General features: G+C 40.0%; 2 protein-coding genes across 2 annotated transcripts in view; one reads left to right on the forward strand and one right to left on the reverse strand.

The window, feature by feature from the left end:
* The first annotated feature begins 2587 nt into the window (after positions 1-2587).
* On the forward strand, positions 2588-54311 carry mad1l1 (mitotic arrest deficient 1 like 1). Its single transcript, XM_070924114.1, has 19 exons — positions 2588-2644; positions 3238-3408; positions 3500-3640; positions 3843-4022; positions 4148-4272; positions 4382-4463; positions 5112-5242; positions 6250-6364; positions 6471-6532; positions 10143-10229; positions 10956-11100; positions 15727-15867; positions 16268-16324; positions 17592-17683; positions 17910-18000; positions 31057-31288; positions 35853-36046; positions 52834-52848; positions 54162-54311. Exons 2-19 carry the CDS (start codon positions 3265-3267, stop codon positions 54309-54311), a joined length of 2184 nt encoding a protein of 727 aa, XP_070780215.1. The 5' UTR covers positions 2588-2644; positions 3238-3264.
* Positions 54312-71807: 17496 nt separating this feature from the next.
* elfn1b (extracellular leucine-rich repeat and fibronectin type III domain containing 1b) overlaps positions 71808-72089 on the reverse strand; it is a 6230-nt gene continuing 5948 nt past the window's right edge. The window contains exon 6 of the mRNA XM_070912963.1: positions 71808-72089. This exon is cut by the window's right edge and continues 1813 nt beyond it. Within this exon, the coding sequence (XP_070769064.1) occupies positions 71808-72089 (282 nt within the window).

Genomic DNA, 72089 nt, shown 5'->3' on the forward strand with positions numbered 1-72089 from the left:
AGTTCCCATGAGGGGTATTTTCTGCATCACGAAGACGTCTCGACTCAAAAATCAAGAGTCATTTTAATAAACGCGAAGCCGCACAATTTACAACTACGAGACATGAATGTGAGTGAAGTATGGAAATAAAAAGTCTATTCAAATGCACTGAAGCAATGAAAAAAAGTTTAATAGTCTGTAGTAATTATGTGTTACATGAGTTTAATGACTTTACTACAGCGCCTCAGATGACTGGTGATGCTAAAAGCCTTTTTATGGCTATTTGAATCAAGCACATGATTATTAGTTCTCGCCATTCTGCAGTAAACTGATAAGATGATGAAGACTGATAAGTCATTGCTACCAACAAGGCAATGTTACAAAATATAATGTAGACTAGATGTCAGCTGTCTAACCCTTTACAATTGACATAAAACTGGAGTATTTATGTTGATGTTTACATGCTGTGGGAGGAAAAGCCACTGAATGTAAGATGGCTTTTTGTGAGCTGCTTTCACATTTTTCACAACAGATGGCAATGAAGGGCACATCTGCAGGCACTTCTGCTGATTTACTTCTTATGGTGTGTGTGTGAGTGTGTGTGTGTACACATGTGTATGCGCATCTGAATGTGTGTGTTTTTTTTGTGCATTTACGTCATCTTACAGAGATTGCTGCATTCACACTGACCTAAGGAGGGCAAGGGCAGGTGGAGACGGTAAGGGGGGGGGGACTGAGTCAGACTGTGACAGATAAAGAAAGACAGTGAGGAAAAAAGTGTTATTAGCCAGTAAGCGAGGGAGATAGGGGGTCCAAGAAAAGGAGACAAGAGAGGCAGGAGGGGCGAGGGGAGTGAGGACAGCGGACCGAAACGGGCAGAATACTCTTGGGGGTGAAAGGATGAGAAAGAAAGAGACAGTGACAGAGAGAACTGGACCTCTTGTGTCACTCTGAGGAGGACATGTCTTCTGTCTGACCTTTTCAGACAAATTCACACCCCTCCACCCTTTCCCTCTTGGATCTCACCCAACCTTTTAAAAAAACTGCCCTCTGTGGCTCCCCCTAGCTTTTATTTTATGCTCTCCAGCTCTTTTTGTGCATAAATATTGGTGAGCGAGGGCAATGGCTCTAACCTCTTCGGCTGCTGCTTTCCACTGGGACCTTGGTGTGGTAATTTAGTAATTAAAGGTTATTCTACTGTTGCTGCAAACCGCTCTGAATTAGACCCTCAGCTAATGGCTAAGATGTGAAAGTGTTGCTCCCTCCCTGCGTCTAACCTTCTCTCAGCTCTTCATAAAATCTGAGCTTGAAGCTGATGAGGTGACCACTTCCTGTTAATAGCAAGACAAATAAATACTGTAAAAACAAAATCCCTGGGTGTCTTGTCTACTACATTTTGATGACTTCTATTGACGATGAACATGATGAACATGATCTGATGTTTTCTCTGTTTATTTGGGTGGTACAGTAGCTCAGTGTTTAGTACTCTCATCTTAAAGGTGAGGCATTGGTCCTTTCCCTTCCTATGTTTCCATAAATCCAGTTTCTTCCCACGTCAAAAGACAGGAATGTATGCTAGGTATAAGGAATACTCTGGCCATTGCCTCAGACCACAGCACTTGCCACAGAATTAGAGTTGGTCCTTGGGCGCTATAATACTGTGGCTGTCAAATGCAGAGGACAAATTTCCTCGTGGGAATCAATTAAGTATTTATGTAGAAGCAAGTGGGATGCAGAAGAATGAGAGTCTTTGTTGGTTACAAAGTTGTAGCTAAATTAAGTTCAGATCAGGAGCATCATTAGTGGTAGTTTGTTGTGATTCAATTAAATATGGATTTTAATGCTTCTGGCCATAACATTATGTCACCCATGGAAATACTGCCATCAACAATCAGCCCATACCTTGTTTGTCATCTTTAAAACATTTCCATCAGTGCCAGATCAGTCCGCTGTGTGGGGACAATATCCATATCCATTTGTGCACACTAAAGAACAGCATGTGTATTTTAATAATGAAGAGCCAGTCACAGCTTTCTGTTAAGGAGTTCCCTCATCATGCTGCATAAAATGCAGACTGATGAATGTAGGAGTGCTGCTCTCTGCAGGACAAACTATGCAACGACACTTTTTATGTCACATTCAAATACACACTACAACACCCCAATAAAATGTTTTCAATATTATTAGACCTACCTGAACAGCTTACAGTTGTGGTGATGATGTTGTTGTTGGTGATGTCCATTGCATCAGTGAACTGTTTGTCTTTCTAATTGTTCTTTCTGACTCCATCCGCCTAAAGGTGGATTTATAGAGGAATAATGTCTCGCCTGCTCATGAAACGGCATCAAAACTGCCATAAGAGTTGCTCATCTAAGGTTTGCTGAACTAAAAAAGCTTACAGACTTTTACTTGAATAAAATGTACCCATCCAATAACGGAGACACACATGTTTAGTTGTACAAAACAACTATACAGTTCTGTGAAGTAGAATTTCTCTCCATACCTATCCGGCTGCAAGTCTCGCGATACTACACGCATCTCATTCAAGCTAAACTGGAGGGATTTCTGGATGCAGTGTGTGTGCAGCTAGCATAACAAGCTAGCAGAGTAAAGATAACTTATCTACAACTAACCTGCTCCTCTTCGCGAACAAGTCAGCTCTGAGGTGAGGACATATATGCTTCTAAGCGAGACTATAATAACATAAATGCTAGCTGGTTCTTTTAAAAGTGTTAGCTTGCCAGCATCTTCTGAATAGCTGTAACGTTAACCGTTTGAATCCAGCACTCACACTTTAAATTGAATTTAACATAATGCAAACGTTAGTCAGTAGTGACCCAGGAGAACAACAGTTTAAAACAGCTAAACACAGACTAACTCTTTGTAATGTAGCGACAAAATAGTAGCTTTTGTTTGGAGCTGCTATGTTAGCTTCGATAACTTTTGCTGTTTGTGTTAGTGAGCAAGGAAGCTAATATCAGTTACGGTTACATATCTATGTTTTATTCAACGTAAGCGTTAACTAGCGAGCGTTTTATAACGTTAGCTGGTGAATGACCTGGGACAAGTTATTATATGAGTTATAGAGCCTTAACATAATGTAGTAACTTGTGCAATATGGAATCTATCTATCTATCTATTTTAACCTCATGTTTCTACCTTTCTGACTAAATATTAGCCACTGAAATTCCTAGTATTACCTATAATGCTACAGTATAACTTTACTGACTCTTGCTCTTACTCTGACCCTTCCATTAGTGCACTGCAACACCAGTGACTCTCAAAATGGATTTAGAAGATGACACCACTGTGTTAACAACCTTGAAGTCCTTCAATTCCTTCATTAGCCGCTCTGAACCTCCACAGCGGCTGTCAGAGCACTCAGCGGGGAGTGGAAACCTGCAGAGTCAGTACAAACGCAGCATGGAGGTATACAGAAGCCGACAGCATCAACAGTAAGCTGTGTGAATGCGGTATTAACATGCAACCTCTGAACTGACTGACTTTTCTTTCCTTTTAGTTGTTGGAAGCAGCAGACAGGGTTCACTCTAAGAATCGCTACCTTCAGTTGGACCAGGAGAAGAAGCAGATGGAGCTGAGTCACAAACGAGCTCGATTTGAACTCGAGAAGGCTGCTTCTGACAGCGCACGAGACTTGGAGGTTTTGGTCACACATCTTTACACATTCATATATTACAAATTAGTATATGGCGGTGATTGATTCTAATATTACGTTACTGCACAGAATTCATGTACAGGAGTTTTTTTCCTCACCACTTTCTTACCCAGAGAATCTCACATGAACTAATAAGCGTCAGAGAAGACATTGGGTAAAACCTGTTTTTCAACCTTTTATGTTATAGCATGTGGTTGACCGGAACCAGGACCTCTTGGGCCGAATAAAAAAGTTGGAGGAGAGAGAGACTGAGGCAGCTAAGAACCTATTGGAGCAGGTGGACGCGAATCGCTCTTTCCGTAAGAACCTGGAGGGCGTGAACAAGAAACTGGAGGAGCGAGATACTGGACTGAACACTGCTAATGAGGTACACACACACACACACACACACACACACACACACACACACACACTTACTTCATTTGTACTCTGGTCATGTATTGTACTCTGGTCATGTATCTTATCTGATTCACTTCTGTAATCGGTTCCCAGACCATCAGTACTTTGAAGGATGAGATCAGAGAACTGAAGCAGAAGATTCAAAACCAAGACTCAACAATTTCTACTCAATCCCTGGAAAACCAGGAACTGCAGGAACAGTTGGATTTACAACGCAGGTACAGACACATACAGAGACTAGCTTTGTTTCATGCTGATGGATTGTGAGCTGTACTGCACAAGATAAATGCTGACCACCCACTTCTATCTGATTGGTATTGTAATCAGGAAGTATCAGGAAGTCTCTCAGCTTTGCCAAAGTCTCCAAGCAGCCCAGTCGTCCTGCTCAGAGCACATCATCAAGATTAAGGTATGTTACACACCGTTGACATAACTTTTGGCCACTCAGTTTGTGATCACAGAGTTTGTGCATGGTGGACCAACTTGTCACAACCTGTCCACAATCCAGAGATTGCACTAGTTGAAAAAGTCAGTGAAATGATGATAAACACTGCATTTATGATCTGCATGCTGAAATTAAAGTAAGAACTGACACTGGTAATGTGTAAAATAAGCTTTATTGCGTATTGCTCTCATCCACCATTACTGAGGATAAGTTGGGGAAGCAAAGCCAGCAGAGTGGTAAATGCAGCAGTGTTCGGGCACTTAACTACTAACTCTGTACAAAAAATGAGTGAGTGGCTGGATGAGGAGAAGTCAAAGACTTCCTGCACTGATGCAGACAATCAGAAACGTGGATAATGTGACGATATTGTATACAGCGACATGCAGCTCATGCTGTCATGTTTGTTTCACATGAGTATATGTCATTTTTACAAGATATATATTCATGCTCATAAACTATAATAATATTTATATTATGATTTCCTAATTTTATTCTTAAAAGATGTCTGTATGTGCAACAAAGGCAAGAGCACTGAGTGCTGTTGCAGTGCACTGAATACACACATACTGTTCGTATTTCTTTTGGCTGATTTCTCTTTTCACGCTTTGGCAGGAGCTGGAGAGGCGTCTTGCCCTCCAGGAGCAAGACATCGCCATTGTGAAGACTGTTAAGTCTGAGGTGGCCAGGGTTCCAGACCTGGAAAAGGAGTTGAAGCGCCTCAGACATGATAATGCCTTTCTCAGGTCAAATACATTTTTAAGATTTAATGCCTTCCAAAAGGTTTCACCTTTCAGTAGAATAGACAGGCTTTCATTTCAAGACTACAGCCTAGTGCGACCCCACACAGTTTATTCAGTGTGACTTTGGGTATTCATACCACACTAGATGACAGGTGTCTTTGCTCATATTGTTTTTGGATCTTTCAAACCAGACACAATGTGTTTGTGCTGTGTATTCTACATAGTCTGGATACTATCAAGCCAAATTGTGCATACAATCACAGTGAAAAGATGAGGAGAAAGTAGTGCCACATGACCTACATTAACCTACAAGTCATGAGAGACCAAGTGCAGAAAAACAGCATTCAGTGTGTACACACGATTTCATGCACACGATTATTCCCCACTGTTGCAGTATTCTGATTTCAGATACATCATTTTAAAGCACAAATCTCAATTTCCATTCTCAAGTTACAAAAAAGAAACATTGAAAATAATGTTCAAAGATACTGTAACTGACTGCTTGGTCATGTCAACCCATTGACAGTTTTTGTAATTAGGCACATGTGCATTTAAAAGAAGCAGAGTGGGAAAAGTAATATTATGTTGGAAAGTAAAGTCTCTGATAATATCTATCATCAGTGATAACATCTGTTGGCTGTCCTCTGCAAAGTTTGTAATTTGCAGCTGAAATAGTGGTGTGAAAAAGCTCAACACTCATTTCTTCTGTGCTCATGTTTGTTACTATAGCCCATTTGTAGAGAGAAACTACATGTAAACTGTGGTTGTGGATTAATCAAGATTAATGCAGTTTCCTGGGTTAACCTATTCATTCACAATAATCTTTTTTTGTGTATAGTTACTGTGATCTCAGTACATCTGAAATCAGATTTTAAAATCATGTCAGGGTGTGAATGTAGCCAGGGATCAAATGAGCATGTCTTTTGTATATCAGACACTAAGTCCCAGGCTTTGAAGTTTATTTTGTGTTTGTTTTTTGTTTTTTTGTCTGTTTACTCCACACTGTCCAGGGAGAGCAGAGAGAATTGTAGCCTGTTGAAAGAGGAGGTTGAGGGGCTGAGGAGGAAGCTGGAGAGGATGGAGAAAATGAAAGAAGAGCTGCTCAATATGGAACTGGAGAAGGAGGTGAACTTATCATCTTTTCTTTGCGCTTGACTGCTGTCATAATAACAATGTCATGTACTTCCTATACATGGACAAACATGTGATCTATTGTTTCTTGAATCCCTAGAGGTTTGCAGAGAAGCTCCAGGCCTGGGAAAACCTGGGGCAGTCTACTGGACTCAACATAAGGTCAGACACTGTGTCAAAGTGGGATTATGAGACAAGTGTTTTTTTAGTTTTATCATTTTATTTTGTATGAAATATAACTGAGTGCCACTAGGTGGTGCTGCGGTCACTCCAAATAAATGTGCCTCATCACTGTGGATTGATTCAAACAGCGTGGATTGATTCAAACAGCGTCTATCGTTGTGTGTGTGTTTGTTTTATACCTGCTTGTGTGTGCACTGAGTGTGTCTCAATGCATCCAGTCAAAACTGGTAATGAGAGAATGATTGCATGTTTCCTTGTGAGCAGTGGAGCAGATCTGACAGATTATAAACACTGCAGCCTTGTCTATCGCATGCATGCATGCACGCACACACACATGCATGCACACACCATTTTCCCTATGATTAACTTTGGCTGTGATGTAAACAGAATGTTAAATGGAACACATCCACTCGGTGTATTTGGTTTGTCTTATACGTGTGTGTGTGTTTGTGTAAAACGTGTGCTACACTTTCCAACAGGGCAAGCAGAAAAAGGTAGACATACTGTAGAAATAATGAAATGAAATCTTTCCTCATGTAAGGTTTAATTTCAGTCTCATGTAATGTGTTACGGACTTGATAAATTTACCTGGGAGGATCACAGGAATGTAATACCAACCAGTTTAATATACACAATAATTTGGTTGGGCTGTCCATCATTTTTCTGAAAATTTAAGTCAGACTAGGCTGTCATCCTGGGTAAATTGAGTTGAAAATTTGAAACCCTCCTCAAAATTCAGGTGTTCAGACTGCCATGTCATTGGCTGCCTGAGTACTGTTGCTGAAACCCCCACTCCAAAAAAACTGCGTTGCACATACGGCTTCTAAAGGGCAGCCATATGTGTGAGGCTCATACTGATCAAAAGTAAAGGTTAATGCAGCTTGCAAATCAACATTTGAAACTCCTTCAAGCTGTTTTACTGTTTACTAAATGGCCTGCTTAATTGTCAGGATGTTGTTTTCCCGACGCAGTCCTGTGATGTAGAGGCAAATGGAAAGCAAGACCGTTTCATTCAGCAATCTGTTCACCTTTATTTCACTCAGTACAACAATGCCACATGAAAATTAGTATTGACTCGGAGTTGTGTATTAGTAGCATACTGTGATTGCCTTATAGCCTGTTAAGTAGTCATTATTTCATAATTTATATTGTGCTGGATCTTCTCAGGAATGTGATTTTTGATGAAATAAGTGAAACTGAATCTGGATTTATGTCATTATATTGTTTTTGTAGTTTAAAATGATCAGCAAGTTTCAATAGAAAAGAAAATTGATGGCACTGCAGTGACAGAATGATAATATCACAGTGCCATCAGTAATGTAGTAATGCAGTGTAGTCTGCTTCTTGTTCGGTCATTAAATATGAAATGTCTCATAAGGGCTGTAGTGTTTTGGCACACTAGTGTGTATTTGTTTTATTGATTTGTTAATTTTGCTGGCCTGTCAGTCATTTCTCGTAACTGCAAGCTACTGATACTTTATACATTGTTTTGCTTTAGTTTACATATTGAAAATCTTTCTGTCACTCGACATTTCGGGGTGGTCATTAGTGGTGTGAAAAGCAGTTGTTAATGAGGAGTAAACACATTGGCTGTAGTTGAGGAGTCTGTCTCTTGCATCCCAGGATTTGGTTTCTTACCAGCCATTTGTGTTATTTTGCTAGACAAAAATAACTTTTGGACAGAAGTTAACCCTTCCCAACAACAATCAATGTGGCAGCCTGGTGGAGTAGACAAGCCTCACAGCCGCAGCTTGAATTTGCCAGCAGTTGGCTTGTTGGCTGGTTGCTGGCGTTTATTTCCTTTCCTTCTGTTACACAGTCTGATAACATTGTGCTTGCCTATGTGTGTACCCATGTGGTTGACAATTGAACATAAAATTGACAGAAACGGAATGAAAATATTTTCTTAAAATTAGGCTGTTGAAGGGACAAATGTAGGGGGAGGTTTTCTGGAAATGGGTTTCCCTTTTAAGTCACGTTTTTACCAGCTAAAGAGAAAATAGAGACAGTTTGGTGCATGTGTGTCTCAAGCTGAAAAAAAGTTAGAAATATAGTTTGAGATGGTCATGTGTGTGTTTGTATGTGCTGTATATGTGTGCCCAAAGTAATGGATTCTGTCTTTTTGTATCTTCCAAGTTCTCCAAGTTAAAAAGTTTTGTCTTACATGTAGTAAAAAAATATCGTATTTCAGTCTGAGATTATGATTATCATGAGAATGATTGGTTCACGTGGGCTCCCTATCACAAATGTTTTCTAAAACTGAACCCACAACACTTTCACAAGGCTCTGGATTAAACTCTGGTGTGGTAAATAACTTCCCTCTACTCACTTAAGTGTGTGCTCAAAACTAGACTCACAGTATACTTGCTCTACCCTGGCAGTGTATTTACTCGTAGTTACCTCATAGTAGTTCGCGACATCTCACCCAATAATATGCAACCAAGTCGTTATTTGTAACATAAACAGAGATGGCTGGCTGCGTGACCTGCAAAAAAACCCTAAAATACAGCAGAACACAGAAAAAGAGCCTCTCATATAAGCTCTGGAGAAGGCTAATCCCTCTGTGCTCAGGGCAATATGGAATTACCTACTTTGGGGACCATAGTTATTCCATCAAATGATTCATGAACTCATATTTAGTCATGAGATTATTTCCACACCTAAGGCTCCATCTAGCGGAAGTGGAAGTGGTGATAAATCTGTGCCACCCAACTTTCACACGGCTGGTTTTCCAGCCTTGATGTTCACCTTGATCGCTCTGCCTTTTCCTTCCATGTGTCTAATTTGTCATATGACTCAGTGGATTACCTGATGCTGAACCACAATACCAGATCTCAGGCTACCACTGTCTCTGTCTCTAGTGAAACCTTAAGTTGGATGACATTCTTGATTTTTGTCGTGGAAGAAAAGCAATGTTACGCTGACCTCCAATGGGTTAAAAGTTTCAAGTCTTTAGCCCTTATGACCACCCCTGACCTCCCAATGTTAAGTTGCTCTATAGGGCAGGGCAAGCTGCATCACTTTTCAGGTGTGTAATTTGAACTGCTAGGTGGCAGCAAAAGTAAGATTTTGAGCCCCCCCTAATGTATGCCCATTTCACAAGAGCTAAAGAGATAATGGCATTCATTTTTTGGACAGATCCATAGTCACACACAGGATTTGAAGTTTGGAGGTCATATGGTGCATCTCTGTCGAGTATGTGACCTTCTGCATTGTTGTTTTGTGTGTGTGTTTTGCAATCTGTCAATCTCTCCCACGGAGTGAGTTTGTTTTGTAGAACTGTGACCAGTATTTAGCCCACTATCCTCCTCTCATCTCTCTCTCTGCTGCTCATGTCATTTTATTTCCCAGCTCCCCACTGGCCGACTAACAAAAGAATATGGAAACGCCGTCGTTTTCATCTATTCTCTGTCCTTTCTGCTCTCTCAGTCATATTGATTTTTCATTGTGTGTGTCTGTGAGTGTGTCTGTGAGTGTGTCTGTGAGTGTGTCTGTGAGTGTGTCTGTGAGTGTGTCTGTGAGTGTGTCTGTGAGTGTGTGTGTGTCTACACATGTGCATGCTAACTGTTCTGTGTGTGTCTGTCTGTAGGAAACCAGAGGATCTGTCCAGGGAGGTGATTCAAATCCAGCAGAGAGAAATTGCTCTGAAAGAGCAGAACTACACACTCAACAGCCGGTAACACACACTTCTTCACACACATATACAAAATCCCTCTCTCTACCTTCAGACCTTTTTCTCTCATTCTGTCTGCCTGCATGCTGCTCTCCCCCCGTGTATCTATTAGAGCGTATCTCTGAGAAGTCCTTAATTGTCACAAAGTTAATTAAACTGGTCCTGATTCTGATAGCACTCCTGACAGTAACCACTGGTGTGTGTGTGTGTGTGTGTGTGTGTGTGTGGGGGAGTGAGAGAGATTGTGATTGAGAGAGAGGGAATTCACTAATTAAACTTGTCCTGTTTAGGCAGAGGTGATGTCTGTAGGGAGGGCTGAGCGCATGCTCTGGTATATTCATGCTGCAGCTCAGTCCAGTTAAGAAAGCTTTCATTAGCTAACAAGCGTCTCTTCTACTGAGCGTGTTGGGCTCATTATGAAATATTAGAAACAGCAGAATGGGAGAGTGGTGGGTGTGGGAGGGGATGGTGAAGGGAGCGTGTGGTGTAATTATTGTCCTCTGGTATAATTATTGTCCTATTGATCAGACCTGGCACAAATCGCTGCTGCAAATAATTTCTGGACAGTTAGTATTATTCTAAATTGACTATGAATTGCTTTTCTCAGATTCTCTGAACTTTCAGCTATAATCAGCCTGTTTCCCTCTTTCCCTGCCCACTCCTCTCCCCTGTTATTAACCTTCACACATACTTCTGCTTTTCACCTATTCATTTATCCTGGTCCGTCAGCGTGAGGAGTGTGGAGCGTTCACAGTCTGAGCTCCGTGCAGAGCTGTCCCAGCAGCGCAGCAAGACTCTGGAGGAGCAGAAGAAGAGGGAGACACAGGACGCTCTTGTTCGTCGGCTACAGAAGAGAGTCCTGTTATTAACCAAGGTGCCTGACAATCAACGACACACAAAAACAAACCCATAAATACAGACACATTAGCAAGTATTCAAACCCTCACGAGACGACCTTACCCATCACCCAATGCCAGAATTTTATATTTAACAGCAAAATAGGCACTTGACTCTCAAGGCCAGCACAGAATTCCTAATCTCCCCTTCTACCCCTCTGTGCCTCTGAATGGCCGGCGAATGTCATGTGACTCGTCAATCTGTCTATCTTGCTTCCCCCTGCTCTGCAGTTCCTGACTAGACCTCCCTGTGATATTGATTTCTCAGTGTGTGTAATTCCCTAGGTCAACATGCTCAGTCTCTTAGTACACAAATCACACACACACTCCCCCTCACCCACCACCATAACTAAGCAGGGTTACAGGCGTGCTGAAGATATGGCTTGGCCCAAGAGTGTTTTGGCAGAGACCGCATTCAACCATTTGCACTTTACCAAGCATTTAGAGGGTGTGAATAATTATTGTTAATCATCTAGTCACAATATGTTAAAAACAATCCATTACAGTTGTTGTTGTTGTTGAATATTGGCTCTTAAAAACTCAGACCCTTTTATTTATTCAGGGATGGTTTGCTGAACATTTTGGCTCTAATCAGCCAAATATTCATAAAGTTGTATTAAGCTTAATGACTCTAGTTGATTATATTAATGCCTCTCACCCAACCGTATCTACAACTGCCCAAGTGTATTTAGTCTTTAATCCACAATTTTTCCTTTCATTCATTTTGCATATATCCAGAAAACCACCACACACTCATGTAATAGATATGGTAGGGCTGCAAACGATCTGTGTTTTTATTATTTATTATCATAATATGAGACACCTATTATAGCCAGCTGTCATTATCGTTACTTACTGACTAAAAGTAACCTTTTTGTGCATGTTGTAATAACCTGATTTTGATTCTCAATAACAAAAACATTTATTCATTTGATAAATTGCCCAGCCCTACCAAAAAATAAAACATAGGAAAGCAGCAATTCCTCACATTTAAGAAGCTGTGACATTTTTTGTTTGAGAAATAATTCATTTTGGGTTGATCAACTCTTCGATTAATCAACTCATCGTTGAGCTCTAAGATGTACAGATCTCCAGTCCTCCCTACCACCTGTGGGAGTGACTGTAGCCGCATACTGGCTCACAACTCAATGATGATTAAGGGCCTTGCATAGCTGCACCTTGACAGCAGTTGTTAAGGAAGTGGAGAGGAGAACAAATTATTTCATCCTTCCCTTTCTGCCCACAACGCTACGCCTCCTTTATGCTGCTGCTGCCTTGCTCAGATGTTTTGTTTCTCATATGCTTTTGTGGGACAGCCTTGCTGACCCATTAGAGGCACAGTCACATCTTCACGCACTAGATAAAACGGTTGACATAAAAGCAATTTTTAAAAAAAATAGATGATGAGAACAGTAATGATAGTTTTATCACTCTGCCCCCCCCCGCTCCCTGTTTGTTTGTGGGTTTCTAAAAATGAGAGTTTTTATCAGAGAAGAGCCGACAGATTTTTGATTTAGATTGAGTGAATTTCATTGCACGTTAATAGACAGTAAATAGCCAAAGGGCCTGCTGCTTAGGATTGGCAGCAAGCACATACACACTGACCTCTAAATGTGTTTGTACCTTTTTGTATTTACTTCTGTTCTGTCTGTCCTCCTGATGGTCTTCTTCTTCTCTCCTTTCCAAGTTTCTCACAGGATGCATTAGGAAATTGTGTAACGTTGCATGACGAATGACGGCGCATCGGTGCCAAAACAAATAAAGTTGAATTACGGAGGATTTCACATATAGTAAACCAGACGCAGTCATCTTTAAATGGATTATGTTGGTTTTGATCTAGCTAATCAAAGGCTGAATCTGATTAGGGTAATCGAGGTTTGTTTTCAGATACTAGCCTATGAGCTAATCTGACAGGGCAATTGCAGCCTATTATTCATATAATTTTACATGAAGGAATTACAAGGTGATTTTAAGCCATTTTAAAATGACAGCACTACCTAGTAATCAACATATGGTATTTACTGCTGGTATTTATTACCTGACTTCAACCTGCATCGCATACGGCTAAATTAGCCCTGTTAATAATAGACTATTGAGCTTTCAATGACCCTCAAAATTCAAGGAAGCCTGACTGTTTGTGAGATGTTTATTAAAAGCCTGATTGCCACAAAATGCCGCCTGCTTCACTTTATAATGCAGAGTGGACCAGCGCAGTGAAGGGAGGGGAGGAGATGCATCATTTTAACAGTCCTGACTGACAGTGAATTTGCATTAATAAAAGGGCTGTTTGCCAGTTTTTAAACTGATTAGATTGTTCTCACTCATCATGTCGCTTGGCAACCAGTGCAGATTTACTATGTAACACATGAATTAAATGCAGTAATCATTCATTACTGTTGAAAGCTAAAATGTTGTGTCAGGTAACATTTTCAGATGTGTAGTTTTTAAATGAATGTTTATTACTAAATGGTATTTTCTAGTAACAACATGATTGCTGTGTAAGATATTGTACATTTACTAACTGACAGCATTGGTAAACAAACAATAATGTAACTTTTCCGTTCTCTACAAACATCATGAGTCAATTGAACATATATTGAAAAGTAGAGCATAACTTTTATTCTGACATGTAATTATCAGTTTATTTTTTCACGCACGGACAGTAAATGTCTAAATGACTAGTTATTCATAGTTGGGTGGCTGTAATGGACCATTGGTTTAGAAAGTGAAGTTATTTAGAGGCATTTACAAGGCCCATGCTGTTTGTTTGTGTCTGTCAGTCAAAGACCGTTTACTTTCTTCGCCTCATCACCCACACTCATAACACTCCTTTTTTTTGACAGTCTTTAATTTCTAATACATCCTGTAGATAGCTGACTTCTCTTTCTATACATTTTTTTTGTTTCTTGGGATTTCTTGGCCAAGACATGCATGTTTTTGTGTGAGAATGAACATAAGCACTCAAACATGTAGCATACAGACACACACTCACTGAGACGGCGTGTCAGTCTGAGTTTTTTTAATTACTCTTTATTACTTTATTTTTCCGTTACTATTACACTAAACAAAATTGACAACAAAATTACTCTCTTTACAACCTTTGATTTTCTCTTTTTCTCTTGCAGTCCCATTTTTCCCAGCGTTGTTCATGGCTCTCTGCTTTAGTCTTGAGATAATGAGTTAGTTTTTCCATGGAGTATATTTCCTCTACAATGTCCAGCCACTGTCCTGGTCAGGGGGTCACCACCAGCTCCTTGTGATGGCATTTTTACATGCAAGTATCAGGAGATGGATGTCCGTCTTTTGAATTGTTTCACTGGGTATCAAACCCAGGTACACAATCTGGGGGTCCCTGGGAATTTTGTAGCATAAAATCTCCTCAAGTATCTGAATAACCCTGTCCCAGAATGTTTGTATTTTTATACATGACCAGAAAATATGTGAGTGATTGGCATTCATCGGCCCACACTGTCTCCAGCATTGCTGCTGTTTACCCAATTGTTTATTTTTTTTATGTAGGGTCTAACAAAAAAAGCAGATTAAATTCTTCCATCTGAAATCCCTCCATCTTTTAGAGCGAGGGGAAGTTTGTTGCGTTCTCTACATTTAATGCCAATCACTCTTCCACAGTTTAACGTTCAAGTCTAGTTCCCATTTCAATTTTACATATAGTGATTATCTTGCATTTAGTTTTTTACTGTACAGTTTAGAAACAATCTTTGAGTGGGTTTGTTTGTATACACCACACTACAACACTTCACTTCATTACATTCTGCTTTTTAATTTCTGTATCATAGAAAGGCCTTAGCTGTAAATATTTGAACAGGTACCCATCTTCTAAATTAAATTCTTCTTGAATTTTTCCGTTACAGACTTCCTTTTTATCTATCTCTCCATGTCTAAACGTGGAGGTCACCTGAGGAGGCCAAGTGTACTGTCTCCTTCCAATCAGTATTTTAACTTGAGGAGTTTTTAATCCTTTTGTCTCTAAGAGAAGCAACTGCTTGGTGTTTTGATTTACTGGATAGAGTACAGTGTAGAGGACACATCTTTCATTCCAGTATTATAGAGAAGAAAAAATTCATTTGAATTTTTAAATTATTTCATCACATCTCAGATAAGAGAGATGAGGCAGCATAATATTATATGCTTCATCTGCGAAGACATTTCTCTGTCATGACTCTCTGATTTAATTTTTTGATTTGTTCTTTATCCTTTGTCTACAAAGACATTTGTCTTTGATTTGATTATTACATGAGGAGAAATGCCGATGAGCACGACCATAACCCTGAGCTTCTCTTGTCACAGCTTGGATGAGAAAGGCGCAGCTGCCTCATACTTTGTTCCTCATTTACAAAGGCATTTGCCTGTCATATTAACACACCAAGCAGTCATACAAAAGCAACACGAACAAATCAGAAAAAAATCAAAGATCTTTGATATTCTCAGTTTATTCACTCTCATGCCCACAGATGTTACATATCAGATAGCACAAAATTCTGTAAAGTCATGACTTTCTGCCTCCTTGGCTACATGGAAATTTGTTAAGTATACAGTTAATATATGTGTGTGTGTGTGTGTGTGTGTGTATTTGTGTGTTACAGGAGCGTGATGGAATGCGTGCCATACTAGAGTCCTATGACAGTGAGCTGGCACCTACTGAGTATTCACCTCAACTCAGCAAACGGCTCAGAGAGGCAGAGGACGTACTGCTGAAGACACAGAACCACAATGCAGAGATGGAGGTGTGTGTGCGAGCACACACACAAATACAACATCCGCATTTAAAGTATCCTACTTGAGCCTCCATATAGCCGAGTTTATTGAATTCAAAACAAATTTGAATATAAAGTACTTATTTACACTCCTAAGCTGTCTATAGGCAACGTAAATGTCTACATGTTCAATACTTTTGCTTCGTGGCAAAATGACATCTGCACTGAAAACTGATAAAACTGCAGTTGTTGTACACAGGGGCGAGAAACACTGCACACTTTGGATGATATATGGTTGCTTCTGCTTCACACACACATGCTCCGTTTCTGTCAATACTGTATATTAGTAGGATAAGGACACAAAGTCATTTTTCAGTTTTTCTATTTTATATCTGTAACTTTTTTCCTTTTGTTCTGTCCTTCAATTCAGGCCCAGCTGACCAAAGCACAGGAAGAGACGGGGACTCTGAAACTGCAGCTGCAAACAGTAAGTATGCATGTGCCCACACACTCCCACGCATCTTATTAGTAGCGTTTCTTTCTGAGACATACAGTCAAAACACAGTTTTCTTACGTTGTTTTACATATTTTACCCTAATTAACTATTCATACCCCACCAGTACCTGAAACCATAAAAACAAGAAACAAGGTTGCAAAAAGTTTAAAAGGAAAACATTTTATTAAAGCTATAGAAATCTTAATTCGTACTTTGTGATTAGTTGACTGATCATTGACATTTTAACCTCAGCCATTAGCACTTAATCAGTCTCAGGCACCTTCACGGCATTTAACGTGGCAGGTGCACGGTGCTTTTGAGTCAAAGATGCTCTAAAGCCTCTGTGACTAACATCATTTTTTTCCCAATGAAGTTGGTTCTGTAGACATTTGGCAGCTAGATTGGTATTTATGGTGCAAGTACTGTATCTTGTGTTGAGTACTGTCTCCCTCACTGAGGTGACATGAATTGACAGATACTACTAATATAGGAACCTCTTCTGTAAGTTATTACTTGAAGTGAGTTGTTGTCACGTTGCACTGAAAAGATAGTGTGGTTTGTGAATGGTGTTACACAGTATAATCTCTGAATTCGTTAAATGGGCCAGTTTAAGTTTGCTTAATTGAGGGTTGTGGAAATCACATAAAAATGACAAAAAAGCAGACTGCTTTAGAACATAGTATAAAACCGGGATAAAGCAGAGAGTTGGCAGGTGTGACCTAAACTCTCTTACCCACTCTGTGGCTCTTTTTTTGTGTCTTAACTTGTTCTGTGATCTCCCATCTTTTCATGGTTCCGTGTTGCCGAGGAGACATCAACATAGCCATGGCAATGAGTACTGACGCGTGAAATCCACCTGTCTGGTAGAGCAGTAATTACTTATCCGTCTTGGGAAGACTGGGACCGAGCTGAGCTGAGAGACAGACATATGCTGTCAAAAAAGAGGAAAATGGGTGTGCAAATGGAAATGAGGGATAATTGCAGAGAGGAGAGAGAGATCAGAGAGAAACTAACCAAGACACAGACAGACTTAAAACAAGTACTAAGGGAAAAAAGATTGTGAAATGGAAAATGAGTCTGTGGACTAATGGTGTATAAAGGATATATGTTTGTCTGGATGTCTGTTTTGAAAAGATAGCAGCACACTGGAATAGAGTCCTCAGGATTTATCTGCAGCCAAAAGGTTTCTGCCAGGCACGCGGCCAAAGGTGGTCTGATGTTAGTGCGCCAGACCCATTTTCTTCCCTGTCTGTCCCAGGTGGAGCTGGAGCTGGAGTCTCTAAAGAAGCAGCAGGCCTCTACAACTGACAGCAATTCTTTGGTGACCAAAGAAGAGGTCAACATACTCAGGTAGTTAGCACACACACACAACCTGTTGCAAAGACAGATTCAAAACCTGGGACATGAAAGAGTCATGTATATACCAAGGGTGGATTCAGCCAGCTAGACCTCACATGATTTGTCTGTGGGCAGAGCTATACCTCTAACCTATTGAGTCCACAATGTGCACAGTCGTTATTATTCATGGTAGATATTAATACACAAATAAGTGAGTGTGTGTGCGTGCATTTGTCAGACAGAAAATTGAAGATTTAGAGGCCGAGCGGCAGCGTTTGGAGGAGCAGAACAACATTCTGGAGATGAGACTGGAGAGACACAACCTACAGGTAGGCACCAAGACTCCCCTCCAACGGTTTTCTGTGATGGATTTACTCGTCTGGCACAAAGGAACCAATTTAATAACCCCAATGGCAGCAGCCTAGTCCGTATGACATCGCAGATTGATTCACACAAAGGCTTCTCACAACTGACAGTTTTTCAAGTACAATTGGACCCAGGTGTGATTCCTGCACCGTCCGATGGAAAAGTTGTAGAACCTCTGGCTGATTTAAAGTCCTCCTTTATTGGTTGAAGGGATTAGAATGGGGGGGTTATCGTCAAAATAAATGTAGACCTTCCCTAGTGTCAGCTGGGAATGAAACTGGCTGGAATGAAATGAATCCTGGTTGGTACCGACCTTAACATTACTCACACCCTCAAACACACATGCGTGACTGTGTGCATCTAATCCAACTACTTTCATCTTGCAAAGTTACTTAACTAACTCCCTCCGTTATACCTGATCCTTTCTCCTTTTTAAATTGGCTGTGTGTGTGTGTGTGTGCGTGTGTGTGTGTGTGTTTCATTTCAGTCAGGTCCTCTAACTCCCCTGACTCATACTGTGCCAAACTAAGCCTACCAGGGCACTTTAATGAAACGTGTGTGGGCAAGCGTGTTGGTTCCATTTAGCCATGGGGTGAATGAAATCCATGTGTTCTCAAGCATGACCACCACTTTTAAGGCAATTGTCAACCTCTGTGTGTGTGTGTGTGTGTGTGTGTGTGTGTGTGTGTGTGTGTGTGTGTGTGTGTGTGTGTGTGTGTGTGTGTGTGTGTGTGTGTGTGTGTGTGTGTGTGTGTGTGTGCATGTGTGTGTGCGCACGCATAGGTTTCAAGGTTGCGCGGTCAATGGATCAGTTATTATGAGTTAATTCTTATGACTCCTCCATGGTCTAATGCACAGCAAGAGACCTCTACATCAGACCGGGTGAAGAGATGAGTGACTGAATGGAGACGGATTTGAAAGGGAAAATGAATGGCTGAATGAGTAGGCATGAATGACTTACAGAATTGACTGCTTGAATAAACTGACAATGGGAGTTTTCATTATATCAACTCGCACGTCAGACTCTTGTGGTCTAACCCATCATCGTCGCCTTGTCTTTATATTGAGATCATACTGACTAGTGTGACTGTCAACCGCTCAGATTACCAGTGTAATGAGACTGCTTTTCATGGACTCAAGCTCAATCATCCCCACTAGTAATCTGTCAGGAGGCACTCCTGAGAAATTCTTATTTTCATGCAGCTGTATTTTACGTATGTATTTACTATGGACATTAAAGACCAGTGCACCTTTTTTTAATTGTGTAAATACAATAGATGCAACCCACTAGGGAGGTGACGGTAACATTCTCATGCTACGATTATTGTGGCCAAAAATGGTAAATTATATTATTATTATAATATTGCATCAAACTTTCCAGATAAATATTACTACTAGATAAACTTCTATATACTATAATCAGATTACTTTACACTGTGTTTGCCTAACAGACACTGAACAGTGAACCGGTATCTTGCTCGTCTCGCATAGTTGTGTGGTGTGATCAGTGTGCTACAAAGCTGAAATGAAACCTTCATCACAGACAGAGCTAATTTGATTTTCTCTTTGCCAGTTGTGTAAAATGCATGCTCTCTCTCTCTCTTGGTTATCAGCACCACAAACTGTTTGCATTTCAGTACATCTGATAGCTAATGTTAGCATTGTCATGGTAGCTAAATCCAGACATGAGCTTGAGGCCAAATTTGCAACACGCAAGCTGCGATTTGCAACATGATAATTTCCTCTGCTGTTAATTTTGACATGCTTAACTAATCAAAACAAATGCCATACTTGTGACCCATGCATGAGCAAGTGAGAGCTCTGTAGGACACTGCCACCATTTGTGATCTGCATGTAAGCAACGCTAGCAAATCATAGTTCACCTGCTGTGGTTGCTTTGCCTCTATTTGACCAGTAGAAAGGCGCTCCCTTGTGACTAATCAAAATAAAACCACTAAGCTCTGTGCTGTGTTCATGGTGCCCTCCGAAAACAACAGTAGTCATGGTAATGATAATGGTAGTGATGGATGGATGGATGCATGGATGGATCGATTGTCACCAGTGTTGTTGCTATCAGTATGTTTGTAGTAAAACGGCTATACCAGCACACTGCTAATACCCAGTCATGTATAATAACAAAGCTGTTATTATTATAACTATTATTTTGATGCCTGTTACTTAATCTTATCATATTCTAAAAAATATTATTTTGCCATTTTATTTTATTCCAGTCAGAAAGGAGAAATTGTGAAAAGGGATAGATAAAGATTTGGGCAAAGGATCCTCAAACCAAATTGTGCTTCCAGTAAACTCAAGTATCTCATGTTCTAATGGGGATTAGTATCAGTAACATACTGGTTAGTGAAAGCTTAAAACATGGTCCTGCAATTAACAGGTCTCCTTGCTGTGCAAAACTGCCATCTATAATACAATACTTGTCTTAATAAACATACTGAATTATATAAAAAAAATTGATAAAAAAGTACAAATGTAATTGAACTTGCTTTGAAAATCTTCTAATTTCTGCAAGTGGTAATGGATGACAGTCTTATTCCTATATTTTCCTGCTGCACTTCACAAGTCGTCAGTTCTTCAAGTATTCCTTTGTCTTCTGATGCATGGTTGCTGTTGTTGGTCATGCTAACTAATGCGTTCTCTCCTAGAGAAAAAGCAAGCTGAACTGTCAGCTTTAAGCTTATGTATGGGAAGGAGCAGAACTGCAAAGCTTTGATGTTTTTATTTTAAGAACTATTGTATTCTCTATTTATTCCAAATATTCATTATTGATGATGACAGAAACGTAAACACATTACGTCCTGTGCACCAGATTTTTTTGCACCACCTACTCGGTTGTTGGGAATATTAAGTGCAGAGGCTTTATGAATTGGTTATAGGTATTACCAGTTATCATTTGGTGACAGAGAGTAGCAAAACACAAACTTGACAAATTATTGTGTGCTGGGTGATTGTTTTATTTAATATTTAAGGGTGGTTTTAAATATATTTGTCAGACAAGGCCATCTCAAAGAACTGGCATTATTAAATTCAGTCTAATTATTAAGAACAATGATGTTATTTTTCAGGCAGGTTTTCAGAACCAATCAGCTCATTTTCTCCTTTTTTGTTTGTTCTGTCTTATCATAAGTAGCCCCTCTGTGGTTTGGACCCTGTTTTCTTTCTGGGGGGAAATCATGTTCATTAGCACATGGTGGTGAATTACATCACCATCATGGCTTCAACAAGTACAGCAGAATTACAGCTATTTTGAATTTAGCTGATAAGAACAACAGCAAAAAGAGATATGTGGTCTAAAATCAATCCATTCAACAATTTCTGTTTTTTGTTTTTGTTTTTTTGTCTGATTTTTGTTTTTTTGTCTGATTTTTGTTTTTTCTTGCACTGCAGACTGTAGCAGCAATAATGGTAGACTTAACACTGCTGTACTTGCTCTTGCTGTCATGCCAGTGTCTAGACGAAGGTAATTGTTGCCGTTGCAAGAGGTTGCATCAACGTAGTCTCTCTGTTGTAAATGTGCTTACAATGCCATGCACAATTTTATAATACTCAGCCACAGCAATGTTAATGTTTAGACATTTTCAGATAGAAAGAGACATAGTTCTAGATGAAAAAGCAATTGCATGCTTGTAGCCCAGGTAAAGTTTTTTTTTCCAGCCTTAATGTCTATCTCGTACATTAAAATATATTCTTGAAACCATGAAAACAATTTCAGCAATATATGTGAAAACATGACTTAATGTTAAAGGCCTGCAAGCAATCCCTTGAGGCTGCAGTGTTGACATTTTTGCTTTTGCCTTTCCAGTAGTGAAGCTAAAAATATAGTTCATCCTGAATATGAGGTTTTATGGCAATGTGGCAAGTAGTTGGTAGATATTTAGCTCTCTTGTTAGATATTTTGTTCTTCATGATGTTGGGCAGATGGGCAGACCACCAGGTAATTGCCAGCAGTTGACACCCCTGCAGAGTCGCAGGGAAAATAAAATCAGAGCCTACTCAAACAACAAGCCCTCGTGACCAGAACGCTTAGCACTTTCATAACCAATTTCCTTGGGGGAACCCTGTCTATACTATATTTCACTGAGACAGTTGAATACAGTAGTGTTAAAGACGCACATAATAACAATGTCAAAGACAACGCTGTTTAGCAATGTCCTCTTCTGACTTCCCCAACAGAAGTAACTAGAAATCTTTTTAAATGAGAATAATTTCTCTGTTAATAATATAATTCCTATATATAATATATATTCCTATATAATTCCTTCTAATTACAATCACATTATCAAGAAACATTGTAATAAAGTACCTCTTCTTAGTCACTTCATTGTTTTGAAATAGGCCAGAATAGTGTAGAGCTGAAGTAGAGCGCGTCCAAATCCTTAAATAAATGATGCTGTTGCTTACTTTGGATGGGTGTTTTCCAACAGTTAAGCTCAGATTGATGATGATGATATTAGTGGCTGAAGGACGGCAGCAGCAATTGAGGGCGAGAAGGAACTGTCTCTTCAATCAGGTTTGGTGTCCCACATAGCATCAGCCTTCCACATGCCAACCTAGAATTTGTCTAAAGGCACGAGAACCTTCCCTTCATCACTATGAAGCTTGTTATCCAGTCTTGCTACTGTTTGCCATTGACTGAGATTTTCTTTCTCGCCAGACAGTGTGTCTTCCCATCACACTGGCATGTAAGGAGTTATGTGCATTGGTAGGAAGAAAGAAAATCCTGATGTTTCTGAAAAAAATTGATAACAGCCTTCTGACTCTTGAGAAGAAGAGATGATGGCAGCGCCGCTCCGTTTTTATCCAGTAAATCAGTGAAATGATTCAAGATGTCAGAAAAGAGGGCCTCATTCCCCTTCAGCCTGCTCAGTGTAAGATGCTATTTGAGAGAGAAATGTCAGTAATGACAGTTATGGTGAAACACATTTGATTGAACATATAAGTACTTTTTTGCCTTATATTTCAAGACTTCCAAAGGGTAAAAAACAGCTGGAAAGGTTTTTAAATACTCAGTAATTTCTTGATCATATAAATTACAGCTATATCTTGTAATATTTCAGTGATAAAACTGAAAACCCATCCGTCCAGTGGCTGGCACACTACAACAAGCAACTGGGAGTCCAATTACCAGCCTAAAGACACAAGAAAGGTCACTGCAACACTTTGGGTTCATACAAGTGAGATGGTTCAACGTGACCAACTTGTCTGATGTGGAACAGGATGACATATTGCACATTCCAGTTGTTCCCGAGGGAATCTTCAGCACTATACTTGTCTCCATGTTGAAAAGGTGTTAAACTAAGAAGGTACAAGAGAGAGACCATACAGCTCAGTCTCTGTGGAAGACACTGCGGCTCTGCAGACCTTTGCCTTCATGCTTTCGAGGCTCAACTTCAACTTACTCTTGCTTATCCATAAACTCCAAAAGGCTCAGGTCCCTGTGGCAGAGCCCGTCAGAGATTCTGATACCAATACTACATGTTCTAAAAAAAACTCTTCAACTTCATCTCCACCAAGGCTACTCTGCTGGTACTGTTCTCCAGTTGGCCTGCAAGGAGGTCGTCTTAGCAGTCCACCCAAATTAGTACTCGGCTGCTATTTCTTCTTGCTGTCTTGACGGCAGGCCAGCATCCACTTGTCTGCTCTCTTATAAAAGGCATTGAGACTATGACCTGTCTCCAGACATTTTACTGCCTCTTGGGAGTCAATGATTGCTCTGTAGGCTCTCTGAAGCCAACTGAAGACAGACATGAGGGTGCTGTCTTTAAAGATATCTGTACTGTTGGCTCAAACCTCAGAGAAGCAAGTTAGTGATATGTATGCCCTTCCTGTGCTACTTTCCAGTAGGCAGTTTACGCCAGGGAATCTGAAGGTGACCTTGCAGCCTTGTTCTGCCCTTCATCGCAAATTTGACCAAATCATGCTGACCTGTGGATCTTGGAGCCCTTCAGCTGTAGTCCTACTGCTTTTCAGAACAGCAAATTCTAATCCCAGTTTGTGTTTTGCATGTGTATCTCCCCTGAGGAGTGTTCTACATCTAAACGAGTTAGTCCGTTTTAGTTTTTTTTATCTCAAGCACATGCATGCACACGGATGACACAATGTACAGTCCTATCAATGATGTCACTATTCCACTGATCAAAAGGTGGCAGTAACATGCCAAAATATATACCAAGATATGCTGCAATATCTAACAAAGACAGTGAAGAGGAAGACTGCAAGCGAGTAAACATGGATTTAAGATACTTTAAAAATCGGCTTAGCAAAATGTTTAATGAGGAAGGAAATGCACTCAACTCATTTTCTAGAGCTCAAGGATACACACAATGCATTTGGGTGAGTGACATTGAATGTAAACATAAGTTTTGTTTGTTTACAAGGAACCTCCATAGGGCCCCTTTTAACTAGGGCTTTTATCAAAGGATACCAGATATTTGTGTCCTGGACTAAGCCTTACAGGGATAAGCCCATTACAAAACAAAACTTTCTCAGTGCAAAGAGGATGCTGTTGCACATCTGCTACTACTCCATCCTGAGCTTTCAGGCTCCAATTGGCTTATGTCTTCCTCATCTTCCACCAGGGACCTGGCGACCCAGCTCGTCATCCTCAAATTTTACCCATGCAGTTACACCACTGTGTAACCTCCACCTAGATTCATCCATGGTTCCCTCATTGCCTTAAGGATGGAGGTAGCCTACCTGCTCAGCAACTGCTCTGCATTCATCATAGCCAGACCACATCACAGAAAGCCACAGTAGGGTTTCTCCTTGTTGCTATTATTTTCTAAATGACATCACATTGTTATCAAGTACCAGTTCGGTAGCTTACTTCTCGTGGTACACTACTTGATGCATTTTTGCCAAAGGTAAGCCCACAGATGATTCAGTTTTGTTTGTGCAGCTTACAACATTAAATCCTCTTAAATTTATGACATGAGATCCCAAAGGACAACCGTATATTACATCTAGGTTTGATAACAGACGTAGCAGTAACAGGAATCATCTTCACTGCAAAAGGACACTATCATATCTAGATCTGGTTATATCTAAGGACAATGTGGACATTAAGACAGTAGAGTAAGAAATGTACACGATACTTGGTTCTCACGCTCTTTTGATGTTTTTTCATTTTCTTTTGAAACATCTTTAGATTGTTGTAAATAGATATTTACAAAAAACGAATAAAGTAACTCAATAGCTACATTTCCCTGGATACTGGACGGTTACTCTGGATAATCCACAGACCTTGCTGCCAACAGTTTACTGCCAACTTTGGTTTAACACAAAAAGAAAGTAGTTTCAATGAGAACTGTTGACAATGAGGTATCTGCATTTTCCAGAGTAACCAGGCCACTTTTTAGATTTGTTATGATTTTTTTTACATGGAATCTTTCAGGGGTTTGAGCTCCACAAATGAAATTCCATTCACCACTATTGTGTTTGGATAGCACCATAAATATCAGAGTTGAATATCTAAATCTATATAGCTTTTTAATGCATGTATAATTTCCGTGGGACAGGTATAGATAATTTGTAAATGTCTCAAATATCAAGACAGGAGCTCCAATCTGATTTTGATAATGTGACTCAGCGGAAGAGGTTTGCCTCTTCTGTCTCCCCATTCAACATCACTTTACCTCACTTTATCACTTCATGTGGTTTAAGGGTGTGTGTTCGTTATTTTTTGATAGTTCCCCTCTGCTCTTGCACTCACTCACCATTAGTGTGTCACCTGTTCCATCAGTGACTCATATGTCCCCTGTGGTCAATGCTGTTTTTAGTATATAAGTGGATGTTTCAGAGCGGTTTGTTCAGCTGTGTTAAAAACAGACATTGTTCCCTGGACTTCGATGTCCCCTCTCTCTCCTCTCTCTCTCTCTCTCTCTCTCTCTCTCTCTCTCTCTCTCTCTCTCTCTCTCTCTCTCTCTCTCTCTCTCTCTCTCTCTCTCTCTCTCTCTCTCTCTCTCTCCTCTCTCTCTCTCTCTCTCTCTCTCTCTCTCTCTCTCTCTCTCTCTCTCTCTCTCTCTAGCTCTTGATCTCCTGCTCTGTTGCTCTTTTTTAAAACAGACTCTGCTCCCTGGTATTAGATGTGTTGTTATTGTTGTTCTATGAATAAGAGATATGTAGCCTCAGGCACTTAGAATGGCACTCCACCTTGCTGCACTGTAAATACTGTGTGGAAGAGTAGGCTGTATAAATGCATGTATACACACACACACACACACACACACACACACACACAAAATAGGCCAACTGAAATACTGTAATATTAAGCAGTTTGCCAACATCCACTTTGAAACTTAGGCAATTTGGCATATTTCTGTTGTTGCAGCAGTGAACTAAATTATAATATATAAACACGTTGTGCACCACTTTCCCTGTCTTTTCTCAAATGCAGACATGCATGTGCAGTGAAAGATAATTATACCTTTCTCCATTTCATAGATGACTGTCCCTGTTTAAAGTTTTAGATTTTTTTAGATCTTTTATTTCAGTGGATCATACTTATTCACTTGATTACTTTTGGTCTTTCTGTCGTACCCTCTTTTGTACAGAAGGTAAAATGGATGAAGACAAGAAGATGGCCCTTTTCCATTTTCTCACTTTAGTTTGAGAGTTCAGCCAATTAAAAAATGATTATTCAATTTTTTCGGCTGACTCTGAAGGGATGTGCTTTTAATGCTAAAGAGAAATACATTTCCTTTGTTTTTGCTGTTGAGCAGTCAATTAAGTCTTTGCCCCTCGGCTCAGTCCAGGCATACAAAAAGTATAATATGAATTCCGTGGCCAAATCATTCTAATTTTCTTTAGCTTGACCTAATTTTAAGGAAGTATGTCTGAAAGAGTTTTCGCTTTTTGACAGCATGTAGCTGTTGGCTGCGTTTTGAGGACTTAACTCTTCTTTTTGTGCTGGGTTTACAGCTCTAATCTACATATCTCTCTCACACTATCTGGCTCTACCTTCCATTTTCTCTCGCTGCTTATCACAACACACATACAGATGCATCCTTGAATAAACCCTCCATATACAGATGTAGAACTTCAAAAGATTGACGCAGAAAGAAAATAAGCCAGGACTTTGTTTGGCTGTGACGTATGTGCAGTCCAGTTGAAAATGTTTTGATATAAATACACACATTCTCTGTTCCTCATTTTGGAAAGCTCAATCCCTCTGTTCCTTTTAAATTATACAAAGCGTTATTTATAAGCATGTGAGGCTTTTTCCCCCCCATCCATGCTACTTTTCTCCTATCTATGCTGAAGGCAATGATGTCCCAACCCTCTTTGTTTTCACTGTGTTCTTTTCTATGTCCTTCTCCATTTCCCATATTCATATCCCGTTTCTCCTTGTCTGCCTCTTGCTCTCCCCCACGCCTGTAGTTTATTTGGCGCTTGGGGGCATATGGAATCTAATTTAGCCAGTAATCAAGAGCTCAGATTGGTGTGTGTGGATGTTGTGTGTGTTCCTGTTTGTGTGTGTGTCTCCTTATATTGGCATTAAGCTAAGATAGACTCTTCTCATTTACCCTGATCTCATAGAGTCAGAGGAAAACCAAGTAAGAAAAGAAGGAAAATGTTATCAGGAAACAACATTCCCATTTTTGCTTTAGTGTCAGCTTCTTTTTCTGTGTGTTTTCTCTTGTCGCTAACATCCATCTGTACTTACCACTGTATGTGTGTGTATTTACCACTGTATGTGTGTATGTTATGTCATTTTTTGTTAGTCTGTTTGTTAGATTCACTGCTACTCTTAAATCTTCTTGAACTGTAGTAAAATATAATGATTGCATCAATATATATTGAAACATTTACTGAAACTCTTGTATTGCCAGTGCTTTAGTTTCAGTGACTTAGAATTTTCAGTAAAACTATTTTATTGCCTTCATATTTACTGTTGCAGTGTATATATGTATATGTTGAACTTCACATTATGTGTCTGAGGTTAAAACACATTACACAACAGCACATTACTAAATACTTATCCAAATAATGTGTGATAATTTCAGTTAGCTGCTTAGAGTTTTTGCGTCTTATTGGTCCGACTCTGACAGTTTTGTTCACAAACATGTCAAATGTACTTCATTCGCTGCATGCAGTGAATCAGTGCCGGGTATTCTGCTGCTGTGGTCCACGCTGCTCTGTGCTGAGGGCAAAGAGTAGCACACTGGGAAATAAAGCAGGTAGGCAGTCTGATGCTCATAACTTCACTGTATGCTCCTGTGGCCTCTGTAGAGAAGATTTTGGCAGGCTAGGTAAAGCAGAGCAGTCATAGGTTACACAAAATAAATATCTTTAGATACAGAAAGTTGGAAATAAAGTTGTTTGAATTCCAAATTCCTTGTCTCCTACACAAGCTTTTAGTAGCAGACCTGCTTCATCCATGCAATGTTGGCGTCACCATTTATTACACTGAATAAATATGAGCATAACCTACAAAGTGATTCATTAAATTGTGCAATATCCTGTGAGAGTCTGGATGTTTTCCTACATCTGTAAGTGCGTTCCCATCTACCTGTTTATATGCGCCTTTTCAATTTGGAAAAAAGATTAGTGTATTGATACAAGCAAAATGTGACAGCGCAATGGAAACAGACTTGGCAAATAAATCATGATGTACATAAAGCATGTGACTTATTTGTCAGTCAAGCTTTTGCTCAGCTGAAGAGACCAAAAATAGCGGCAGACAATAACATCTGATATGTGTGGACTGATGAGGAGACTGTAACTTTCCTCGAATTAATACACTCGACAAGTACAAATTTCCACATGAGGTTTGACTGGCATTCTCTTAATTACGTCATCTCGTTATGCCCTCGTCTTCTGCAATGGTTTAATGGAACCCGACTGGAGAATTAGCGCCACCAGCTGTTTATCTCGATGTCGCTCAACTCTTTGCACTACATTTGGATGGAAACCTGACTTGTGCCATGCATCTACTCCCCATAAGTTTCGGGAATGTATGTGCATATGTTTCTGAAAAATGAATGTGCCAAAATACTGTGAAGTTGCATTCTAATACAGTACGAATAATAACTGGAGTGTTGTTGCGTGTTTCCCTTCTAAAATTAATTCTAAAAGATAATCTTAGTGCACTGTGCAAGATGCATATAATCTGTTTAAGCTAGTTTGTCGCATAACCAAGAAAGGTCAAACGTTTTCAACTGCCTTCGCCAGCCAAGGTTAGATACCAATAAACTAAAATATTGCAGCACAGTTGTTGTTGCAGTAACCTAAAGTATAACATACAGTCACTAAAAATAATGCTATAAAACTTTTACATCGCAAAAAACAATCTGTTTGTGTTTCACTATCTAAAATCTGCCAGAATAATGCTATAAAACTTTTACATCGCAAAAAACAATCTGTTTGTGTTTCACTATCTAAAATCTGCCAGTGCTAAGCAAAGCGAATGGAGACATGGCTATTTATTACATCCAATCTCTTTTCAGCAGCACAAAATGAAAAAAAAAAATGCAGTTAAATGATAAATTGCAACAGGGTTTATAATATTTAAAATGTTCACGTTTTCTTGAGTCATTGTAACTGAAAGCAAAGATTGATTTCTTGGAAAGCACTTTCGTGCATGCACTTCACCTTTCATCTCCTCCCAATATATTCCTCTGAATCACAGTCAACACACACTGTCTGATGCTTTCCATAAAACTCTTCCTGGCCTTTTGACTAAGGAAGTCTGTTCAAGCTTTACTGCCGTGTCCATGTTTTTACCACACACATTTCACAGAAACACTGGTGTTACCTGGTGTTTCATGCAGTACACAGATTCTAAAGGCCTGTGAGTTATTATGTGTGAGAACTTCAAAAGCTGTTTATTTGATCAATAGGGGGAAAAAAGTCCATCGGGAAGGACAGAGAGAGAGACTCTCTTGGATACCAATGCTTTTTAGCCTGTTTTCTTTTTCATCCAAACCATGACCAGACAGACTAAATGGTCTTAAGACTACTATAGTTGACATCGTAATGTGACAGAAGATGCATCTCAAGCCAAAGTACAATGACAGCTGAACAAAGACTTGTGCAGTCATTTACAGCTGATGCAATCTACAACCCTTTTGATAATTAGTTAATAGTTTAGATCATATTTTCATGCAAAAATGTCTACTGGTCTCTGGCTCCAGCTTCTCCAATGTTGTAGTGTGACAGAGAATTCATTTTCTAGCAGGACAATGACCATAATCACGGATCATGGCTATGCTAGGCCTATTTAAAAGTTCAACGTTTGGGGAAATATGCTTATTTCTTTTCTTGCCAAGAGTTAGATTAGAAGATTAATTTGCCTGTCATATATGTCTGTTTAAAATATGAAGCTAGAGTCAGCAGCAGGTTAGCTTAACTTAGAATGAGGACTTAGAAACAGTGGGAAACAGCTAGCCTGGCCCTGTCCAAAGGTAAAAGAATCTGCCTACTCATTTGTTAAATCCGTGCAAACACCAAAGTGTAAAGATAATACTTTGTGGTGGTAATATGTGGGGTTATGTGCTGGACTATTTCTTGGTCGGTCACAGTGACTTCCTTGTCATCACTGTGATGTTGCCAGGCAACCAGCGGAGGCTTAAGAGTCTTGCCCTTAAAGAAACATTGACATTTTAGCACTCAACTCGAGAAAAGAGTTTAAAGTACAATATTTCCTTTCAAAGAGTAGGATAATAATGTGTTGTGTGTGATAATGTGTCATTAGTAACAACGTTTCATTGATCTGCTTTAGTACCGCATCTAATTTTATACATTTGTGGCGCATGATGAAATTATAGTTTTGGTGGAGGACTCAGGCTTTAGGACCCTGCTGTTTACATTTATGCACTATTGTTAAGTTATATTTCACATTACCATTAATAGTACGTCATCTCTGTATTTCTTGAAAGACTTCCAGAGTTTTTGATTAAGAAGATTGTATTTTGATTCCACTCAAGTTAAAAGAACTCTAAAGAAAAACAGTACAATTGATGGACGTATAATCTTTGTCTTTATGCCTCTTTCTGTCTCAGGGAGACTATGATCCAGTCAAAACCCGAGTTCTCCACCTCAAAATGAACCCTACCACTGTTGCCAAGCAACAGCGCCAGCAGGAAGTTGAGTCTCTTCGGGAGGAAGTGACATGTCTCAGGGAACTCGTGCGGTCATTGCAGGATGGAGGCGCTCTGGTCCATTCGCAAGACGACTCCAGTATGCACTCCTCCAGTCTCGGCCTCAGTTTGCCGCCATCGAAGGAGGTGCTGGGTAAGATCCCCAAAACAGACTCACATTTACAGCCTCACTTGTACTAATTTGGCTCATTAGATTGTACTAGCCTCGTAATAAATGAAACGGGGTTGGGTTGTTGCATCGACTCTTTCATTGTCCCTCACATTTCCGTCACCATAAATTTTTATGGAGCTGAACATAGGTGCCGCAGCTGAGATTAGGGCCAGAGCAAACATTATAGGACAAATAAATCTTCACCAACACAGACTACATTAATGTAGGACACAGTAAGTGCATGCGTATAAAAGGCTCAACTTGAGCTGTAATTAGTTATAGCCAGTTGTTATTGAATAGTGCTATGCTTGAAATGTTTTGCAAGTTCTCCCTGTACCATATAAAACCACTCAACATGACCGGGTAAATGAAACTGAGTTATATTTGAACATTCCATTATACGGCATTGAACGGCTGCTTATTTGACTCTTTATTCTGTTTTTAAGGTAAATGCAGGTACTGACATAATAACATTACGGAAGCAATTTGATATTTTACCACTTTCCACACAGCACATTTTTGACAGATGTTCAGGTCCTGTTCCCTTTTAGGCTAATTTAAAAAATTAAATGGGAGAAAGCGTTAACCTACGCCCTCTACTGGCTGCGTCCGAAACCAAAGTAAGAAGGGAGCTGCTTCATTGATATTTGTATCTGAGGCCACTGAGGCTTTTGTCCTCTTACGTGTGAATATATGACAGACAGTTAGAGGGGGAAAGTGTAGTTATGACGGGGTTAAATATTTAATTGGAGTTCAGGGCAGTTCAGCGCCGGAAGTCTGTTGGCTAATTTGTCTTCTGAGGACCATAGTGTTCTTCTCTACGCTCTCTCTCTCATTTATTCTTCCTCTGTCTCTCGCTCACTAACACTCCAACTCATCTCTCGTCACTGCTCTTTTTTCCAACTTCCACCCTTATTTTTACTTTTTACACTTCCTTTCACTCTTGTCTTTTCTCTGTCACTTCCCCCTGTTTTTAGTTGTGCCTGTCTGTTCCTGACCCATTCTTCTCCTGTTCTTTTTTTTCTTTTTCTTTTTTTTCATGTGAAATGATAATTGAGTTTCTCACCGGTGTGCTCAATTTAAACTCTGGCAGATAATGCCGACCTAATGTGTGATATCTGTTCTTATCTTCAGACCAGGGTCAATGCAATGGGATGTCTGGAAATGTATCAAAGAAACTGGATAATTGTCATGTCTTTGAGATTGGCAGAGATTTATATAAGAAAGTATTACTTCATATACTCTACTACTATGACTTTAGTGATAGACCCCATTAACAACGGTTGAACCTCGCCATGAAATAAGAAATGAGAGATCTAAAAAAGACATTTTGAAAGTTAAGGACTTGCAAAAAGAAGTTAATATTACAATGAATGGTTTGGCAAAAATCCCACAAAATTGTTTCACAAGACGTTTTGGGTTTTTGAGCCTTAGTTATTATTATTAGCCTTTGTTGACTATGGTATCATGATTATAGTCAGTTGGAACATTTTGTGCAAATAGAAAATGCCAATTGCTGTCTTATTATTTTCCATATTTTCTCCATATGCAGTATCTCTTAGCTTTTTGTAAATTGCTCAGGCTCAAACACAATTAATTCCATTTACATTCTAAACTGTGGGTTCATGAGAAGATTTTTAATGGCAGCCATGTGTGCATGCATAGGTGAGCAATGCTACCAGTGACCTCAGAGCTAAGTACGCTCTACAGTTACATATTTAATGAGATTTTAAACAATTATAATGGAAAAAGCATGTAAAATGAAGCCTAGGGTTAGTGACAGGAATTGTCCTTTAATTTGGTTCATTTTTGCACAAGGTTAGAAAGGCTTCTATTATACTCATTAAGCATTTTTTTTAATTAAATGAAACCATTGAATTGAGCTGTTGTTATTAAGTACTATTCCTGGCTTTACACATGACTGCGTTTTGTGAATGAAATAATTTTTTGCTCCTTCTTTGAAGCGTCCTGAGGGTTACTTTGCAGTGGAATGTGAACATATTATAGTTTGAACACACAGTTCACCAGTCTTCCTGCTGTAGGGCTTCTAGACAGATTTTATTTCAGTAACAACTTTGGTCAGACCTTACCACTTACAGATTAATCTGCCCAGGCCATAATCCCCTCCCCTACTTTTACTGCTATAACCCATCTCTACTTTATCATCTCCATGCTGAGTGATTTTTTTTTTTTCAAGTATGCCAATGCTTTACTTAGTTGTTTTTATTTTTTGTTTATACTCACAAATAGTGCATTTTTCATGAATGTTTACCGTAGAATAGTTGCCCTTTCTTCTTTCCCTTTCAACTTGAGTAGTCTTCAGAAGTCAAAGGAAGCAAAGTCAAGATGAAAAAAGGATAATTGTGTTATATATATAGATATATAGATGTGTGTGTGTGTGTGTGCTCCCTCAGCAGTGGAATTTCCTTGACAGCCTTTAAGAGACAGAGCCCAGACCCATAGAGACCAATTAAGGGCAAAAGTCAGAAGTCACTAACTTTCTCAAAACTTCAAAAAACAAAATCTTCTAACCTTGGTTCAAATACTTACCCACTGGCACATTTGCGTGTGCACATTTGTCTTTGCGATTGCTCAGGCAATAACATGTCCATGTCCCTGCGTATGTGTCCATTTGTCTGCATGTTACAGTAAATTTAAGCAGCGTCTACTTCATGCTGTCACTTGAGAATTAACAGCCATTTTCAGTGCAGTTTGATAGCTGTCATATAGTGACAGTTTTGTCACAATGCTGAAGTCTTGAAACAGTATTTATCAGCACTGACTGACACTCAAGAGGAGCCCAGTCACCCAGGAGACAGACAGACAGGCACAAAGACAGACACTCACACACTCTCAGACAGTTTATACTTTCTAGCCATTTACTCGTTTAATAATGACGGATTGAAATGTAATAGGCTAAGATGTATGAAGAGAAGAATGATGGGTAGAAGTAATTATCAACCACAGCAGGGTTAGAAGCCTGGGCTGTGAAAATGCACCACTGTCACTATTAACTGCTCTTGCAAGATTATTAGAAATATGTATGTGTGAAAGCACAAGAGAATTTGACTGGTTGGTGGTGTTGGCTGCAAGACAGTGAATGGCACTGGTTAAGTATAGTATTATTCTTATCAAAGTAGATGCACATTTGAGCAATTGAAATGCCTTTGACCTTGAAAAAATGTATCAACGCAAGCTGAGCTTTTCTGTGGGGTTAATAAGCATTTTATGTGCCTTGGTCTCCCATTTTTGAATCTCTTTCTGGTGCTCTTGCCTTTTTTTATTACCCGTGTTTTTGATAATAATTTTTTGTTGAACTAGGCATTTTGTTCGGGGTACATAGCAGGAACAAGATTGAGGACAATTGTTTAGGATTTAGTGAAGACGACAACACCATGATACTCACTGCTATTTAGATACAGCAATCTGTCCACTTTTCATCATGCGTGGGCCTCCATTTTCTTGGCTGAAATCATAGAAATAATAATCAAATGACATTGACTGTTGATGACTCTGCCAGTATTAACGGAGACTAAGCTATCTGACGCTGTGGTCAGATGATTAAATAGTACGTACACAAACCTATTGAGAATGTTTTCAGTAAATATTATCTGTCACATCATGGAAACGTTTCCCTCTTTGTGGTTGTTCTGTTCTCCTCACTCCTTTCACCATTTCTAATGTTGCATTATACTCATGCACATCACACACGCCCACGTGCATGTGTATCACTTTTAACTTTTTCCACAGTGATAACATTTTAAATGATTCCCTCCATAACGACTCATTTTCGCTCAGACAAACTAATTTCTCTGCCTTCTCAAATCAAGTCTTCAAATTAAAGTAATTATCACAAATTGATTTTCAACAAATTAAAGTCAAGGCCCTTCCTGCTTCTCCTCTCCATGAATCGCTGTGCTCCCAGCTAGGAGACGCAGCTGACTGCTTTAGTCACCATTACACTGCATTATAGTTGTAACTACACTGGTCCGATGAAATAACGGCCTCGCTTCATACAGATGTCTTTTGAAGATTTATTTTCTCTCTCTCTCTCTCTCTCTCTCTCTCTCTCTCTCTCTCTCTCTCTCTCTCTCTCTCTCTCTTTCGACAGCAGACACCGTGAAAACTACAAGAAAACAAAGACAAAGTTTCAAACATACGTCTCTCAGACTCACTTTGCTCACTTAAAGAGCGCTACGTTTTAACATTTACATTACAGTATGAACTCGATCATGAATTTATGACAGAAACATATATTACAATAAACAACTCAATGAAACATGTCTCTAAGACAGTTACAATAGTGCTTTGGAGATGCTAAGTGGGAGTGTATATTTGACATGAAGCCATGTACTTGTGGAGCTCCATGGAGATATCTTGCACATGTAGCTTAGTCTTAGAGTGGAATGCCTGAGTTGCTCATGTACATATAGAGTGATGTTATGAAAATATAACGACCAGCCATACTTACTTACATTCCAGACCAGTGTCAGAATATCTGACTGACATATCTGACGTATTCTCCCAACTTTTGTGTGTGTTGCAGATTTACGCAAGCAGATGGAGAGCTCAGAGCTCAGGAACCGGAGGCTGAAGGAGGTGTTTCAGAGTAAAATTCAGGAATTCCGCACAGTCTGCTACGTCCTCACCGGCTATCAGATCGATATCACCACCGAGAACCAATACAGGCTCACCTCAGTCTATGCAGAGCACATGGACGACTCCCTGCTCTTCAAAAAGGTACACATACTTTCCATTAAGGGCTGGGCAACGTGGACACAATCAAGTTCAAGAGATAAAGGTTATAAGAAATGTGTATGTGTAACTGTAATACAACCTTTAGGACCAGAAAAACACAAATTGAAACTATATCACAATATTACCATAAACAAAATCCCAGATATCCAGTCTCACATAATGATATCAGCATTATCAACATATTTTAGCTTTACATGCATCTCTCCCCTACACACTTGCTGAGATCAGATATGGTTGCAGGTAGCTATGAGCCACTGGCAGTGTGTATTTCTGTAAGCATATGCATCGTGATCATTAACATAGAAGTGTGAAGTTAAAAGGGAAACTGTCAACAATGAGGCTGTAGCATCTGTGTGAGTGCTGATATCTGTCTCGGCGAGATCTTTCACGAATGCTTCAGGAAGTGCAAATTTGACCTTGCAAGGTGTGTCCCCCCCCCCCCCCCCCCCTTTTTACTTTATCCCCCATATCCACGTTTATGCACCATTACGCCACATTATAGCTTTGTGCCCGACTTGGCCATGCAGGGAGAGGAACACTACGTCGACAGAGAGTCTCCTCTGCTGTATTGAATGTGTGTGTACCTTGTGAGTGGAGGAATGATGGTTTGTGTGTTTGTGTGTGTGTGTGTGTGTGTGTGTGTGTAAGGGAGAGAGTGATGACTGGGCAGTGTCACAGGGCTGGGCTGCATTAATCGATCACCACTCCCCATACACTCATTGAGTGGGCTAAATAAAAACTGTATGTGTGTCTGTCCCCTAGCTGTTGAGCAAATCCTTTTCTTAAGTAGCTTTAAAGTGAAAACATCCTGTTGTGCTCCCTTCGCACTTACCTCTTTTTGTCCTTCCTTCCCCTTCTCTCCTCTCTCCATCCTGTCCTGCTACACTTTTTCTCTCTTTATCTCTCTCTTTTTGTTTATCCCTCCCCCTCTCTGTGTTACTCTCTGATCTTGAGTGTGTAGCAGTAGCTAATCACTGTGTTGTTGCTGTGTGGTGTTATGATAGGGGGCCTCTAGCTAGAACAGAAAGCGTGGAGAATCCATACTGGCAAGGTAGAAGGCACTTTTATTATCTTGGCAGGGTAATTATTGTGGTCAAGTGCTAGTCGATTGCAACTGGCTATTACTGCCTTGCTCAAGGACTCACTTGAATGCTAGTTGAGTAGAGAATAACATGAAAATAAGATTTAAATGGGGAGATTTAAACGTACATGTGCGCGTACATGTATTTTTTTTTTCTCTTGCTGGTGTGTCCAATCTGCTCCATCGAATCCACCTGCGACCCTGCCAGAAGAGATAATTCACTGTCAATATTTATTAACCTCAGACTGCGTCCATAGAACACTCTCTCTCTCTCTCACACACACACACACACACACACACACACAGTCGTAATGCCCTCATAGTGCGCACTGTCACACTCAAATGCACACATACTCACTCCAATCTCAACACTCTCCGTCACACCACACTTCACCACACTGCACCCCTCCCCCCTCTCTCTCTCTCTGTTGGGTGCACATGCATACAGATGTACAGAGACAAACACACACATACACACAAAACAGATGCTAACACCTCCTGTATTAGTATTCAGGGTGTTCTCCACTGTCTGAGTGTGTATGACACACACGCCTGGTGGCCTATGGGAGCAGCGAGGCCTGTACTACTAATGGAATACGACACTCGCTCCGCGCACACACACACACACAAACGCACACACACGCACACATATAAAGGAACACCCACATTTAAAGGAACACACACAAATACACATGAATACAATACACATAACATGCATAACATGCTCTTTACGTGTGTGTGACTGTAATCTGGGTTATGAGAATATAAAGTGGACTAATTGTAGGATGAGGCAAGAGTAAGTGGAGAGAAAAGGGGGGATTTTGGACAGGGAGCATAGAAGACTTTACAAATAGGATTCTAATGGTATTCACCTCAGCAACAGGGTTGCCAGATAATCCTGCTAATATCCCCCTCTAGCAGAGGCACCCAAATCCCCCCCCTATGGTGTAAGCTGTTTAACCTGCGACTGTCACGTTCCCTCTCGCTCTCTTTTCTCACGCATTCATTATGTCGTACTCTCATTCAAATTATGTCTTCATCCTTTATTCGTGTTTACTTTTCAGCCTTTTAACAAAATATAATTTGGTAATTGAAACATTTCATGGTTTTCTGTCACTCACTCATTCAGTCCTGTAGATGGTAGGGGGACAAATTGATAGTCATAATTATGACTGCAAGAAATGTTTTGTTAATTCAATCTTTGTCACTAACTTGGCTCAGATGTTGTAATTTAAACTACTTTTTCTCCATTACATCTGTAAAACGTGTCAGCACAATCAAATGCTAATTGAGGGTTTTGGGGGAAAGGGATGCTGAAACAATACTGCAGTGATCATAACTTATGTAAATATATCCTTACGATTGAAAGAAAACATGTCGATCAAAGCTTCAGTCTGTGTATTCAAAGTAAGACTAACGATTATTTTTTATTATTGATATATCTATATATGCTCATTTTTTCCTAGATTCATCAATAGACGGATAATCTATGAAATGTAAAAAAACAAATACAGAAAATGCTGCTCACTATTTCTTTAAGTCTCAAAGGTTATTAAAATAAAGTCATTAAATGTCAATCCAAAAACCAAAGATATTCAGGGTTTATTACCTCCTTTGCCCTATAGAGTGCCGCTGGAATGAGTCCTAAAACCCAGAAATGAGTTCGCAATTTGCACTTCCGGTTCCCTCGTCTCAAAGTCAATGGGGTTTCTTGAATGGTATTTTGGTTAGATGTCTGAAATAAGGTCTGTGGTCAACACAAGCTTAAGAGATTTTCACCTTTTGTTCTACGACATAAAATACCTTAGTGAATACACCACTTTTGAAGGTTTTAAGTGTCTTTAAAAGGCGGTTGTTAACAAGTGGCTAAATGAGACTACAGAGGTTTTCAGGGACATTAAAAGTCATCACGCCGCACACGGAAACTCATCTACTCACTCATTCGCCTTGGCCTGTGCTATCACAGCACACTTTTGTTTGCCACAGAGTTTATTTTCTGCCATAATCCAAAATCCAATGGAAAAATCCCATTGGCTTTTTGTCGAGGGAAAGTTAGCACCGCCCTGCTAACTTCCGGGCTGGCCTGCAACAATATGTCATCCCTGCAGCACTCTACACCACACAAACTATAGCCTCAAAAATGACCACAGACTTTAACCAATATGTCTCACAAGCCTCATAAAGATTGTATCTTGGGAGGACTGTGTCGATGAATTAGCTTGTACAAGTGCTTTTGTGTCCACCCTCTCACTGAAAATCTGCTATAATGTCGTTGTAACACTGATTGGCATAGCATTGAGCAAGAGCTAACGTTCTTTAAATAAACTGTCAACATCATTACGACAACAAAAATATAAATATTATTTCCTCATTTTGCTCAGCAGGATTGCTTTTAGACATACTAGTGACATGGATCTAGGATTGGTGATGTTTCTCAGCTCATCAATCAGTCCAACATCGGACCAGAGTGAAATACTGTGTCTCAACAACTATCGGATGGATTGCAAAGGAATTTGGTACAGACAGGCTGGCTATTCAGCTAGCTCCTCCAACAGATAAAAATGTCCACTAGCTGTCCAGTGTTTCATTGTCCATCTTGGTGGAAATTTGTCTTTGATGAAACTTGAGCTGTAAACTTAAACATTGCAACAGTATGCAACATTAGAAACCAGGACAACATGTACAGCATTAATAACACCAAAGAAGAAAGTGATTAAATCTAAATGTACAACCAAACAAATATTACTAATATTCGAATTTCAATTCATGACCAAATACCCCTGCAAATAATGATTGAATTCAAGCTTCAGTTGTACTTTGAGATTAGTGTTAACATAGCTGGCAAACATGCTAAATGTTTGCCTGTTACTGTATGCATGTTAACACGAAGATATAGTAAATGTATGGATTGTTCAAAGTTACTATTTGTTTCATTGCATTTACTTTATTTTCTGGTTAATTATGATGCACACCTCCAAAGCATTTACCATAAAATGTTTAGAATTTTACTTCAAATTTGTGGACTTCAAAGTCAAAAGGAATCTCATTATGTTGGCACCTCCATGCTGCTGTTTTTGATCAAGTTTGCAGAATAAAGTCAGACGTTAGAATGTGTGCTGCGTTAACAGCCGGTATTAAAGTGGTGGGAGATCAAAAGTTGTGTGTGTCAAAGTCGACTGTACCTGTGTGGTTCTTTTTAGTGTTGCAAACAAGAACCAGTACGGTGCAAAAGCGACTTGATCATAGCTAGTTTATGTGGAGAAATGCTGTTTGTCAATTAATAATGGATTAATGCAATGCTATGTTAAAATGGCTGTGATGCCAGAATTATTTTGATAGGGAAAGTGTGCAGAAAATGTTTGTGTGTATTAGCCTAACTTGAGCATGTGTGTGATTTATATTTTTAGCTCACCCCTAGGTGAGAGGGCTGATTAGCATCAGTGATTAGGTATTTATGAGGCCCTGCTAATCAGCGAGATAAACACCGTAGCTGTGCGAGCGAGTGAGTTATTTGAACATTTTTCTTCCAGAAGTTTCAAGGAGAGGGAGACACTGCTTTCATTTTACAACATTAACATTTGCCCATTTAAAGGTTCAGCTAAAGTCCCAAAAAATCTGTCTGACATTACAGGATAGACTTTTTTATGTACACACACATTTCTGCAGACCCAAGAAATAACAAGTCTTGTCATTTTTTTTCTTTTAATTTCCTCTAAGGTAATAGAAAAAAAGTACTTTATTTGAATCATAACAATCATGTTGGCTAGCAACATGTAGTAGCTCCCACTATGGCCTATGCTGTTTGTGTTGTTCTAATTTGACAAACAAATTTTGCAACTTAAGTTGAAAAAAACAAGGACGGCACATTGTAGACAAACAAGTCTTACAAGTCGTGTGTCTCTGTACGTAATCTCCCAGAGCAGACCCACTGCTGGGCTTACACACCTCTGCTATTGATTAGCTCATTAACAAATAAACACACGCGCACAGAGCTGTGCTTCTAGATGTTCTCTATCGAGCGACTGACTTTTCTGTTTTTATTCTCTTTCTCTTGCTTTCTTTCTTTTCTATCCCTCCTATTGCTGTCTCCCGCTCCTCCTTCACTTCCTTGACACTCTCCCCCCTATCTTCACTTCCTAATGAAAGGAGAAGATAGAATCTCAGGGCCAGCTCATTAAAATATACTCCCAATTAACTGTCAACCCTCTCACCAGAGAGAGATGGAGGGAAAGAAAAGAATGTATGGAGGAATGGTGGAAGGTAGGTGATGCGTAGACAGAGCACAATAAGCAATATAGCACCTTTTGAAAAAGCTAAATAATTTGTATTTGTGTGTGACAGTGGGAGAAGGAAGAGGACAGTTAATAAAGTACAGTTTATGAACACTGTCTAGTCTTAATGACCTGCCTCTGTTTTATCAGCCACTTGGGAATGATTAACGCCACACAAATGTGTCTTTGCCTGTGAGTATGTGTGTGTAAGACAGATTGTAAGCCATCACTGCTTGAATGGTTCAGTCATTTGTCTGTTATAGCTTAATTTTAAAATAACTTTGACGCACAGCTCGACTGTCAGGGTTGCTGCGGGCTACAGGTCCAATAAGACTCGAGCCATGGGAGCGCTCAGGAGCTGCTGGAGTGGTGCCTAAAACGTTTCTGGTGTCACTCTCTCTCACCCAGTGATAAACCTGTTATCTTTGCCTCTCTCTTTTTCTGACCAATCAGATTTAATGCCACTAGAGTGTTGGAGTGTTATTTGTAGCAGGCAGAGTGGCAGCTACTTAAAATGATAAGGAGCGATAAAGGTGTTGTATTTTCTTTTTTTTAACCAATTTTTTTTATTGATTAGACAGTAAAGTGGAATGAGCAAGCTCATTTTAAAGAGAATGGCCTTTACAGTACATTCATTGCCCACAACAACACTATTGACAGCAGCCAGTAGGCTGTAAAAATACCAATAGAGCTGATTTTAAAAAGGAGGACAGTTAGAGAACCCTCCTATTTGTAATCAGAGTTATGGCAACATTTTCGTTTTCCTATCTCATGTCACATATTTAATCGGCAAAACAACTGTACTGCCTGTAACACACGTGCACACGTTTGTATCGAAACAGATCCAACAGTAACATAATGAGCATCTGTCTTAACCAAACATACATACACAAACATGAGTTTTAACTTACTGATAAAAAGGTGCCAGTCAGAAAACTTTATGCTGTTAACACATCCTTGCACTAGTTTATGATATATTGTATTTGCACATTGATTATGAAGTCATTCATAGTAACCTTTAAAAGAGTTTGCCACTGTCTTACCCTTTGCATAATGCTTAAGGGATCAAAAATCTAATGAGTCATAACTTGAAATGAAACCTTGTATGATACCTTGTATAATACTTAATCTGTGGGCTGACAAATATAACCCTAAACCTCTTCATTAAGAGAAATATTTGCATTGGATAAATGAGGAGACTTACAGTAGCACTTCATGTCCAGCTTATTGCTGGCTTTATTTACCATATTTAGGTTATCAGGCTTCATCCATGAATACTGTAAATGGTAATGGACTTATATATCGATTTTCAACTGTAACGTTTCCCAAAGCGCTTTACAGATTAGGTACCATTCACCCATTAACACACACATTCGCACACCAATTGAGACCAAGCTGCCATGCAAGGTGCTGGCCTCCATCGGGAGCAACTTACGGTTCAGTGTCTTGCTCAAGGACACTTGCACATGTGGACAGGGGGAGCCAGGAATCGAACTTAACCTGCTCTACCTCCCGTGCAACAGTGCTAACCACTGCACCATTGTGCCAACTGTACTCATTCAGGGAAGATAATGCAGCTCTGTTTGTAGCACTGTAGATTAAAGACCAATGCAGTTAGAAAAGAAATTCTGTCAAGATATTGCTGAGCCATTGGATGTGAGTTTGTGGATGAATATTTGTGTGTACTGTATGTTTATCTTGATATTTCCCTGAGCAAAATGGGTCTTGAATAATCACTGAAATAACATCCATCATGTCATTCCTATCATACGTTGGCTCTAGTCATCTAAAATTTCTTTGTGTGTGTGGACATGCATGAGCTCCTGTGCATGTGTACAAGAGTTGAGAGCAATAAAATGAATATGAAACTAAAAAGGATAGATGAGTGGGTGTTTGGGAAAAGAAAGAAGGCTTGCTGGGACTGAATTTCACTTTGCTCAGTGACTGAAACAAAACACTCACTGATGTATCGCTGATAGCTATGAAGATAAACATGAGCAAAGCGCTAATAAACAGTAAACACAAAGGCTGATGGGAATACAAGAGTGAATAAATTAACTGCGTTTTCAGTGGATATGACTTTATGTACTTAAACCTTCAGAGAGAAATGTTGGAGTTAAAATCCCGGAGAAAGAAGAGAATGTTGACTCTGATTTCTCCTGACAGTTTCCTGTCCTGCTTGCCCTCGGGATGTGTATGTGTATATGTGTGTTTGTGTGTCTGTGCACGCACGCTGGTGTGCGTGCGCTTGTCGGCGTCACTGTCTCCTCTGGTCGATGTTCGGAACATATGTCTGCTGTCTCCATGGTAACGTGATACATCAGAACCACACAGGTCCACCTGAGGTCATGAATATTCCTGAGCGGGAGAAGGTCTCTCCAGCTCGGTACAGACTCAGAGCGCTTCACACATTGATGTTGTCCAGATAACTCCGGTGTTTGTGTGTGTCGACACTTTGAATTTACAATTTAGAGGGAAGAAAAGATTTGACCATTTTTGATCAGTTTGACTGTCATGCATCAAGATCAGCTCTTGCGTGCACATGATCTCATGGATTTGGTTGGGTTGTGTACTGACGAGTGAATGGATGTTATTGATGAATATTTTTAAAAGGGAACTTTTAAAGGGGATTTTGGTCTGTTTACAGGTTTTGAGGAGTACTAATGCATATGTGAAAGAAGTTGTATAAAGCCTTTTGTGGCTCCAGAGGGAGCTGCGCAAAGTCTGATACATTAAAGACTTCAAGTTTGTAAATGAAAGAAATCTGGGGGTGTGGAGTTAGAAAGTGTTTACCAGACCTCTGCTGCCCACTCCTCATCTCTGCTTGAGGCTAGCGGCCATTACTAGCGTAGCATACCCAATTTCCAAATGTTGTCATCAGGTTTAGACACAGAAGAAGGATGCGTAGAATAAAAAATAGATCTCTGGTTCTGCGGCATCAAACCCCCCCCTTTTTTAATCTGTCCATTGTGACCCTGACGATGCAATGCTTAATCGGTGGAGTATTAAAATTTCCCTTGTCTTCACCCTCTATGCAAAGAAAGATAAGAGAAATGCTAAGAGTGCACTTCAGTATCATATTAGCTACAATGTTTGATGCTGTAAGTAATCTACAGTAAAAGGTCAGCTATCTTATAAGCTTCCTCTGAGTATTTGTGTTTGCTCCCAGGACTGGTAATTAGCTACCTAATCTCATCAGCCTGAAACATCACTTTGACACACAGACAGGGTTTATAGATGACAATTTCTCTGAAGTTCTCTGAAGTTTCATTTGATTCAGAAACTTGATCTCGAATTGTGTTTTTTCAAATATATTTATAGCTACGTATACTCTACATGTCATGTACTGTACAATGCAGCTAAAGTTACACAAAACATCAAATAACTATAAACATAACTGGGGTTTTTTTTTTCCAGATTTTGCTCATAGACGTCTATAAAAGAGGATGCTATAGACATTTAATTTGTTTAATCTCAAGACAACGACGATTTTACTAGGCCGTAATGTCAAGCTTATTTATACTGGATACAATCAGAAACAGGCCATACTACAAAGTGACACTATTGGCTGTTTTCTATCTTATCTTATTAAGACATTGTTAATCATGTTAGTTATACTAGAGTAGCCTCATTACTTTCAACCCAACATGTAACCAAATGGAAAGTTCCCTTAAACTACATTTTGATAAAGTTCCAGTACACCTGAGATATAAAACAGGATTATGTGTATGTGAGGCAAAGAGATGCATTAGCTTAGTGATTCCAACAAGCTGCATTACACGTCTTCCCAAAACTGCACATGTACCAGTAAATATGTCTAGGTAACAAACACAGTATCACTACAAATTCACAGTTCATTTGGAAAAACTCACCTGTTGCTGAGCGTCTCAAAATTCCAGGAGCTAAGTCTTGTTTACCAGCCCAGTTTGTTTTGAGTCCTGTTTGAAATGCATACTTATAATGTTTTGCATTGAGTTCTGGCTGAAATTCACACTGCCTAGAAATACCCCTTTTTCTTCCTCCCTTGGAATACGCTGGTTGGAATTTTAATGGTGAGAAATCCAGCCTAATGGGCGGGTTTCTTCTGTAATGGTCCCGGCTTTGTTTAATACTACACAGAGGTCAGCACTCCCTCAACTCTAATTAGCTGATTAATGACCTGTCAATCATACTTCAAAGGTGACACCCAGGGCAGAGCAGTATTGCATATTTAGAGTTTTCCTCTCTGTGAAAAAATGATTCACAATATGTTCAAAACCGAATATTTGAACCGGGACAAAAATATGATAAAACAATCAAGCAATTGACAGTTATTGATGGCATTTCTGGGAGTTTAGGCCACCACCCGAATTTTGAGTGTCCTCTCAGAAATACCCGGGAAATGTGACCTTATGAGTTCAATGAACATCTAGACACATGTTAAGTTTTAAGGTGTCTTGTATTGACAGCTGTAACTGATTCCATATTTTATGTATTTATGCTAGTGATATTCAGGTTGATCAGTTGTTCAGTTAGGCTGTTAATGATACCACTCACAAAATAGTTTTCTGTTAGATGTATGAAGTCATTAGTTATTTATTGTTCAGACACATGAACAACGCTTTAAAAACAGTAAATAAAAAGCTGATTAGAATATAAATATGGATAGAATTGCTGCTGATTTAATTATTTTCTCTACTCCATCTCGCTCTATCTCTCTTCCTCTCTCTGACATCCTCCTCCCGACTGCAGAAAAATGCCAAAATCTGCATTTAAATTGAAAGCTATTCATCTGCATATTTTTGATTATTCAATTAATTTGCCTTCTGTTTTTTCACCCCCATCAATCAGCAGCTATGCCATGCAGTGGAATTGTTTATCGTTGTTGATGCTGTTGTTGGTGGGACAGTGGTGTGTGTATGTGTGCGTACTGTATGTGTGTGTGGAGCGGCTGAGCAGAGGTGGGTGAAGGTGGAAATGAGATCTATTCAGCAGAGGGAGGCGAGAACAAGGCAGAGAGGGTAAGACGGAGAAGAAAAGTCCCCTCATTAGTGGTAGAGAGCGCAGACAGAGGTCAACTGATCTGTGAACTGCATGTCACCACCTCAATATGGAGCCATCTGTCACATCCACGCATGCACACAGTCTGAGGCCTCTATTTTAACAGTACAGTTGCAAAGATCAGCGCAAAGCAGTGTGTCATGTCACTACGGACAGTGGAGCTGTCTTTAAGCATTTCATATAGACGTAAATAGCTGGGAGAATTAGTGATATAAATTGTAGGGGAGTGGTGATTAATCATTTTGTTTTCCTGCACATTGCTTGTCATGCCAATCACAGTTACACATAACAGAAAGTGCTCATCAAATGGAAATGGAAATGAGAATGCAGAAAGCTTTTCCAAGTACAAAAAAAACACAGCATTTGTTGTCTGGGGGACTATAATAGTTAATGTATAATAAAGAAGGACTTTACTTTGAGGAGATGTCATGTTTTCTGTGGGTGATGTTGTGAGGTGACACAATAATCCAATAGAACAATTACATTCGATACAATAAACAATAACAGTTAAATAATAAGGTTTTATTTGATCGGACAGTAGTGTAATTGCAACCAAAACTGTCAATGAAGCAATAGTTTAGTCATTAATATCATTCATCATCGTCACGGCATCAGTTGACAACATTTCATCAATGACTAACCAGAGAGAGTTGTGGATAAAGAAAAGAAGATAACCTGTTTTTTGACTCACTGCTATTAAATAAATGCAGCCGTATCGCATCATATCACAATTAAAAGTGTATTTTAAGAGTTAAAAATGAAACACCACTTTAGCCAGGCAAATTTAAAAGAGGGCCATGACAGTCACGGCTGTTGCCCCTGGTTACCCAGTGATTTTGGATGAGAAGAGGGCGGCCGACGGGGCTAAGAGGAAGGCAGACAGAGTGGGAGAAGATTGACGAGTAGATTGATTGAAAAGAAATTTTGTTGAATTTCGATAGTTGAGTAACAGCCAACCAGTTTGATGCGTGCAGAAGTCTGTGTGTTATTAATGAAGTTTTTTTGTGATGATGTAATCAATGTAAACGCAGTTGATCATGTGCGTAATGGCACTGTGCTTCAGTGTGGGCCTTTTTTTTTTTTCAAATTAGACGCTACAGATATAACGCACATGTGCCCTGCTTTCAAAATAAAAACCAGTGTAAAAGCAGGTGAGCATGGCAGATACTGGTAAGAATAATCTGTTAACCTTTATCTTTTGCTGCTTTACTGACATTCTTGCTACAGTTGCATTAAGTTTCTTTTTTTTGGTTTTTGATGCTTCTGTAAATGTCTACTAGTTGTAGTAACAAATCCCACTAAAAGACCAAAACCGACTTTCTGACTTCCATTAGTAAGATCAGTTCATTGTTGGTTTTGGTCTTTTCAGAACAATATTTGTTGACAGTGAGAAAAATCACCAGACTTCTCCCTTCATTGTAAGAGTTAATGAGTCATAATTCTTTAATTGCTGCACGTTTTCATATTTACTTTCTTAACAGAATTACCAAGTGGTCAAAAATGTTTTTTCACCAAAATGTGGTGTAGAGCTGAAAGGATTAGATGATTTAATCAATTAGGTGATGGAAATAATATGTTGATAATCATGTAATCATTTCGAACCCTTTTCAAGCAAAAAAGCCAGATATTTGCTTGCACAGGCTTCTCAAATGTGAGTATTTGCTGCATTTGTTGTATGGCAGTAACTGAAATGTGCTTGGAAACATTTTAAGATGTCACTTTCGGCTTAAGGATACTACGATGGCATTTTTATCTTTTTTTTATATATTTCACACATTACCCATACATTTAGAAAGTAATTGGCTCATTAATATGATAATAAAAATAATCATTAGTAGTAGCCCTAATACCAACCCTTCTCCGTGAGCCATCTCATGCGCATGGACTTCCCACCTTAGTGTGCTGTGCAGGGCAAAAAAAAAAAAACATATGAAATTAAGAATAAATAAGAAAATGTAGAGGCAAAGCTCATTTCAAGGTCAAGAAAATGTCAACACAGTGTTGCCCCTTATCTTTGCATTGGCAGGAAAACAAAGGCCTCAGTCACTGGTTGCTGCTTTGTTGTCTTTTGTTGTCTTTCATGCGATTCTCTCTTAACTGTTCAAGGGTGTGGGTGTGCACCTTTACTCTGACCCTGTCTGTTTTGGGAGAGGAGCATGATTGTCATTCAGGCAGCATGCAGCTCCTTGGTTGGATGAGGTCACTATAAAGCCCCGCCCTGCATCTCAAGCCAGGAAGTATCGATTTCCTTTAATTGGATAGACAAATGAAAAGAGGGGATGAATGGGATAGCACTCCTCCTCGTCATTGTTGAGGTATGTCCTTCTTAGATTTTGTGTGCAAGTTTGTCTTGTTAGATTCTTATCTCTGGTCTTGGGGAAACAAATAGAAGTTTTCTTCCATCTCTGTCTGTTTTTATTCTGGATGAGGATGGTGCCACCCTGTAGGAGGAACCTGTGGTATTGGTATTTACCTCAAACTCACATTGCATTTTTTTTTCTGCAGCTCAGTCCCTCTGCTGAATAAGAGAAATTCTGTTGTTTTCAAATATAAACAGAATCTTGTTGTTTTCATAAAGGTCAGATATTGTTTAAAACACTTTTTAGGGAAGTGTGAATATGCAAATAAGCATTGATAAGGTCAGTATTTGAATAAAGCTGATTTCAAAAAAACCTCCCCTGACCTTTTATTAACTTCCTTTGAATTTCTCCCTGCATAAGGAAAGAATCGTGAGAATAAATCTAACAAGTGTTTCTGAATGTGTGGCCCTTGAGGTTGCATTTGTTTAAAATCTGCTTCTGTTTGAACCATCAATTTTCCCTGTGATTGCACCTTTTAGAAGAACCCTCATATAATACATGATGTTTAATGCTAATAAAAAAACTATTAATGGGTTACTAAGTCTGGCCTTAACGGTTGTAACATCCAGAAATTACTCAACCACTCCATCTGTACTGCAGTGCAAGATGTTTTACCATAAGTGACCAGAATCACATAATAATAGTGCCAAGTGCTTCATTAGGCAGATTAGTTAATATAAGAGCAGCTAAACAGCTAAATTGATTTAGTCGTGAAACATTACCAGCACAAGCTCATTTCATTAATTCATTCATTAAATCAATTATGTGCTGATATTTGTTTAGCAACTGTCAATCAATTCAAGAATACTTTCAATTCTTTCAACCTGTTCTCCCCTTTTGCTTTTTGCCCTCCTGACAATCCGTTATGTTCAGCATTTTATTAAAGTTTTCACTTCAACTTTTAATACCAATCAAGAAAGATTTCCCCAAAACAAACGAAAACACTTGTCAGACACAGAAACACAGCACATTTACCTGTGAAACTTTTAACAAACAAAAGCTATCGGTGAGGAAATTTGCATTTCTGCATCCAACGTTTTGTTATTCTGGTGGTGTAGCTATATTTTCTTCCTATGGATAACTGGCTGAATGTAGATGTTTCTGTTATGGTGGAGTTGAATGGGAGAAACATTCTTTTAACAATCTCAAACGTCCCTGGCATGACAATCACTTTTGTTGTAGATGTTGTAAAACTATCTGTATGCAGCAGGTAGAGAGGGAAAGAGGATGCAATGAAAATGTAAATTACAACATCATCACAAAGTAACACCTGGAATGATTTTAGAATAATAAAAAAAAGTGGAATTTTCCTTCAATACAAGAAGTTCAGATAGCCAATGATTCTCGTCTAAACCGTTCAAGAAAAGTTTGTTGCCAGATAGGTTTACACATACAAGGAATTTGCCTTGATATATTATATTGACTGGGGAATGTGCAAAAGTTCCCAGTATGAAATATATGGAATATTTGCAGTGTTTTTGTAACGCCTATGAACCTGATGAATAGCAGCGTTCCAGCATTTTCACATCAGGTGATATTTTTCCTTCACTAGAATCTTTAAATTCATTAAAGTCATTAAGTGATTAAAGCAACAAGACTGTGGCAGTCGCTTTTACCATTAAAATAATGAGTACTTGAAAGCTTGACTGAAGCACACCTTGACACTGTAATGTCTATGTACCTCCAACATTATGAGGGGGGGGGGAAAAGACATACAGAAAAAATGTTCATGTTGTCCAGAAGAATCTACATTCACATCTATTTTGTTATTTGAGCCTCATGTAAAAATGTGTCATTTTGTACCATTTTACAGCCAATTGTCTGAAAGAAATGACAGTCTGAAAGAAAATTGTGTTAAAGAGGCAGAAATGCACTCAGCGCTGCGTCTGAACGATTAAGGGTGGTGGTTGAAAAAGTCACGAGTTGAGTCAAAACCTTCACCGTGTGGGATGTTTGTGTGAAGGCGTTGTACATCAAGTGGCACCAAATGATTATGTTGTTCTGCCATCCCTGGTTTATTCTGGTATACTGCTCACGTGTGGAAGACTAGCCTTTGTGGAAATGTCTTATAGGGCGCTCTGATTCCAGTGTGCAGATATCTGTGCTCACAACTACCTTTGCTTCATTTTTAACACTCCATAGGTGTCATTGGCCACACTTTCATCCACTGAAGGTGTCAACAATTATTGGATGCTATGACATTTGGTACAAATATCCATGATTCATAGAGGATGAATCCTAATAACTGATGATCTCCTGACTTTTCCTCTCCGTCAGATTAAAATTTCATTGTGAGCAATATTTTTCTTTATGACCAAATGCTTAACTAATACAAAACTAATGACATTCCCATCAGTCTTAGCTAAACTTTACTCCTGTTAAGTGCCAGTTAGCAAATACTGTCATTGCATTGTCAATGTGAGCGTGTTGGAAAGCTGACATTAGCATTCATCTCAAGCCACCACTGTGGGGCCTAAGTACAGCCTCATCGAGCCAGGAGCATGGCTGTAGACTACATGCAAGGCCTCAGTCATGAGCTAAGGTTGCTGGTTTGTGAGGCACCAATAACTAAATAAGTATAGATAAATCATTTTGAATCACTGACCCCTCATTTGAATATGAATTTACAATTTACAGTATTTAGTGAAAATGCTGGCATTAATGGATTCTACCTGCTTGTGGTGCACTAACACTCGTTCCCAATCTCAGATCCAGAGCACCGCTGCTTCAGTTTTGTGTCTATAACCTTTTGCAATCTGTGTAAATCTGTATAACCTTTGCTCAGCCGTGTGTGTGCGTGTGTGCGCGCATGTCTTCTCGCACATGGCTACTTGAAATCCAAATGTTATGCGGGGGACTAGTGTTTCTCCAGACAATGAGGCCGTTATCTTAGTTTTCCTTTCCGACTGACTGTGGGAGTCGTCGCCGCCCTCGGCTCCCATAGGCCTCCATCAACTCGTCCACTGTGTCTCTCACACACACACACACACACGCCCACTCGCCCACCGAGTCTGTTCTAAGGACAAACTTCGGCAGAAGGTGTTTCAGACACTGAGATCTCCATGGCAACTGCTCGCTCTGTTTTTCATGTGATGTATGTGTTCCATGTTCCCAGAGCAGCAGCAGCTTCCCGGGCCATGTGCACACACGTGTTTGTGTGTGCACGCCTGTGATGAGAGTAGCAGCCCGAGGATATGGCATAGTTTTCAGACAGCAGCGCAGGGAAAGAAAACACCAGGGACTGTCAGGGAAATGAAGCCACAGAGTGAGGCAGTTAGAGCGATGGACAGCAGTCATGGGAGAGCTGGTGTGATTAGAAAAGCCTTTGGTTTGCCTCATTGCAGTGTCCAGTGACAACTTAGGAAGCAGTTTATTGGAAAAACTTTGAATTATTGGACTTAGAGTGTCAATTCCCCTTTACAAAAAAAAATCCCATTTTATTTTCAAAACATAAAGTCAGCCCTCGTGAGAGTTTTTTGCCTCCTCACCATCTATTCATACATCTGACCCAGATGAAGCAGCTTCTTTTTCAATAAAAAAATATATTTTACGTTTGATACCTTTTTGATAATGACCCAATTATAGACAGGAGTACACATTTAATCTTGAAAATACCACTATGGTCGGGCGTCACGGCGGCCTAGTAGTCTAAGATGCTTACCACGTAACCGTAACAAATCCGGCTGGAGACCTTTGTTGCATGTCAGCCTCCCTCTCTCCCTAATTTCCTGTCTCCGGCCTCCTGACTGTACATTGTCAAAAAGGCCAATTGCCAAAAACTGCTGAAAGAAAAAGTAAAAGACAATTCCTCGAGGGTTATATGACATGTTAGCAAGTATGAAGAAAATTAATGTTATTAAAGAGCAACTTATGCACCGTATTAGCTTGAACACGCCCCCCTTCACATGTACAAAAAAAGGGCACTCAAACCCACAGCTCCCCAGACAAAATGTCCACACCTCTGCAAGTTGATGTCTTTATCATATGCCTTGATGGTGGTGGCATTGCCCACATCAGAGTGAAGGTGATGTTGTACTTTGAGGCTGGGAGTAAAAGGCAGCGTCACAGATCTGTTTTTTGGTCTAGAGCGCAGAAATACTTGATTTTCTTTTAGTTAAATGCAAAGAAAGAAAGGTAAAGAACTGCTGTTGTAATAAACACTAAAGACTGGAACTATCAACTGACAGAATAATAAAGCACATACAATTTCCTGACTCAAAAAAAGTGGATTTAGTGTTAAATTACGCTTTAAGAAGCATCCATTAAAGCAGAATCAATCAACTGAGTTGTCTACCAGATGAACCAGATAAAGTCTTTTGAAGTGAGGATGAACACAAAACTTTCACTGCTAAAAATCAATCAACCCTAAAACTTCTCTCAGCAGCTTGTACTCAGTTTTGACTGTAAGCTAATTTCTGCACATTTTGCTGAAGAACAACATTGAAACAGCAAGTCATTCTGTCTGTGTCTCTCGAGCACTCTCCGTACTGCGTTTAGCCTCGGTTTAGCATTGTGCAGTCAGCTAGCAAATGTCATTAGTTCAGTTATCCTTTCCTGTCACCCATTAGAGATTTGTGGCTGTTCACACAAAATGAACAGCATTCACCCCAGCCTGTTGTGTGTGAGGAAGCACACTAATTGGTTTACACTACTTTCCAATGTCCTATTGCTAAAGTCTGCTCAGTTTTTAAACAATAATGCTGAGTTCATGTAGGATCATTTTTCAAATCATATTTTATCACATTTTTTTGAAAGTTATTTACCTCCAAATCGCACTCGGTGGGTGAACATTTACCGAGTTGGACTTTGAGTAATGTAGTGCAGTATTAAATATTTCTCTGTTAATCTTCTCCTGTATTTTCCCTTTGCCATCTGTTTTAAAAGCCTTCTCGTGATACTTTGATGAAGATCTTTGTCTCTTACACACATTGACACAGGACATTTCTCAGACGTCCCGATATCTTCCTCGCATGTCATGGGACTCTGCTCGTCGCTACCTTCCTCCCTCCCTGCGATGCTTTAATTACTTTATCCCTCGTTTCTCTCCTCATCCCTTTCTCCTTCACTCCATCGCCCCGAGCTGCTCCTCATTCCTTTTAATTAATCCACACAGATTTAGACACCTTCACCCTGCTGTGAATGCGTACACACACATACACACACACACACGCACGCACACACACTCACTCACATACACACTTGACAATCCCCTGTAGACAACAACTTAAAGTGATCTTGCTTTACTTTGAAAGTTTTTCTCTAGAGATGGATGTAGTGGAAATCCAGGTCTTATTGTTTGATATTGTGTATTATATGTGTGTGTGTGTGTGTGTGTGTGTGTGCAGGGCTCCAATGGGAGCATGCAGCTCATGGAGACAGAGTTCTCCAAAACTCTGGGAGAGATGGTGGCCCTTCATCTGCATCACCAGAAGAGCATCCCAGCGTTCCTCTCCGCTGTGACCCTCGACCTCTTCAGCCGACAAACCACAATCTGAAGTAATTTGACACCATCTCAGACACGGGGCTGTACAGTTTAAAATGGGATTAGTTTTGTTTTTAATCTCCTGTGTTTTTTTAGCTCTCTTCCTTGCCTCTTTCTTTTCTGTCTCATACGATATTCACAGCATTCAAAATGTGCCGGCATTTCTCAACAGCTCTGACATGTGAGTAGTGCAGTCAGTGCTGTGTTGTGGAAGATGAACGCCTTGTTTGATGGAATACTTCCAACTTACATTCAAAAGGCTAAGAAAGCAACCTGGTATCCTTATTTGTATGCTGAATATTTCATCAATGAAACTTTGAGAAACACATTTTGTCTGAACAGAACAAAGTTGTCATGAAAATGACACACAAAAGCTGATATTTGGAATACCTTTCTCCCCGAGTTTAATACACGCTGTGTGGGGCAAAAAGAAACGTTTGTGTGGTTCTCTGGATCCGGAGTAGATGTGTTTTGCGTGGTCTTTACCAGAGCTGAGTCTTTGTTGACTCTTTTTATTCTGCCTTTTGTGTCCTCTCTCTTGGGGCCTTTATATAAAAGGTTTCACACAGATGTTTTGTGGTTACAGCTAGTCCAAGCCAATCCACAGTTAATATAGAACAAATCCTTTTCAATACAAGATCTGTCGATTCTATTTTTTTTTTCTTTTTTGTCATTTGTGTCCTGTTAAAGTTAGTTTTCATCACTATATATTTTTTTTTTTTGCTAAATTATTGTATTATTTTAATTAGTGATCATGTGCTTAAATTGAAAATAAAGTCTAAACTCAAGTTTCCTGCACTTGTCTCTCACTGGACCTTTCCATTAGAAGAGGCAGTAAGGGAGGAGATGAAGAGCGGACCTTGCCTCCCTCTCAACGCATTCAAAATTCAGTTGGACCATGAGAAAGAAAAAAACAATATTTGATCTGTAAAAACCTCACCAAATTCAAATTTCACAGTGTATTCACAACAGGCATAGCCGTGTACACAAACGGGGAGAGTTTGTACGCGTGGTCCTGTTGCTCTCAGTAAGAGAGTCTGTTGTTTTCTTCATTAACACAAAATAGAGAAAACTGAACAAATAATCACGACACAAAACCATCTGAGAAGTACATTTGTGGAGTCATTTCGGATATTATAGATGGGTCACTGAAGCTTGCTGCTGTACAGTAACATTACCGCAACAACAAATCACATTATATTGCATTCGAATGAATTTGTACAAATTACGTGTTAGTTCTCTTTAGTTTGAACAGTTTTTTTTAGTGTCAGCCCTATCACAGAAAACCAGTTTTTATCACAGGGTTTTATGGAGTGTACACATTCGTTTCCTCTCCTCACCTGCTTCACACACATTGTTAAAGGCAGAATGAGAAGGATTTTCCTAAAAAGAAAAGCTGATTTAGACTCAACAAATACAAAATGAGCTGCACAATTGAAACGGAGAGGATTTGAGGACATCTATAGGTTGTTTGCGTTCAGCTCGGGCTCAACCTGACGATTTTAAAAGTACAGCTGTGAGCGGGAGGCGCTATCTTGGCTGTTTTAATGAGTACAACAGGGGAGAACTCGCTGGGAGAAACAACATAATCATTGGGATTTCACTCTAAAAACTGCCTGTAAGTGGGGTTTGCAGTGGAATTATGTGTATCTGCCTATTTTGTCCTCTGCCAATCACATGCCTGATATTCGCTTACTGTTTCAACCTTCGCGACACAGAAAGAAGTTATTCATGGATATGAATTTGATTTTGACGAACTATTAATTCTTCTTGTTATGAATTTAGCTAATGATTTGTGCATGTGATGCGTTGGCGCGAGTACACGAGGGAGATTTCCAGGCAGCAATAAAGAGAAATGGCAGAAATACACATGGGGTGAAGAGGAAGCAAGGGAGCAATCCAATAAAACTGAGAAACAAAAGGAAGTGAACCGAGAATAAAGCCACTTATCACAGCAACAATATAAGAACTCCAGCTGGTGCGGCCATATGTCTCCTGAGAAAACATATTCTCCCGTACAGTACATGCCACATACTGTCCTTGTTGTTTTTCTTGTGTTTTTCCACACCCTCATTCATTTTCACACCACAGCACATCTTCTGCACACCCTACAGCTCTCACCTAGAGGTAATATTTTTTCATTAAAGCTGTGCAATACATAGAGTACTCTAACACTCTCCTTCAGCAGCGTGTGATGTTCTGTGCCTTTATTGTCTGCATCCGATAAAACTACTGTACCATCTTGCTGTTTTAAATTTGAAATGCAAATGTAATCAATAAAACAAATTTGACTTGACTTGAAAGAATATTCATTTTGCGGCAACACATAATGATAGTAACTCACCTGAGCACAGAAAGACCAAATCCAGAAGCTGTGAGAAACTGGAAGATTCAGTGACAGCTCTCACCACCTTGTTGATGCATGCCCCTGTGACCTTGGGTGCTGTGTTCTCAGGTGTAACGGTTTGTGAGGTTCTCCCAAGGCTGCTAGTGTGATTCAAAGACCTCCATGGAACAGTGTTCTCATGAAAGAGAAACTTAAATGGAGGATTAGCACTGCGTGAAATAACTGTGCCCCTCATTCATTTCATGGAGGCCACTCAATTGACGGAATAGAAATGTGAACGCAGAGGGCTTCATAAAACGAGAAACGCTGGTTTTTCCGGCAGTCGTTTTAACTGGCTCAACTTTGCTGCGGCGCAATGCGATGTCATCTGGCAAGGTGCTGTATTGGCAGTCTACTTAGCAATAAAATGATTGCCAGTGGAATAACCTTCCAAAACAGTAAAAATCCTTCCTCATATCACCCATATTACTGCAGTTGGACTTCCTGTGTCATATCTCACTGTCTCACCAGTACCTGAAGCGCACCTCACCTAACTCAGGCCCTTGCCTTTTATAAACACAGAGCTGTTTTCTGTCTGAACGCCCACTAAGTATGATTCAAAGACCTCTGTCTGCCCGGACTAGGATACCGGGGGCCCCCTGGGAGCGGAGCTTGTAGGCGAGTGTCTGATGGCTGAGCCTGTATCCATTGAACCTGAAGAAGTAACATGGGGCAACCACCCACATAGAAGTGCACAGGTCCAGTGCATTGCCAGTTGGATGGCAGGCACCTTTTTATGCTGACCCCTACCGACAAAAACTGGCTCTCGGATCTGGAATCAGTCAGTTCTTTGCCACCACTGTGGAAGGAACCAGAGCTTGTAGAAAGTGGAGCTTTACCGACTAGATATAGTTAACATCTATGCATTGCACCTGTTCTGGAATCAAACTCCCAGATAGTGACCCAGGGTGAAGGTTCCTGGTGGATTAAGTTGTGGTCAGAGGATTGTTGGTGTCTGCTTTGGTGGCTTAGTTATCCTTAGTTAGCAGACAAGTATCCGGAGGCCAGAAAAACAGATGCTGCAAACTGTCAGTCAACGCAGGCGGGGGGAGACATCGGAATCAGGTTTATTGACAAGTAGGTTCACACATAAAAGGAATTTGCTTTGTTATATTGGTGTGTGACAATAAACATCGTAAGTGGAAAATATAAAGAAAGATAAATTGTAACTGTAAGTCAAGAAGCATAAATATAAAATAGTCATCGTCTTGCCCAGGCGGTTCTCTGCAGAGGAGAGGGCTGACCCCCTCGAGGGATGTAGTTGGATGGTGGAAGGAACGCTTTGAGGAGCTCCTGAACCCGTCCAGCACAACCTCTGTGGAGGAAGCAGTCGAAATGCATCTTTTTATTTTTATTTACCCCAAACAGACCATCAGGACTCCTCTGTGTATTATTGTGCTTACACAATGGCCACTAGCTACAGGCGAGAAAAGAGAAGCTGTGTTTTAGCTTGTTGTCAATTTAACCCACGGTTGGCTCCGTTTCACCAGTGAGAATTAACTGAAATATAATAAATGATATATGTAATAGAATAAAAGGAGAGGAAACAAGTATTTTCTGTATGTGATGAAGATAAATGTTAGTTCCACAGTGGGTCAGTGTGATGTTACTCTCTGTGGCCTCTTGATTTGCTTCTGTGGCTGTAGTGTTTGAGTTCAGAGAAAGAATAGTAAGCTCCTCCATTCAGCTTTCATCCACGTTATTTCCATTTTTGTCTTTCGCTACCCGTTAAACTCTAATAAATCATCTCTGAAAGAAGCGGGAAGCTTCTTTCTCCCTTTTTATTCATTCCTTTATTTTTATTTCATCAGCCCATCATCTCCCAGTCGAAAACAATTAGTACACCCCCTGATATCTCATTAACTATAAATGAGGTGGTAGAGAGAAGCTGAAAATGCCAAAGCTGAGCTTTATAACTCCGCAGCGTCAGATTTCACACAAACACATACCAATCCTCATCGAGCAGTAAGCAATCAATTTTGAAAGGCGCGTTTTAAAAATATGCAGCAGAAATCATTTCAAGGCAGCACTAAATCTTTAAAAGCAATTCTCACGCATTTCTAATTTATGAAGAAGTATAGGAGTGGTATTTCAACTTCATCTTTTACCTTCTTTTTTTTTCCCCCTCAACACAGAGAAATATTGATAAGCGAGACCTGCTGTGATGAGACATCCCCACAACAGAGGAGAGTCCCAGCTGGAAACCAGAGAGGCTTATGGGACAGAAAGAGAGGAGAGAGAGAGAGGACCTGTCACTTCTTTCTTTCATCTCTCATCCCTCTCCTCTTCCTGTCTATACCTTCCTCACTAAACTCTCCATCTGCCTGTTTCCACTTGCGAAGCTCACTATCTTTTTCTCTGAAGAGTCTTTCTCCCACGTCTTCCTCTCGTCTCCCGCTCTCTCCCTCGCTAAAATCCCAACAGAGAGAGACAGAGCAGCTGTCATGCTTTAGTTCAGATCTGAGCTTCTTTTCCTTGGGTTCCCCTTAGAGAATAAGCAGCATGATCCACCAAATCTACCTGTGTGTACAAATAAAGTAACCTGTACTCACACTGAGAAAGGTGTGTGTGAGAGAGTGACAAAGCATCCATGTGTACATACAGTAATGTGTGATGGGACGGTTCAGTCCAATATTTACCTGAAATTGCATTTGAGATAGTAGCTGATGCTCATCTTTTAAAGGGTTATTTCAATTCATTGCTACCTGGGTCTTATTTTTCATAGTTTTGGCCATCATTGCTAGCTGTAATAATAACATTGTACACGCCAAATTAATTGCTTGGGTCTAGAAATGCACCCAAATTACAAAAAATAAATCCAACAGAGCACTGCACCCTGTGCAATGAGGTTAATTATTGCCGACATTTAAGGTGATCTTCTGGGAAGACAGCGACAGGAAACACAACCAGTTTAGACGATCATACAGGTTTTAAACAAACCTCCTGGTTAACCAAACTTGGTGAACTGTGAACTTATTGCCCAAACTATCTGATGTAAACATCCATCACTGTTTACCAACAACCTCCTGGTTCAACTTGAACCTGAACTACTAACTTCCAGTAGTCTTCTATTCTGTTAAATGTGAATTTCTATTAAGGCAAACTTTCTGTTTTACCTCCAAATCAAGCAGTTTACTTAATCTGACTTAACTGTTGGCTTCTTTACAACCTGTCTGAACGTCTGACTGATCTGTTTTCCTGTCCCATCAGTCTTCATTATAGCGATGGCGCCGTGTTCCCAGATCTCTGCAATGTTATCATAACTGAGGGCCAAAACTATAAAAATAATATCTGCAACATTGACTCACGATAGACAGTTAAAATCGATGCAGCAGAAGCAGAGATTTGATTGTGTTATGCTATTAGCGGCTAATGTAGCCTCCAGCCACTAGCCTCAAGCAGAGACGAGGAGCGGGCTACAGGGGTCTGGTAAGACACACCCCCAGATCTTTTTTTTTTCCATTTTCAAACTTGTAGTCTTCAGCCCCAGCAGACACTGCCTGCCAAGTTCACTTGAGGCAATTTATCAGCTTTCACATAGCTCCCTCTGGAGCCACAAAAGCCTTTTTCAACTTTTTTTTCACATATACAGTAGTACTCCCCAAGGCCAGAGAGGAGTTCTCCTTTAATGGCAATTATCCTTTAAATTCAGGTGTGAACCTACCCTACCTTATTCTTGTGTATGGCTTAACTCAGTGACTCCGAACATTTTTGGATTTGGACCCCTCAAAATGAAGTTATGTCTACTTTGTGACCCCTAATCCCCCCAGGCCATTTTCTGTCTGATCCCTTTAATCATCTTATTCCCCCACAGATTTATCATGGGAACCACTGGCTTAGTTCATTCACTGACTACACATTGTGTTTACTTAAATCTTTTGCTGACCATTTTCCAAAGCGAACCCTGTTTTGAATAGCTTTCAAGATTGATTTTCTTCCTTGCAGGCATCCATTGTGTTCTAGCATTCCTCAGTTTGCAATACAGTGAGCTTGCAGGGGACAGAAAACTTGAAATTGGTAATCCATTACATTGAACACTTTTTGTTTTTGTTTGTTTGTTTATGCTATTGTCATTTCGTAATGCAGCTCTGAGCCAAGACTTCTTTGAGAACTCGTCGTGGCAGCGACTTTAACAAAGTTCTGACAAGATTTAGCAGTCGACTGACGAAAAGCATTACGTTGACGAGCTGCGCTTTGTTGTCAGAGAATTACACCAACAAGCAAACACAGACAAGGTGCAAAGCCCAATGTGAACTTTTTTCGTTCTTGTTCTTGCATGAACTAAATTGCTGTTCTGTGGCCGACTCTGAAATGTCAGTTGTCAGTGTGAGCTTGAAAGCACCAACAGGGAGAGTTCTGCAGACCCTGTGCTTCCTTTCCTCTCGACAGTAACTTTGACAAAACCTCGAGGTAAAGAGCTGTTCGTTGTGATGGATTACCAAACTTAACAACATTTCAAGTCTTTACAAGCTGAGTTTCATGCTTTCCTGACATGAACTGATATCAGAGGCTCCCTGGAAGGTGGGAAATCAATCTAAGAAAACTTGGAAGTGTTTGGAAAATGTTCAGCAGCAACGTAATGTAGAAGTTTTTTCAGTTCACTCGGTGGATCAGCATCTGATGAATCTGCAGGGTGAAATCTTAACGTGGTAACTTGGAGTGAACTATTTAATTTCCACAAATAAAATATACTTATCAAAAGATGCTTTAATTACAAACACATTTTTTCCCACATAGTAACACATTCATCTTAATATTGAGATGGTTGTTTATGAGTCAAAACATTCAAAAGCCCTGCTATGTCCTTACAAAAATGCACTCTTAAACATATGAGTAAAATGTGGCCTCTTTTGAAATTTGAGGTATTTTCAGCCATCACCAGGGGCTGCCTCATGACCATTCTCTGGCATAACAATTATCCAAGGCTAATGGTGCAATAATGCACTCAGAATTGGTGCCAGACCAAGAGAACAAATTTGGAAGGAGTTGCAACAGGGCAAAGTTTATACCTCTGATGACGGACCTCCACCGAGCGGCTTCATTAGCACATCTCTCTCCATTCATTATAACATTTTGGAGCTGTTGCAGCGCTTAACGTCTGGCAAGTGTAATTCTTAACAGCAGCTGCCTCTAATCCTCACTCCCATCCAGTATATATGGCTGTTCAGAGGGCCAGTGGAAATGTGCAGGCAGGTCTCCAGGCAGAGTCCAATATGGCTGCCAGAGCAGGAGAGTGACAGTTTGGCTAATTAGAGCACTTTTAATTTGCACTGCCTTGATCTCTCGTCTTAGCCTCCTTCAATCTGGGAGCGTGTGCGTGCGCAGGAATGCATGTGTGTTTGTATATTTGGAGCTAATGCAGTGTCACCTTGTGTGGTAATTTAGAAAGGTGAGAGAGTTTGAGGACGGCTAAACGACAACATATCTGTCACTTAGCCTTCCTCCGACTTTTTCCATCCTCTCACTTCTCTTTCTCTGCTTATCCATTTGTCTTTCTAAGCACACTTTTCTTCACTGCTCCCTTGTTTTTTCACACATACACACTCCTCAGACTCAGCAGAGTTTCAGAGTCGACCACCCCCAGTACTCCAGCGCTAGTTGTTCAGCTTTTGTCCTTGTTTTGAGACTAAATGTTATTACTTTGCGTCGAGATTGTATCTCCTGGATGATAGGCCTCATGAGATATTTAAACAGGAGAAGGTTAGATACGTTCCCCCAGTCAAAAAGAAGATAACCAGTGTAACCGCTGACCTAATAACTCATAAGTCGTGTTGTTTGCCTCTCAGCCAGCCTCGACCTTTCCACAGTGTTCTCTCACTTACACTGTACATTATTAATGCCGCTTGGCCTATCGTTTGTGTGTGTGTGTGTGTGTGTGTGTGTGTGTGTGTTGCAGTGAGACGTAGGGCCCTCCTTTTTAGTGAGTTGATTTTAATATGTATTAATACAGTTGTGAGAGTTTCCCATTATTACTCTTATCATCATGCTCTATCAAGCCGCCTCCTTCTACAGGCTGGCCCACATTAGGCCGTGATCTTTGATAGAGACAGCGAGTCTAATTCCCATTTTTAAAAGAAGGTTATTTCACAAAGACAACCCCCAGGGCTCGAAGAGAAATCAAAACTCTGAAAATGAGCAAAGAACCCTGTCTTTCTGTCCTCTTTTATCTTCCTTAGCCCTTTATTCTTAATTCCGTTTCCTTCCTCTTTCAGTTTTTTTCTTCTCTTTCTGTCCTCATATCTCTTCTACCCTCCATCCCTGCCAGAGGTGTCATTGTAAATGCCATGTGGAGAATGAAGGAGGGTGGTTATTGTTTGTGGGGAGGGCTCTTGTACTCGGGCAGGCATCAGTGTGGACAGCTATAGAGTGATAGGAGGGGGGGGGGGGGGGCCACACATAAAAAGACATTTTGGTCACTGCAGCTCCGGCTGTGACGAGCCTGACAACTACTTTGTGTTCCAAACTCTGACACCAGAGTAAGCTGGAGGCTCCTTCTCCGCTCTGCGTCAGGCTGCTTTGAAAAGACCACATCTAGAAAGGGCAGCTCTCAACCACAGCTCTTCAAAGCTAGACTTAATGTAGGTTCTCCTCCACTGTGAGCAGCAGTAATACCAGGAGTTGTTTGGCTGCCCTTTTCAACCGCCCCACCGGGTACGGGACTGAAATCTTTCAATCTGCTGGCTGGGAGTGCTCTTTAATAAGCCGCCCGGCGTCATGACAGCGTTATGTGCATTCCTGTAAATATCACGTGTAATTTTGAAAGTTCAACAACAAAATCTCGAAAAGTTTTAAACTATTGCAGTGTCTCAGTATATAAAGAGTGTGACTCACTCTCCCAGCATCTGTTAGTGTTTAAGTTCACACCACAGCATGAGTGCTTGAAACTACACAGAGTACTTCTGTCTATGTGAGAGGGAGGAAAATGAGGTTGGGGGAGACAGATGATGTAACCATGGAGACATACCAAACTCACCTGCCCTTGGTCAAAATCACACAGGACAGATGGGAGATGGAAGGATAATGAAAAGATCCTGTTAGGACGTGTTCTCTTCGCACCGTCTTGATAGAGGTCGCCCAGCGTCAGGCCCCTAAGCCACTTGTACTCCAGCAGTTTAAAGATAAGGAATCAGTTCAGGATGGACTAGGATTCATGAATCTGAAGGTTTATTTCACCTGGAAGGATACGCCCCTGGTCCAGGCTCATTATACTGCAGGTCTGTGTCACATGTGACTGTGCTATGAGATGAGTGAGAGTGGGTGTACAAAATCTCTACAACACGATTGTGTTATAAAATCAAAATGAGAGATGATGAAGGGTTTTTTTGTTTTTGCTTTTAGGTCAGAGTTACATGCTCCTCCAAAATGTTTTGACAACATTAGATGAGAAAATCAATACCACTCTCGTGTCTAGGATACGTGGCCTCGTCGATATGTAGCGTGTGACGCGGGGGAGACTGACTGACCGCCGCTCAGTGTTGCATGGACAGTGATGTAGAGCTGGTAGTCAGAGCTAACCAGCCGTGAGAAGCTACTGTCAGACTCTTTGTTTCTTCAGTGAAAACCTGGTGGAGCTTTGACAGTCGCATTTATGGCCCTTTGAGAGTGTCACTGGGTGGGTGTCTGTGTCGTAGCTGGGCTAGCAGCTCTACTACGACAGGCTCTCCGGTGTGTCTGTGGGTGAGAATCAGTGCGTAGCCGTAGCCCTGCTGCTTCTCGCGGTTAATATTGCTGTTTGACAGCCTTAAATATCTTGTTAAGCTCTTAGTTATCTGAGGGGCCATGTGTTTTGTCACTGAAGAGGAATTAATGTCATTCATGTATGCCGTTGTTTTTCCTCCCAGTCGTCAAATCACCTGTATTAACATCGTATGCCAACAAGAATGTATGTGATTATGTGTGCCGCAAAAAACGAACAAACGTAATTTTTGCTTGTTTACATGTAAGCAGGAGGAAACAGCTGGTGCCTCCCTAATTAACACTTTATACCTCGATTGTTTAATCCATACACAAACGGACATTAAAAAATTGCAATTTGTGGTTTTATGGAATTACATGGTTCAACTTTGTTTGCCCCGGAGTCTCCACTGGTTGCCTGGCAACCTCATTGTGACAAGACCAGCTGTTTCGCCCTGCTTCCAATCTTTATGCTAAGCTAAACTGATTTCTCCTTAGTGGTACCTTTAAACCCTTTAGATAATGTCTAAAATGTAAAGTTGGATAAAGGTTGGCATTTCTGAGATTTTTATATCATATTACATATATTTTATTACAAACTTTACTTAAACACTCAACTAAAATACCAGCGCATCAGACTTAATCAGCAGAGTTTGGGATAAGATCCAAAAACCCCGGATCCTACTTTTCCCAAAATGCATTTCCGTGGTGTCTTGTCGTTAGACCTTACCTGCCTCGTAAACGCTCCCATTTGTCAAACTCCACATCACCCAGGCTTTGTGTTCACTTTGTGTGGTCTCCAAGCTCAAGCAAGATACCCAGGTGATGTCACTTTATTGAGTTTGTCAGACTCGACAAAGCTCCTCCAAAGCCACAGAAGATGATATACAACTGTGTTCGCAGCCTGAGTTGTCATCCTTGTGACCAATAAACTCATCTTGATGTGTTGAATCAGTTCAGCACCACAGTGCTTACCCACCACTGGGTGTGACATAACCATCCATGTTGTATAAAACAGCCAGCAGTTGGATAAGCAGTTGTGTTTTTGTGAGATTCACTTAGGACTGTTGTCCTTCTTTTGTAACAGTATCAGACAGTCAGACAGTATTATAACATGCACATGAAAAGTGAAATAGTAATTGCTGATGTCTCTCAGAGCAATACACGTACCTGCTTCATGCACAGCAAAGCCTCTGAATGAAATTGGATGGCGTAACTGTGGAAAACGGCTGTGTGTTTTTGTAAGTACAGATTTCAGATGATGTTTCAGCTGCCGACGGTTCAAACTCCAACCAACGTCAAACATTTTGTTTGACACAAAACATCCTGAATTTGCTGGTTACATCACCGGCGTTGTATCGACAAACACAGCGTAGTCCCTCGCACAAAAAAAAGAATTGTCTCACTGATTTCCGAAGTCAGTTAAATGCTGCATTTTCTTGGCGTATTAAACGCCAAGTTTCAAAATGTGTTTTGACTCGCTCTGTGCAGAGATACTCACCCTCAAGACACTCCTCATTAGATGGTTCACTTGGTCCATTCACTTGCTGCTGTCAAATTAAAATTCAGCAAAGTAAGCACCTAATTCATCTCACCGTGGACATGCTCCAAATAGGGTCTTTCATCCACAGTGCCAATTCAACATGACATTACTTTTTCCCCCGTTTTTGACATTTGATTTCCTACAGCAAATTTGGCCCCATATTTACGTTTACCCAGATTTTATTTGGCCTGAGACATAAAAAGTGTGTCGGTTTGCCAAAAATATTTTTTTTTACATGGGTTGTGCAATTCATTTAACAGGATTATATTTAACGACAAGCCAAAAACTGTTCACAAATATCAGTCAGTCATGGATTAACCAATTTGAATAATTAAGTTTTGTGACATCTTCATGTTGTTGTGTGATGTTATAAAATTACAAATTGGCTACAAGTTATATGTATAAACAATTACTATACTCTGTCTGACCGTGTGCAAACACAGAATTAACCACTTATCAACAGGACACTGTTAAAGCTGGAGTGCAGCACTTTTACACATAAATGAACATTCGCTACGTTACTTGCCTCTACTAGTATGTTGCCATACAGATAGTTTTAGGTAGAGTTTCCCAGGATATTTGTAGACATACACATCACTGTTTGAACTTTTGGCTCTATGGATGGCAATGTCAGGTGGTTGGTCCAGCATCTCAACAACTACTGGATGGTTTGCCTTTCAATGTTTTATCAATATTCATGGTCCCCAGAGGACAAATCCTGATGACTTTGGTGATCCCTTGACTTTTCACTCATGTTTCCCCTCAGCATGAATGGTAATAACTTTGGCCAGCATTAATGGCTTTACCATCAGCCTCAGCTTTACTTCTGCTTAGTGCCAATTACTAAATGTTAGCATGCTATCACGCTAAACTAAGATGGTGAACACATCAGCATAGTTTCATGCTCACAATAGCATTTTGCTCAAAGCACTTCTTGGCAAAAGAACAGGCTCAAAGAGCTGCTAGCATGGCTGTAGACTCTTAGTCTTGTTTAAATCAAATTTTCCGATGCTGTGAGCACCACAAATGCAATTTAGTTCGCCTACATTGTGTTGATTGGAGGCAGACATGAGAGACAGATCAAAACCTCGGCCGGTGAAACCACAACTGAGACTGAGAAAATGACATTTTTATAATCTGGATTTATCATTGATATCATTTGTGTTACTTCTGTGTTCTGCAAATGTTTCCACCGTTGTTTCCATATTGTTGTACAACTAGTCAGTATGAGTGAATGCGATTACACTGCGAGTGATGTTGCGTGCACGATTATTGAGATTCTCACCCTTGACAGTGATCTGATGACTCAACAGTGATAATGACTTTAGTTCCTGCGGTGGCAATGACATTAGATATATGATAATTTATTTCTATGATTTATACATTCCTGGCAAACTCCTGCTTGCAGGCACTGGACTCGTGGTGGTGCATTAATTAACAACTGGTTGTCACGTTTGTCAGATAATCAGTAACCCTGTTTCTGGCATCAAAAATGAATTGAGGAAGAAATGACACCTTTAATTGTAATTACACAATTATATAAGTCTGGCACTTGATTACAGCGTTGCCTTCAAAAGAACATACATGGTAAAATATTAGAAATTCTAGAAATAAATAAAATGATCTGAGCTATATAAATCTGTCCTTTATACTGAACTTTATGACCTTAAGCTTCAATTAAACCACATCTGCAGCATGTTTAAGTTAAACCTCAGAGACAGATTTCTACTGGACACAGCGACTAGGTCCAGACTAAACCACCGGTGCAGTACACCGCAGGACACAGCAATGGGGTTTAAGTGATCGTGTGACTTTGACCCCGACAACACAGTTTTAAACCAGTCTTAAACCTTAAACCACAGCAACAGCTCCTGCATGTCTTGGCTTATCGTCTAATTGTTTGGCAGTTTGTCATTCCAGAAACGGTGTCTCTATTCTAGATTATTTTCCCGAACAAGAGGCACTCTCACTGTGGAGTGTCCAGAGTAACTGGGGCAGTGCTATGGAAAGAGATGTTTCTGTTGAATTGTTTTTAATGTAATTTTTCAACACTGAGCACCACCAACACATATAGTTCCCCTTCATTGTATTGAGCTGGAAGCAGAAATCTCAAAGACAGATATCTCAAAACCTTAACAAATGACACCAAAAACTGTCTATGGCTATATATACCACTGGAACTAAGTATGAAATTATCATTATTTTTTTGTGATTTGGGTAAACTGAGCCCTTAAGCTTTTACCCAAGCAAAAGTAATGAATCAAATGTCACTGAAATGTGAAAGTCCTGAGTGTGTTTAAAACGTCTGGCATACGTATGGTTTCTCCAGGAAAGGAGACAGTGAAAGAAAGGCTATTTTATTGTGCTCATTTTAATTTTTTGACAAGAAAAGAAAGAAAGAAAGCCTCTGAGAGATCCTATGGCACAGCGTTCTCTCTCTCTCACTCTCTCTCTTGCTCTCTCGCTCCTGAGTCATTCACTAGAAGAATACAACACAAGCTTCCACTGAGGATCTCCTTGCAGCATGCTCCATTGTCGTTTCTGTCTGTTGTCAGTAGGACCTCTATTTATTTCCACTCTCTAGGCATTGTTGTTTCAAAAACACAGTTTCTCTTCATCACCTTTCAAAGAATAGCAGCGCTGATTAGGGTCACTGTCGACTGGTCGTCTCGACCGTCAGCACGTTGTTGTTTGATTCTAGACGAGCTCTGCTACTCTCCGACACGTGATGAATTCAGGCCATTATTGTTCATAAACAGAACGGGAAAAAAAACCCAAAAACAGTAGTTTAATACATCGCTACATTGATATTACTGTTACTCAAAGAATGCTCAAGTGAGGCTTAAGAATCAAGCAATTATAAAATTGCAGTCAGGAAAGTATAAGTTAAGAAACCAGGAAATTATTCGATTTTCAAAGCAATGCTAAAGTTAAAAAGATGAAAGAAAATCGAATGTTTTAAGGCTGTTGTTTAGTTAAAGCCACAATCTGGGACGTGTAATGCAGAAACAACCACGGCTCATCAGTTTCCTTTTGGATCAGATTCGGATTGTTTGCTGCAGCAGCAGAGGAACCATGTTGTAGCTGCTGCAGTACGAGAGGAGGGGGAAAAAACTGTCTTTTTTTTTAACCACACAATTGAGTGCTTTTGCAGTGCTACAAACAGCTGTGGTGATTTCACTAACCCACGATTATGGCTTTAACTGGGCTTGATGACTTGAGCATTCTGAACTCATTATAGCAGAGAAAAAAAGATTTTATACAGTGTTTCCATTCACCAATAAACTTTTCATTGTTTGCCGGCTCTGTTGTTTCTCTTGTGTAGTTCTCAGTGTTGTTTCAAGGTTGGAGTCAAGTCTGTTTCAATGCAGGAAGCAAAGTCGGTGCGATTCAGTCAGTATAGGCATTTCTAATTACAAATCGTTTGTCAATATTGTGAGTACTACAAGCTTGTTGAATTCAAAATCCACTGAATTGAAATGTTCCTGACTCCATCCCTGGTTTACGGTCTACTTAAATGAGTTGTAGCACAGTTCTGTATACAATAAACAGCAGTATTTTTGTTATCACATTTTTCTCCTCTTTTCAGCCTCCTGCAGATATTGCAGATATGCATGTAGTCTCTTTTCCCCACGCTAGTGATACCAATCACATTTTTACTATAACACTTCTCGTATCAGGGACTTTTTCCAGCTTGAAAACCTTTGATAAGGCAAAACCCCATTGCTATTACTTCAAAAGACGTCTGCAGTGGCAGTCTCTTGTGGACAACATTTGGTTCAAATGGTGACGCAAACTGGTGTGAGAAAAGTCGTCCATGAGAATCTGCCCTGAGCGGGCCTGAATTAGTTGTTTTAGAAAGCCAAATATTCCTTATTTATCTCCACTTCTGAAACACAAGTGGCCATCTGAACAAAGTTTTCTATCAGATAGATGAGGACACTGTTTGAGCACAGCTTGTACATCAGAAAATCCAGCTGCTGAACAGTATTAAATTCTCAAAGAATACATTCATCTGTGTGTGGTTATGGTTGTGTGTGCATGAGTACACTTGAATGTGTATGTTTATGCATGTGCTAGAGTTGGAACTGTAAGGGTGATGGTGGGTAAGTAGTTGGGGCCGGGTCAGGGGCTATAAGGGTCAATTTACTACCACAGTACTTTGGTCTTAGAAATGATTGGAGGATAGAAGGGGACCAGTGAGCCAATGGTGGTGGATCGTTTTGTGCAAATTGTTCTGTTTGGCAAACTGATGTGTATCGATGTGAAGGAGAAGAGGTCTGTAAATAGTATTTAAAATCATTTCAAATACTTCTTTGTGATTTATCAAGTTGGCACAATGGCACCACAGTGGAACCAGAGGAATCCCAAAAACAAAAGGTAAAAACGTGGGAGATGGGAGGAGAGGAGAAAAAAAAAGAATTGTTGTTAAAACACAGTGGATCTACAGTGTATCGGGAAGGAAGCTGAGAGTTTTAGGTCTTTTCCTAAGAGTCGTTTTTTGATTTTGAACAGTGCAGATATGTTTCCCCTGTGGGAATTGAAGACATTCATTTGAAGATTAGAATTTTTAGTTCGATTTCAAAATCAAAAACGTACCATTGTAAGTGAGCAGGTAGGTAACTAACTTGGGATTGTGGTTTCTGAAAAGTCTGAAAGATTTCAAAACCATGTTGTACAAACAAAACAGTCACCTCTGTTGCAAATATAGAACTTCTCTCTCTCATCTGTACAGCGTTCCCTCTTTAGGAGGACGAGGAGCAGGTGTAGCCGGGGTTCACCAAGAGAAAAGACGGGCTTGTTTTTGGCTCCGCAGAGAGCACATTCCTCTTGGTAGAAAAGAAGAACTCAAATGTCTCGTCCATCATCCTGTTTGTCTCTGTTGGTGTGCACTTCTCAGCTGAGAGGTTCAAAACGGTCAAAACACAGTCACACGACAGAGCCATGCCATATTCAAATAATAGAGTATTAATGATGAGGAGCATAGGAATAATAAGAAGACCAGTAATGTAATAATTAATAGTAATAACATATCATTCTAGGTTTTTTAAATTCTGTATATAAAAACAGTGGCGAGGAGAAGTTGGTACACAGTAGGGCTCTACTATCCCCTTGGTTGATTTGGCACATTATACTCACTCTCTAGTGAGAGCTACCTACTCATTCTCAGCACAGTTGAATATTACTGTTGCCTGGCGACCCATCCAGAATTTGTAATTTTGATGTTTTAAATCTCCCAAATCACGGGAAATCTTTCAAAATGTCTTCTTTTTTTTTTTTTCCCCGCAGGGCGCGATGAAAAAACAAACCACCCCAGCAAAGCAAAGTCTTGATCAATCCACCGTCGTAGCGAGAACTGGTGAGGTTAATCTGTCGCGGCCAGTCTGATGAACGTCAGTCTCAAGGCAGATTGAAAGCGTAGTCAGGATGGGTTGCCTGGCAACATTTAAGGTTTCTGTTCTTAATATTGATTTTTTTTCTTCATTCAAAACTTAGTACAAATAGCTACATAAGTCTGAGCTATAATTTTCATTACATTACAAAAAGTAACTCAGTCTCTCTCTATAAGTTATGATTTTTGTTGTTCAATATAATATATTAGTTTGGTCCTCCTTCATGTTCTCAGAAGCAAAGGCTTTGTTTGTGTTAGCCAACGTGTTTGTGTGTGTGTGTTTGTGTGTGTGTGTGTATATATATATATATATATATATATATATATATATATATATATATATATATATAAACGTATGTGTGCAGTTTATTCTGTAAGTTGTGTGTGTGTGTGTGTGTGTGTGTATTTACAGGTCATTTTTGAATGGGTCTGTGTATCTGTATCAATATGTTGTATATGGGTGCAGTGTTGGTATTTTCCATCTTCAAAGTGTTTGGGGTCTCCAGATGCGGGATCAGGTCTTCTGCTGGGCGGACACACCCTTCCAGTAGTCCAGTATATCGTGAAGATCCTCATCCTTGGCAAACTGAACCTTTCGCCTCAGCGCGTGTCCGGCCGCCACGTATCCTTCGTCCTCCATGGACGCCTGCCGGTGCCTCTTGCGGTGCAGTTTGAACCTCTCCCACAGCCCCAGGGTCGGGGTGCAGAGGAGCCCTTCCTCCTCCTCGTCTTCCTCTGGACTGGAGCAGTAGCTGAGGTTGTGGTACTGGGGAGAGAGCGGATAGTGTGGCGAGAG

Source organism: Enoplosus armatus, chromosome 2 (genome assembly GCF_043641665.1).
Source record: "Enoplosus armatus isolate fEnoArm2 chromosome 2, fEnoArm2.hap1, whole genome shotgun sequence".
NCBI classification, from domain to species: Eukaryota; Metazoa; Chordata; class Actinopteri; order Centrarchiformes; family Enoplosidae; genus Enoplosus; species Enoplosus armatus.

Excerpts from the sequence above, each read along its gene's own strand:
- mad1l1 (XM_070924114.1), top strand. The coding sequence starts at position 3,265 with ATGGATTTAGAAGATGACACCACTGTGTTAACAACCTTGAAGTCCTTC. Across the intron at positions 6,533-10,142 it reads TCTACTGGACTCAACATAAG|GAAACCAGAGGATCTGTCCA; the intron begins GTCAGACACTGT and ends GTCTGTCTGTAG. Across the intron at positions 17,684-17,909 it reads GAAGAGGTCAACATACTCAG|ACAGAAAATTGAAGATTTAG; the intron begins GTAGTTAGCACA and ends TGCATTTGTCAG.